General features: G+C 38.6%; 1 protein-coding gene and 1 pseudogene across 1 annotated transcript in view; both read left to right on the forward strand.

Annotated features, from left to right (window-relative positions):
- LOC145486629 (uncharacterized) overlaps positions 1–2,953 on the forward strand; it is a 7,708-nt gene extending 4,755 nt beyond the window's left edge. The window contains exons 3-4 of the mRNA XM_081465326.1: positions 2,202–2,317; positions 2,729–2,953. Coding sequence (XP_081321452.1) covers positions 2,202–2,317; positions 2,729–2,953 — 341 coding nt within the window. The remainder of the gene's footprint in view (positions 1–2,201; positions 2,318–2,728) is intronic.
- An 11,872-nt stretch (positions 2,954–14,825) lies between these two features.
- On the forward strand, positions 14,826–48,180 carry LOC145486883 (uncharacterized; annotated as a pseudogene).
- Positions 48,181–72,089: the final 23,909 nt, after the last annotated feature.

Raw genomic sequence — 72,089 nt, forward strand, 5'->3', positions numbered from 1 at the left:
TGGCAAAGAAATGTACCCAGAGTTATAACGCACGTGTACAGCCATTGTATTGCTCATTAAACCTTTTGTACGTTTTGCGACGTTCCCCAGCCGTTGCCGTTGTGGTTTTCTTAAATCCCCTAATAAGTGGCCAAATTTTGCTTCGCGAACTTTAGAAACAAAACTGCCGGCAAGTATTCCCAAAGCATTGTCTAGTTGTGAGAATTTCTTGGAGTTATTTTGATAACTCTAGGGATAAATGTAAAGAATGTCAGTTGTCATTTTCTTGTTTAAATTCAGGCATGGTTAGTATAATTTTCATTACTAATTGGTTTTAGACCAATAATTGAATTATCAAATCATGTATGTTCTTCTTGTGGGAGTGGCGAATGGTCCCTCTTAAACCATGGGTCTCGCAAAATTTTCGCCCAATTTCATGAATCGCGCAATCTCGGTTATGAGCGTCTCGAAGTCTCGATTTTTTCACAAAGCTGTCACAAAGTTTCGACTTTTTTCCAGGGCCAAGTCGCGAAGTACCGATTTGTTCATCTTGGAACCTGCACGTCTCGAGCACTTGGAAGTCTCGTTCTTTAAAGTCTCGGTCTTGCAAAGAAAAATGCTAGTCTCTCATTTACCATCTACCGCTACTTCTTGCCTATAGTCTATACGCATTAATTTCCGTGTTAAAAAGTTGTCTAGGCATAGTAAAGCGTGCATTTAGCCTAGTAGATTAAGCCCTGGTCCAACGACACATAACAATCAATAATAGTTGATGATAGTCAGTGATAGTTAAAACTCCAGCTCACGTTTGACCATTAAATACCGTAAAATCCCACGTTAAAGCTCCCCGGTTGTAAGCCCCACCGGATATAAGCCTTTCTATCTGCTAACAAAGATATTATTCCGGATATAAGGCCCCTCCCCGGATATAAGCCCGTCTAATGTGTAAGTGAGTACCTTTTACGTTTCTTTAAAAACATCAAAATTTTTAACCAAAAGTTATAGGCTAATAGGGTAATAGCTCTAAATGAAATAGTATGTTAGCTTTAATTCGTTTCTTAGATACCTTTTATCTCGTCGTTCGGAAACATTTTTTATTCCCCTTATATGCCCCCCGGATATAACCCCCCAATTAATAACCCCACCCAGAACCTCTTATGAAGTTATGTAAGGCCAGGGCTTTGAGGTGGGATTTTACGGTACCATGCTCTATCACTGACCAGTGGCGGATTTAGGGGAGGGGCCCGGGGTGCCCGGGCCCCCCTTATTTTGGGTAAAAAAAGAAGAAATGACTGAAGGAAGAAAAGCCGGTAGGGCAAGTAAAACAAAACCGCCCCCCTACCCCCCTTAGCTCAAAGTCTGGATCCGTCACTGCTGACTATCTCAGTATCATACAGGTCGATCTTGTCCAATTTCTTCATGATATTCGTTGATAGTCTTTCCGTTTGGCCTCTTGCATGGGCATGAGTTCAAACTAAGCGCAACAAAACAAAACTGCCGTCTTCCAATAAAAAGAAATATTAACACTTGTTAACGCAACGTAATTTTGCTGTTTATAATTTACGCCGAGGGAGCATGGTAGGTAGCGTTCGCTTGTTACAAACTATCGTCGACAAAGGCCAATTACTTCTGAGACAACCCTGCACGGAATCACGGTAGTTGCATTCATCACAACAAATAATATTATTATCTAGTCCAAGATGACTAACAAAACTTCCATGATTTCCTGCAAGTGCATCTCATAGAGGGAATAGACCGTTTTCGATATATCAAAATTCAGCTTGGCAGCGAGGGTTGAAGGACACAAACAAAGGAAATTGAATGAACATGTTTATTCATTTCTTTTGTCTGTGTCCTTTAGGCCTCACTATCAAGCTGAATTTTATTATATCGAAAGTGGCCTATTGGCGATTGCAAACGACTTCGCGCCGTTTGATCAAGTGTATAATCATGTGTATGATAGTTAAACTACAATTGTCTATCATGCTACGTTAGAATATCTGAATATTTCTGGCCCTGAAATAATACACGCCCCAGAATCTTATTTATTGGCTTAGAGGTATGCATTATATGACGAACATAGGGTAGTCAGGATCAGAAGTGTTTAATCGGACAATCCTCCATTTTTTAACAGATAAGTAAAATAGAATTATTTATGTGATTTTTAACTTACAAAACGGAACTTCCAATGGTTGCTTATAAGAGTATTTTATATATTGAAGGTTTTACGGTTGTGGACGCCGCTATCACAAACAAGAAGTGCATTCAATTCATCGATAAACGCGGTACTACGTATGCATTGAAGGTCATCAACGGTACGAATCTTATGCGATTCGAGGTGGGTAAAAGCAACTTAAATTTAAACGTATTCGGGGCTTGTCATAGTTATCTACACTCGACAATAAAAGACTTGATAGAAACGGGAAGCCGTGCATGAAAACTCTTGCATCAGTAGGAAAAATAGGTTTCTGAATGTTCGACGAAAGTTCTTCGAAGTTTCGTTCGAAACGAAATTTCGTCAATTTGCGTCTAAAATCCCCGAAATTCCCGAATTTTGTCGAATTTGGTTTGCATTACTTTTGCACAATACTGTACTGGTCGTGAGATATGGCCGAAGTTCTGGTATGGAAGTCCATACTTCAATAAAACTGCACTGTTGAACGAGGATAAATTGTATTCAGTAATCCTTGAGGTAAATTTTAAGGGATGCTGTAAATTAACTTTTACTGTATTTTAATTATGTTCACAGCAATACGATGGATGTAAAAATTCAAATGGTAATGATTTCCTGTTTGAAGAAACCTATATCGGCTATGTCGACCGAAAGAGAGCATTCAAATATGTACATAAACGCAGTGGTGTCAGTGGCAAGATGTGTCTTGGTGTTATTGGAGGCTGCGATAAAATATTGTATCTGTTAAGTCCAGATAGTACTAATGACAGGCGTTGTTTCTTTTGGAAAAGAAACGTATAGAAATAACGTCAAAATAAGATATGGATATTTCGTGTTTTGAATAAAATGGACGAAAAGAAATCAGCATTGGTGGCTGTTGAGGGGGGGCGGGGGGGAGGGGGGAAGGGCTTTAGTCCCCTACGCCCAATTTGAAGCAAAAAATACTTAAAATAATAATTTTACAAATATCTCCAGACCCCCTACAAGTTAGAGCCTCTGGCGCTCGGTTGTAAGCACCCCCTCCCCTCCCAATTCATAATAAGCTCTGCCATGTTCGGCAGAAGGTGCCGAGTGTTACTATCTTATTAGCGTGCATTTCAGCCATTTTGTTATAAATGAGAGCGAAAAGGAAATCTCAGGGTAGAAAACGGACAGTATCTCAATTAAGTTTGGATGTGATATCCTTGAATTTACAGCGGCTTTCCTGTATTCTGACTGGTCGTATTCTCTGTGGCATGCTATAAATGGTGATATCATGGAGGTCTGTTCCATCGAGAATTTGTATGAACGTAACAATTCGAAAATCAGAAATGCGCAGTGATCAGATTTTTATGTTAATTGTGCAAAGTAAAACTTGTTGCGTAATTTGTACGATGCCCAAGTCTTTTTAACAGAAACGTTTTATGAGTATGTTGAGGCCAAACGTTTTTGACAGATTCAGAACAGGCATATCCAAGCCTAAAATATTGGTAACAAACTTTCCTTTTCTCGATAGTGGCAACAATAAGAATACCTGCGTGTACAGAATAAAACAAACTTGATTGTTTCTACACCATTAGCCAAGTGTGCTTAAACTTCTGCTTTTGAGCGTACTTCCCGATCGGTTAACGTTTAAAGAAAAAGGGAAACATTAGTCAAATAAGTGCATTGGTTTGTCAGTAGAGTGACAAACCAATGCTGGGGGGTTTGTTACACCCACGCTCACCCGCAAGAACATTTCTTTTTCTTTACTCGATTATCTGTCAGTTTGGGCTTCATAGGAAGCAGATCGACTTCATTTTCCCATACGGTTGAGTTAACTGTTCCACACATAATAACCAATATGAAGACTGACTATAATAGTATGGCGCATGTGACTCTATTATTTGAGTAGATGCTCATAGAAGCCTTAATGTCGGGTGACATTAAGGCTTTCGTTGACAAGCGCAGTAATGGCACAGGGTTCAAGCTGATTATCTAAAGTTCTCCTTCCTAATTTCCATATGGAATACCAAATGCCACCAAGAAACAAGCAGGTTGAATGAAAAATGTCTCAGTACAAAATTAAAATAGACAAAGTATTTTGGGGAAGAAGTACAGGATTACAAGGAGGGAACCCCCGGGGAAGTCACTCCCAGAGAAATTGATTGGGAGAGGTGTGCGGCCCGCTACCCAAAACCCTTACCCTATTTAAGACCAAAATCTGCAACCCAATACCCAATTAAAGAATAGATGACAAAGGCGTTACCCTATTTGAGAGTAAAACTGCCAAAATCCGAAACACTATTTCTGACCAAACGGCTACAAAACATACCCTTTTGGGCGGCATATACCTTTATAGTCGATATAAGGGAGTATCCCTCTCCGCCGAGGGGATGGAAGTGGAAAGTTTCCGTGGTGATGTACACACTGAATTCTTGCTTATATTGTAACTTGCCACGCAATGAACACGATAGTTTCCCACAGAGGTATTTATTTAAACAAAAGGAGCTGTTTCCCATTTTACCTTCCAAAGGGCTCCCCAGGTTAAAACAAAATCACTTTCAAATTACCAGAAACAAGAAGAACCTTGGAAGTACAACTCAAGTTTATTTCAATGGTGAAACATTCAGGGACTGACTGTACAGACTGCACAAGAAAATGGAAAAGTTTATTATTTTAATGAACATTTAACCTCTATGACTGCACATTGCATTTAAAAATTGCATGTAAGAAACCATTTTTTTTAAAGAGCCTGTCAGGCCAAGATTTTCATTAAAAACCCTTTTGAAACCTCTATGGTCCTGTATGTACCTTTGGGACCAAGTAATTTAGACTTTAGGAATTATAACTGATGTGTTCTCAGAGATTTTAGCTTTGTTTTATTTATGTGTCTTCTGCATTGAGAGAAATATAAGAACTAAGATAGGGTTTGTACTCGTTCAGATTGCAACTCATGTAGGCATTATATGCACATATGATTTTATATCAACAGCAAGACAATTTCCATCCAGCAACAAACAAAATATATTTTTTTTAAGAAAATAGGAACCTGGTCAAAGAACCTAAATAACTTTATTTGCCAGTAAACAACAATTATATAAGAACCTTTTGCTAAGTTGGTTTTCACTGCACTTTCTACATGACCATGGTGTAATATTTATATGAGAGGATACCACATTCTGTGAAAATTACAAAGATTCAACGCAACTTGACCACGATGGAGAGCCTGTTTTATCTCTGGAATCTTTTTCTTTCCGTCGATAACTATTGAAGAACGACTGACTATCGCCGGAAAATATCTCAAATTTAAAGTGGTTCTATGACGAAAATCGCATCTCTCCTATCTAGGCCATTTTAAAACATAAACAAGTAGTCTTTATGAGAAGAAAAATGCCGTTAACTATTTTCAAATGTCTCTTAATCGTTCCTGAGATATTCAAGTTTTTAAATTATGCAAATTAGCTAAATGATGACGTCATACACTCAACCGAATTTTGATCAAATATAATGAAGAAAGATATCTCAGCCAATTTGTATCAGATGTGTTTGATTCTTTGCGGTAAGACTCTACTAAATGTGCTCCACAATACGAACCTAATAGTTTTGTTACCATGGCAACATACTGGGTTCCAGACCTCCCCAATATCAAAAGCTTTTCTGGTCACCTTTGGCGGTCCATTTTGATATTTGCTAATGATGTCTCATATGCACGATCCAGCAGGCATATAAATATGTTAGCTCGAACTCCTGGCCTCGTTTAATGGTTTTCAAGCTGAAAATCACTAACATATTGAAATCAAGTGGGTGGGGACTGGAGAAGAGTGAGTTGCCATGGGAACAGAATTTTTTATAGCCGTAGGTGTGTTTCCTGTAGAACTATTAGCCTACCAAGTTTCAATGGATTCTGCTGTAAATTGACCGAGATAGCTCTATTTATATACTTAATATAATATTGGGTTGAGTGTATGACGTCATCAGTCATCTCACTTGCATATTTTACGCATTTTTCAAACTTAAATATCTCCGGAACTAATGCAGATATTTGGAAATGGTAAACTGCGTTTTTATTCTTTCATGGAACTCTATGTGATACACCTAAAAAATTAGGGGGTAAAAATTTGATCATAGAACCACTTTAAACGCGTTGCAATGCGTTACAATCGGAAATGTTGTCTGGTTCGTGTCCAGCTCGCAATAATAAGTCCTTTTTACCTTTGGGTCGCAACTCGTGAGTAAAGAAATAAAACCGGACTACTTACGATGCCACACAACTTCTACGTACGTGTACGCCGACACGAGGAACCAGCAAAACCCTTCCTACAGCTATTTTGTCCAGCAAACTTACATGCTCTTGGTGACAAACGAAGTCGATAATCCTAAAGCAAGAGGACGAAAACTATAAAAGTGTTCTAACGAAACGCATGGTCGTATAATCAAGGCAAATTACTCAACCGGCATTTGTATATTGACCTTTCACTGACGCACATGCCGCCAAATACAGAAATTGCGTCCTATAAAAGAGCTAACCATTCCCAGACACGAAGAAGACGCCATGATGCTGATTTCACGAGAGTCTCGTCGCCGAATGATGACGTCACGGAACATTTTGATATATTAGGTTCAGTTGTGATCAGCATTATGGGAAGACATTCATGAATTTTGGGGGTATTTCTGTCAGGCGTTACTTTTTAATTCGACCGATGAGGCCGATGATCCGGATTCAAAATGTTTTCCAGTATTCATCGGTTGTTGATGCTCTTTTTGTGGGGGCTTTACTGTGGGGGCTTTAGCCTCCACCTTGCTACCGTCCACGCAATTTATTTGGCTACGTGCCGCGTATCGCGAGGTCTTCTGGGAGGAATTGAGTAAGCTTATATGAAGTAAGCGTTCGATACAGCGGCCATTGCTGTTTTGAGTACAAGTAATATTTTTGCACAGCTTACCGTCGCGAGTTGGTTGTAGTTTTCAAGGTACAGTGTAATTTATTTTACATCTTTAAAATAATTGCTTTGCCATATTTTTTGTTATATATTATCTTTCTTCCCGCACTGCCCTCGAGAACTGTATACTCTTTGTTATTTCACTTAGATCTTCGATTCGTGAGCAAATTTCTTCGGCGATGCAAGATTTGTTTTGCTCACGTAAGTCATTGACTTATCCAGGCTCGGTTCGTGTTCAGTGTGGATTGCACGGGAGAAGTATTCGCTTTCGCAAGCACTCACCTTCTTTACCCAAACGTGTCAGTAATTGGACTCTACTGTTATAACATCAATCGTATACATGTACTTGTGCTGTTCAGTCATATTAAGCAGCTGTGAATGCAGTCAAACTGAGAAACTTTCGTGTACTGGAGATGTTTGTTAACTACATGACAATATTAACTGCGAGTATGGGGACATCAATTGAACAATACCGGTCAAGGAAGCGAAGGATGCCTTATCACATGTTCAACGGGGATGGATTCTCACCATGTCTTAGCTAAATGTGTTTTACTTAACAACATTAACACAAATTCTGGACATGTACAGAAATGATGGGCTACAATTTGTCTACATCCCATTGCCTGTAAGGGGACATGAATGATGTGGAGAACACTCCAGACCCTGCAGTATCTGACAACACTGATCCAACAACCACTTTGTCTGCTGGCCACAAGTCGAAGAACTGACAGAAGCACTCTTTGGTGAAAACGTTGTTAAGCAGTGTGTTGCAAATTATGTTCACTTGATTATTGTTAAAATTTACAATCATATAGAGGACAATGTACTCAGAATATGCTTATTGGATCTAGCCTATACAGTTCTACAAGATATTAATTCTGTACAGAAAAAAAAATGTGTATTTACTTGGTTACATGTGGTTAACTAATATTCCAGGAATAGTTTTGGTTTTTGCCAGAATGTACATTCAATGTAACGTAATGCAATACAATACATTGTTCATTATTTTACTCTTGACAACAAACAATGCCCAATATACGTCTCTTAAAAATTCACTTGCAGAAGCATTTTCAAATAATTTTCTCAAGCTCGTCAATAATTCAGCAAGTTTAAACGATGTAAATCATAGCTGTGATGTTGTTTGGATATCTGATCTTAATTGGCATAGATGTTGTAATTTTAATTTGCCTTTTTTCTCTTTAGTTTTAGTTTTAATTGAGAACATAGGTGTACTTGTGTATATAGAGTATCAAACACAGAAGACCACATTCCATCACATTTCCAACACTTTAAATTTTGTCAAAAATTCTCTGCTTTGTGTGATTTTTTTAACACTCTTCTCCATATTTAGAAATGTGGTTAAACACGGACTTTCATGCTTGATATGTTACATCATTGATGCTATAATTGTTGTTTGTTACAGTTTTAAAGACGTCAGAGCAAAGCTTTGACATATTTTTAATTTAACTTCGAGGATTTGCATGGGATACCCTTTTCATTTTAGAGATATACTTTGGTCAGCATTGAAGAGCTTGAAAACCTATTATATTTGTAATTGTCTTGCTCACAAACATGGACTGGTCCTTCAAAATGAAAGGTGTACTGCACATGTCTTGATTTGTGGTTGTCATGCTGATATGCAACAAGTTCAACGCGACCAGGAATGTGATTACAGTGAATGAATGTGTGTACAAGAAATTATCCTAAAAAGCTGACAACAGTTGGATAATTGTGTTCTTCAAATAACATTTATGTAATTAACTTCACACTGTGAATAGCACGATAAAAGATATATTATCATCTTTCTGTATTTTAAAACAGATCAAACTGATCAAAGTAGTATTGGGTTTGACCAAAAAAAATTATAGCACCTACAATGAGAGACATTTGTACCAAGTCATGTGAGCATAAGAACCTAGTAAACCAGAGTGAAGCACACTGGGCAATGTGGAACACTCCTTTAGACATAATGTTGATGTTTGTCATGTAACATTTGACTTTTTCTCAAGTTTCAGCTGATAAACCTGGACTGTATACTTTTCATGTGGGTCGTTGGAAGCTCCATCACACAACTCCTGGCTAACAGCCACTTGAAGATTAATATTGAATCCAGAAACAACCAGGATGCACTCTTCTATCCTGAAACTATTATGCAAACTACTAGTCAATCATCAACATATACTTTTAACGTCACAAGAATCTGCACATATCATAAGAAGTACAATGTATGCAAACTATGTGAACAATATGTTTATATATATATATATATTATTCTTACTGCCTTTACAGTAACATTTTACCACATTTTGCATCATCTTAATGCTGGCAATCAACAAAAGAACCTACATCCTGAATGCAAATTGAATATTCTTATACCACATGACAACATTTCTTTACAGTCACGAAAAAACGTATTCAGAACTTCAGTGTAACTGGCTTAGATATTCCATCAAACCCTCTTGACAGTACATGTGCAAGTTAATTTGATATCTGTAAACTGTCTTCAATAAAATTAGTAACAACTCACCTATGTTGATACCTAATAATCTATATTACCTTATTTGTTTAAAGTTATACCTTTATCTTTCTAGTGATGGCCTATTCAGTTGTGGTACTTTAACCCCCGAATACTGACATTTAAAACTAGCACTCCAACTGTATGGAATAAAAGTAAATCTAAGCCCACACAAGTACGCTTTGCGGACCCATTTCTACCGTATTCTCCCACTTGTTCAAAGTGGAGACAAAGAAAAGAAGAAGCGAGATATGTTTATTTACACAGTCCACGACGATAAGTATGAGACTTTGTTACTTCTTGTCAAGGGAAAATTCCACGTGCCAGTAGCTGAGCGGAGGGGATCACAGTAAAGTGCCGTGGTCCAGCTTTGGAGAAGGAAGGAACTGATTACTCTAGGAAACGAGGAAAGTCGCGTGCTAAGGAAGGAAGGAAGTCAAAAAGTCGGAGGCTTCACGAGTTGTTGCAAAAACATTTAAAGAAACCAAATCAGCCGGTTACAAAAAGCTAAATTACGAAGTGCTTACTGAGCGAAAGATACGACAAGTCACCTCAAGAAGCATTAGATACCGTGTTCGCAATGCAGCATTTACAAACAAAGCTGTACCAAAGCCTTTCAGAGCGCACCAGGTACAGTCGCAGCACCAGATCGATTTGGTTGACGTGAACCAGGAGCCAGTTGAGCTTGGAAGGAAGAGTTACAGGTACATTCTCTCTGTCATGGATGTATTCAGTCGTTATCTCTGGCTCGTTCCACTGCCCACAAAGTCAAGTCGAGATATAGCAAGGGAACTCAAAAATATACACTGATGTATATGAACGAGATGGGCCACCGGATCGTCTTCAGAGTAACCAAGGCCTGGAATTTCATGGGCTTGTAGAAAATATTTGCAAGTAGTATAAAATTTGAAGAGTTTAAAGTAGGCCTTACCACCGTCAATCGCAAGGCAAGGTTGAACATTCGCACTGATGATTGCGTGACAAAATGATATATGACTTGATGGCTATGAAGGGGAAAGGAATCACAACTGGACCAAAAACCTGCCAAGGTACTGCAGAATCCTAAACGAAGAAAAGAAAGAAGAACTTGGCTGGTCAAGCCCTTTTTTTGAAGTTTACTATGGGCGAAAATCGAATGTAGTGACAAAAGATACTGACAGTTGTTCTTCAGAATCATGTCGCTTGTGAACTTAAGGACGGTGCCTTCTTTTGTTAGTGCGCACACGTTCTGCGCATCACGCAAGGCGTGGTTTAAGTGCCACGCGCGCGCTGGGTTGACATTGACGCAATCAACTACGCTTATTAAAATGATTAAAATGAATTTTCCTACTGTGACCAAACTCAAGTTTAGTGTACCTGTACTTAAACCAGGAACACCAGAATAGTGGCATATCGCTAACCACTAACTGTTAACGTCTTCAAGCTGAAAAACTAGCTGTTATCTGCCGAAAATTATACTGAAATCCAACAGTAAACATGTACCTGCAGATGGCATAGTGCGCGCGCAAAACAAGTGCGAGATACGCAAATGTTTTACTTACTGGGGAGGTGACAGGAAAAAATGTAACTGGCACCGTAAATGTTTACAAAAAAGATCAATAACTTTAAAAAGGGTGGTTACCCCTACATTTTATTTTATGAAATGAAAATAGCAAGCCTATTCAACACGTGATTAGTTTCTGGTTGTGAAAAAAAGGTATTTAGACTGTATTTCAGCTTAACCAGATGAAGGTTATCAGAGAAGGTAAAAGCGTAAGAATTTAAGTTTCTTTTTATTTTACCTTAATTAAAGATGCGTTCAGTGAATAAGGGTCAAACGCGTTGAAAGTGTAGTTTAAATTTTAATTTTCAAGTTTGTCGTTTGTAATCCGTGTTCATGCATGTTATCCATCCTTGTCCTTTTAAGGTTAATTACTATCTCTTTGCTCTTTTTCTATTTTAGTAGACTTTATCTTCGGGTTGCCTTCAATTTAAAGGTAGCTTTGTACCAGGCCAAAATAACTCAAAATAACAAGATAACATGCCACTTGATAATCTTATCAGTCTACATGAATAGGACTTGTGAGTGTTATAAATTGGGTTTTGACGCCGTTTTTAATGGCATTATTCAACAGTTTTGTTAACTTTCAATTCGTTTCTAAGTATGGTTTGTACGTGATGATAGATTGTCCTAAATTAAAGAGGCATGACCTCGCGCCTTTTGTCAGAGTTAAACATAGACAGAAACGTTACTACATGCTAAACTCCTCAATACTGACCGCGAGACGTGTGTTGTCAGGAGGCACAATCAATACATGCTGCAGAGGAATATAACCGATCTTATAATGATATTTTACCTATGAAACACTATTTGTTTAGTACTCTCCCTCATAAGAACACTTCGTGGAGGCGACAAACTTCAATCGCATCCATCAGATCTATCATCAGGACGTCAGACCTTCGGTTCTGCGATTAAAACTCAGTTCTTATGAAATACAAGCGATTTTGGCGATTTGCCAACAAAAATAGCGGAACACGAACTGGTGGCTCAACAACCGGGAGATTTCGGTTTCCTTGAACATTCCACAGCAATAAAACATTGATCGACCTCTTTTATCGAACACGGGGGAGTTATACTTCAACCAGAATTAATAAGTATATAGCGTTTTAATCCATTTTAAAACATAAAAAAAGAAAAGAGACCGGCAATTTGAAAATTGAAATAAATAAACTGTAAACTGCTATAAAATGTTTACTGTCGGGTTTGTACCAGTTACGTCTACATTTTTCTTAATTAGCATACGGCTTTCGTTAGAGAAGGTAGAATGCTCCAGATGGTTAGCTCGAGCAGAAATGGAATCACTCATGATGCTAATGAGGCAAATATAATTGGATTCGATGAGGCTCCACAAGTATGTGCAAAATATCAGGCCTGACTAACGCATTCTTCAATGGTTCAACGAAATGTTCGCAATTTACATTTCTTACATATCAGTCTTATCAGTCATCCAATATCAATTTAATTTTATGAGTTTAACAGTTTTATTTTCACATCATCGCGTAAAAACTTCCTGCACCCTAAAATCATTCGGAAATGCGACTGCAATTCCTTAAGCTTGACATCATGTGCCTTCGACACCAAGGGCAATGTTCAGATTTCCGCCGTTTGGAGTTGAAAACTAGACCCAACAGTTAGCTTCAATTTTTTGTTTTGATATTTGCCTTGAAAAGTTGATCAGAACCCAGTTTAGTTCAGCGAGACAGTCTTGCTAATTTTCGAGCCAACGAGCCATATGAGCCACGCAAACCAGGGCCGCTAACTGCAGTTTAAAAACTAGTAATAAATAAAAAATAAATTACATAACCACAAGCTAACCTGGTAAATCATGCTAACCAGAGTGCTGTTAAGACTAAAAGAGTGCTAGAATGTACATGTAGTCTAACGGGTATGTCATTTAGGCTAACAAGAAAGCGAGCCATGATTTAGATGGGGGGCTGTAAAATCCGTACTGCTGTTTGGCAATAACACAAAAAGATTATCGATATCAGATGCAGAACAAAATTAATTAGTCGCATTCCAGTGTATGAGTGTATTATATGAAGTCCTCTTTGTAAAATCAGCCTGCCTAGCCGGGAGCACTAAATTCATTAGCAACATGATCTATTTTTGATGTGAAGTTTATATGAAATAATCATTTTTCACTTTCATGATCTATTTTTATTCCTACAGTAAACGGTCGTCGCTAAACAATTTCGGTATCAGTTGAACTATCGTAGTTCATATCCATGTCTTTAGTCGGAACCGCCAACCGGAAACACCTCATAGCTAGAATTGATTATCTTATGATTTCTCTACACGGGAAGTCTGTTTGCTTTGAGTAGAGTTCTTAGTATTTCCTGCCTGCGTTTTAACTTCTCATTTACGTTTTCTCACGTATGAAGACCGCAGTTATACAAAAAGGATCCTTTTAAACTATTATCTCATGTCAATTAAACGCAAAACATAGTCCTCTCTATCCGTGGTGGCAAACAAAGGTAAAGTCTGCATACGAGCCAAGTGGCCCATCAGGCGGGAGCTTATCCCGGTTTCTGTAGCATGAAGCGACTAGGAGTATTTCTACTCCCCCCTGGATAGGATGCTAGTCCATCGCAGGGTTACCCCCAGCATTAAGTTCACCGGTACCCATTTATACACCTGGGTGGAGAGAGGCACTGTGAGAGTAAAGTGTCTTGCCCAAGAACACAACACAATGTCCCCGGCCAGGGCTCGAATCCGGACCGCTCGATCCGGAGACGAGCGCACTAACCATGAGGTCCACCGCGCCTCCCGTTTGCAAACAAACAAGCACAAAAATACAACATCAGGCCAACTTCATTTTGAATGTTGATCTGATACTGACTGTAATTTCTCAGAGTTTGCTTGTTTGCTTGTTTTGTCATAATCATATCTAGCCTAGATGAAGACGTCCGATTTCATTAACGAGCGATTAAGGAATCGGGAAATTGACATAACAACGCAAAATATTAAATTGTTTGTGGTCAAAACAAGGCCATTTACTCAATATAGGAGGTAAATATTGATGAATAATGAAAGATGGTAAATTTGCAGCTCGATAATAAAATGGTAAAGATGGAATGTTCATTTGTCACGAGGGTAGGTCAAATAAGATCTGAGCCTCCGACAGGATTCGAACACAAACAGTGACGTTTTCCTAGCAGTATGCAGGACGCGTGTCGCTTGTGAACCTAGTAAATGGAATAGCTTTTTACTCTTTTTCTGGCTGACGGCTAACCCCATTGACCTTCATCGAGAGCAAGTAAAATCCTTTGCTTTTTGAATCAGCCATATTTTCACATAATGTAAGATCTATATAAAGACCAAATATCACATACAAATTCAAAGGAACGAGGAAAATAGACAATTAAATGAATAATCCAATGAATGAATGTTCCAAATATCGATTTTAAGTTCTAAGGTAAGAGGTTGATGGATGTCTTATTGTTGTGGAATGTTCAAGGAAACCGAAACTCCCCGGTTGTTGATCCACCAAAGATACTGAATAAATCGGAAACGTTACGTTGACTGTAAAGCTTGCATGACATTTTTTCAGTCCCTTGGCTTTAAGGCGCTCATTTTGGAAACAAATTATTGCCATTTTTGATCGGTTACATAGTGCAACTTCTCAAAAACACATTGGTATAAATAACGGTACTAGGAATCATGCATTTCGACATAACCATTAACCTGATTAAAACAGTCTTTAAGAAAGTGGACTAAATGGAGAAAGCACCATGCATTTTTCTCGTAAGTATATATTATGCTTACATTGGAAAAGGAAATAATTTAAAGGCATTTGTGTTATAGTTTTCATTACTAGTTTCTTCTACCTTTTTTACCCTCGGTACAAATTTGATATTTTCCTTAGTTCTGCTGAAAGGAAAATACGAAATTGTACCAAGGGTTATATTGACCCACAACATCAACATTTATAGCCCGTTCGCCGGTTATTTCACTTGAGCAGTCCTTGATGAATGGTTTGTAACTTAAGATGGGTAAGTGAGAAGGATTTCGGTCCTTGGCATTGTCTCCAAACAAGTTTTCTCTTATCTATACCATGTTCTGAAAACACCCCTTCAGTAGCGCGTGCTTGACTGAAACATGTGTATCCGTTTATTTGTAGATTGTAACCGCGTATACTTTGTTACACAGTGGAGACCAAGTCACGAAGTGCCTGCTTCAGCTCAGTTTTCATATATAAAGAAGACTGTCGTGAAGGCAATCTTTTGAAAATTCACACAGGCAGACGTAGAATTTCTTCAGGTGTGAAGTGCCAATTTTTCAGTTGACGTATCAGTAACTGGAACAACCACCACAGACAAAAGGACTAGTAGGTTAATAAGACGTATTAGTAAAATAGTGTGGAATTCCTTTTGGAGGAGTATACTACTAAAAGAATTCTTAGGAATAACTATCGCCCCTTTGACACAGCTGCAGGGGACTGTAACGACGACGCCAACGCCAAGGACAACGTTGATTAAAAAAATGAATTTATATTTTACACGATACTCTTAATTCATTTCATTTGTTTCTCTTGTCTCGAAACTGAACTTGGAATACACCGTAAGATTTGACATATGAATTTTAAAAATTATCCGTCGTAGTTCACTTTCTCCACACAACGCAGAATTTGATCATTTCACGTTGTCCTCTTGCAGTATGGCAAAGAAATGTAACATACGTGCACAGCCATTGTATTGCTCATTAACCCCGGCTTTTGTACGTTTAGCGACGTTCCCAAGCCGCTACCGTTGTGGTTTTCTTAAAGTGGCCAAATTTTGCTTCGCGAACTTTAAAAGCAAAACTGCCGGCAAGTGTTCCAAAAGCATTGCCTAGTTGTGAGAATTTCTTGGAGTCATTCTGATGACTCTAAGGATAAATGGAAAGAATGTCAGTTGTTGGAGAAAGGAGAAAGTGCTGCCTTTGTAATGACATCTGCAAATGGTTAGACTTTCTAGTCTTCTCGGATAAGGACGATAAACCTTAGGCCCCGTCTCACAACTCTTCAAAAATTAATTCTGTGGGACGTAAAAGAACCCACACACTAATCGAAAAGAGCAGGGGACGTAGTTCCCGGTGTGGTGGTCTATCTCTCATCTGATGGTTAAATGCCCGGAGATATTAGCTGCATAAGCTACTCTGAAATCCGAGGGCAAATAAAGTGATGTATGTATGTATGTATGTATGTATGTATGTATGTATGTATGTATGTATGTATGTATGTATGTATGTATGTATGTATGTATGTGTGTGTGTGTGTGTGTGTATGTATGTATGTATTGTGTTTCTTGTTTAAATTCAGACATGTTTAGTATAATCTTTCATTGCTAATCGGTTTTAGACCAATAATTGACTGATCAAAGCATGTATGTTCTTCTTGTGGGGGTGGTGAATGGTCCTTTCGCCGAATTTCATGGGTGTCGCAATCTCGGTTATGTGCGTTTTGCAGTCTCGATTTTTTCACAAAGCTGTCACACAGTTTCGATTTTTTTTTTCAAGGCTAAGAAAGTTGCGAAGTACCGATTTGTTCATTTTTTTTTTTTTTATGTAAGCTTAAATGACATCTTGGAACCTGCACTTCTCGAGCTCGCATTTAAAACACTTGGAAGTCTCGCTCTTTGAAGTCTTGGTCTTGCAAAGAAAAAAGGTAGTCTCGCATTTACCATTCACCACTACTTCTTGTTGAACACGCCTATAGTCTACACGTGTTAAAAAGTTTTCTACGCATAGTAAAGCGTGCATTTGGCCTAGCAGGTTAAGCCCTGGTCCAACGACACCTAACAATCAATAATACTTAATGATGGTCAGTGATAGTTAAAAGTCGAGCTCACGTTTGACCACCAAATACCGTAAAATCCCACGTTAAAGCTCCCCGGTTATAAGCCCCACCGGATATAAGCCCTTCTATTTGCTAACAAAGATATTATTCCGGATATAAGCCCCCGCCCCGATATAAGCCCTTCTAATGTGTAAGTGCGTTCCTTTTGCGTTTCTTTAAAAACATCAAAATTTTTAATCGAAAGTTCTAGCGTAATAAGGTGATAGCTCTAAATGTAATAATATGTTATCCTTAATTCGTTTCTCAGATATGTTTTATCTCGTCGTTCCGAAACGTTTTTTTTTGTTACGCTTACATATGCACCCCGGTTATAAGTCCCCCCGTTTATAAGTTATATGAGCCCAGGATTTTAATGTGGGATTTTACGGTTCCATGCTCTATCACTGACTATCTCAGTGCCATACAGGTTGATCTTGTCCAATTTCTTCATGATATTCGGTGATAGTCTTTCCGTTTGGCCACTCTCATGGGCTTGAGTTCAAACTAAGCGGAGCAAAACAAAACTGCCGTTTCGCTATAAGAAGATTAATTAACACTTGTTAACGCAACGTTATTTTACTGTTTATAATTTACGCCGAGGGAGCATCGTAGGCAGCGTTCGCTTGTTGCAAACTATCGTCGACAATGGTCAATTCGTTTTATGAGACGACTCTGCACGGAATCACGGTAGTTGTATTCATCACAACAGATAATATTATTATCTAGTCCAAGATGATTAACAAAACTACCATGATTTCCTGCAGGTGCATCTCATAGAGGGAATATAAATACGTTTTCGATATATTAAAATTCAGCTTGGCAGCGAGGGCTAGAGGACACAAACAAAGGAAATTGAATGACCATGTTTATTCATTTCTTTTGTCTGCGTCCTCTAGGCCTCACTATCAAACGTGAATTTCAGTATATCGAAAGTAGTCTATCGGCGAATGCAAACGACTTCGCGCCGATTAATCAGATGTATAATCATGTGTGTGATAGTTCAACTATAATTGTCTATGATGCTACGTTAGAATATCTGAATATTTATAGCCCTGAAATATACCCGATTCCCAGAATCTTATTTATCGGCTTAGAGGTTTGCATCATATGATGAATATAGGGTAGTCAGGATCAGAACAATCCTCCATTTTTTTAAAAGATAAGTAAAAAAGAATTACTTATGTGATTTTCAACTTACAAAAGTGAACTTCCAACGGTTGCTTATAAGAGTATTGAAGATTCCAAAGGAAATGGTGAAACTGTTTTGTGTCTGTCATCAATACCATTTCCTTCCGGGTTGTAAATATCCAAGATTATTCACCTCCACTTAGGTGAATAAATGTTGAGTACAAAGATACAGCGATTTAACGAAAAAGTGATCCATCGCGGCCCATTATCCATCACCTAAAGGTTATACCTGTTTCCTTTATTTTTTTCCAGAAAGGTCGTTACAAGGAAATGAGAGGTTTGCTTTTAAGTACATGTAGGTTTCCAAGCAAGTTACTAAGTTACTAATTCTACTGTTCATCGTAATGGTCCACTAGTGTTGTTTTGTAAGCTTCCAGAACGTTGTTCGATACCTAATAACTGTATATAAGGACTCAGCTAGCTAGTAGAGGGGATTGTTGTTATATATCTACAGAGACCGACTGTTTGGAAAAGCTATAATTAAGAGACCTATAGAGCGATTTTGTGGCATATTCCACTGGAGACATCGATGTTTACTGTGAGTTTTGTCAGTAGTGACTAAAGCCAGTTTAGTAGTGGGCTAAAAATAGTGTAATGTGAATTGATATTCAGAAATCACTCTTTTGTAATTGTAACTTTCCCGCGTATCGTACTGATAAATCCATTGGGTTCTAATTACTTTATCAGGTCTCTTTTTAATGTATCAGTGTGGAGTGTTTTGTAGCGAATCCTTTCGATCGGTTAAATTATACCGTAACCACGGCCATGCAATTATCGCACAAGTATATTGCACGACTGCTAAAATCACTGAGCTGTGGTGACGGAAACCGTAGATAAATGTTTGTAGAATTACAATAATTTCCTCACATCTCAGACCCATTTACAGACCATCTACCTGTCTCCGTTAACAAAAAACAAAAAAAAAACATTTTCACAGAACACTTTATAACTTCAAATGGACTTGTGATTGTACAATGCAAGTAGAACTCTGTATGCATGATAGCACGCGAAACAATATAATTTATATTACACTGAAATATGTCTTAAACTACATTTCATCCGAAGAGTTATGAGCGTCCTTTAATGGGCCTCACCTTTTTTTAATACGCTCAGAGAAGTTATAGGAGACTTATTTGATCGTATTTCCAGCGACATTCCGCGTAAAGTTACAGCGCAAATCGATCTTAGCTTGTTTAAAATCACTATACTGTACGTGAAGAAACTTAGCCACATGGATTGTATTATGCATTTGTTGAGATGAAATCCGTAAGACAAAAGTTGGTTACGGTAATGGTTGTGGACTTATCTCGCTCTTTTCTCTCCTTGCCACTTCATGCCTCGTCCGGAACGCTTCCCTTTCCAGCGGGTCACCCTTCGGGCGAAGATAATCGTCGGCTCGTGTTAGTGATCCAAAATTCAGAAATAACTTGGCACCCATGATATTGCAAACTAAATTCACCGGCAAATCGATCTTTGTAATTCAAATAATCATACGCGATCACACTTTGATCAAGATTTAAGTCAAGCGATCGAGAATCTTACACGCGTCGATCTGCTGAAATCCAACAAAGAATTACAGATCAGAATTGCTATGGTAACGTCGTCTCCATACAATAAACCAGTCGCAGAGATTGTGGGCGCAATTTGTTTCCCATTATAGTAATACTGGTCGTAATTTGTTATTCATTATATTGAACGTAAAGGCTCGGAGATTATTAGAATTTGAACAAAACGCGCGGGAAATGATCTCTTAATTTACGAGTATCCTATACCATGGCCATTTAATTATCCACTTAAGGTTACAGTATACCTTCAGGGGTGTCTCTCGCGCAAGCGATGTAGCGCGTGCAGTTTAAGCTATAGATACCTAAACCCCTATATCAAATTAAAGCTTATGGAGCTGGCTATCAAACTATACCAAGAATTTTGAAAGAAAATGAATTGTCGAATTTTTCACGACCACTAAATGCGAGCGCCCGAATCACCTTTCGAAAGCTACAAGTCAAAGCGAATTTCGTTTTTCGCCAATTTAATTTTCTCCTCGGTTTCAGGGCCCAAAGCGCTTAAAAAACGTGTCTGCGTTTTGGCATATTCAATTGCAGTAAAAAGTTACAGAACATTTTCGAAATAGGATTAAAAAAATGTGGAGTGATCGTACAAAAATCGCTCTCGAAGGAAAAGTATTTCGAAATTAACAATTCCCAGATACGCTTTTGTAGTTTATATGTTAAACTAGCCACTGTCCAAATTTAAGAGCAATTGAACAAATTCCCTTTGAGTTATAACTCTTTAAAGTGTCTGCTTCAAGTGAAAAAATTTATTCGAGAAAACAGCGCTAAGAAAAATTTTCTGCTTCGCAAACAAACCCCGCCCACAAACGCCTTCAACTGGGTTCTCAGATAACTAAGCCAATCAATGCAGGGAAAGTTTACTACCGTTAACCTCCTATTGAAATTTACGCGCAAATTTCTCAAAACTCTTGTGTTTCGCAATGCGCTCAAGGAACCGAAGGCAGAGAGATAATTTTTCTGTAGCTCGGTTTTTCTTGAAGCTGGTCTGGCAAAATGGGGAAGACTACAAAGGATACGAACGCTAGAGTGGCTGAGCGAAGGAAACAAACAAAAGACAGAGCGGAGAGCAACTGTGTGTGGGCAACTGTGCATGGATAATATTTCAAATGGTCTCAATGAGTCCGACGATTCGTCGATATCGGACTCATCAGAAGAGTCTCTGTCAGCATCCCTGTTATTGCTGTCAAGTTCCGAACTTTTTACAGAACCTTTCTTTTCTCTTACCACGAATATTTGCCCACCTTATACGATAACTATAGCTTCATCCGCGTGGCGAACTTTCGCTTCTTCACTCATTGATGTATTTTCATTCGTTCTTCGCTGTTTTCGCTTTTTCGAACCGGTCCATGGTTTAAACGTGGTCTATGTTTACTTATAACTTAATAGAGACACGCCTAATAAAAAAAATGCTGGGTAGTCAGAACAACAATGCTGATCAACTGAGTAGTCAATTCGTGACATCCATGTAGGTAATTCCCGCGAAAATCGTCTCGGTTGATTACATACGCGCCATAGGGCTGTCAATCAAGAGGTAAACTTTTACTTCCGGTGAAAACGTAAAACCGCCATTTCTCCGCCAATATTTAGCCTTCTTCAAAATTTTTTTTCAGAAATTAGAGATTATTCTTCGACCACTATTTTGACCCAAAAATCCAAATTTGAAGAAAATTGCCGACCCGAAGGTATACTGTAACCTTAAATACCGTCAAAAAACAAGGGGTCACAGTTTCTACTAGCAACTTGTTTCGTATCATTCAGAACATAGTCAAACGCCTTTTCTATATGTACAGATCTTATACGCCCCTACAAACATGTATTTCCGCCTATAATGGGAATCAAAATATCGTTTTGCCTAAGTTTTACTGTTTTACATTGACATTTTTAAACTTAAGAATTTTTCTCACACATTCGAAGTTGCTACTCGCTCTATAAATCAGCTAATCGTCATTGGCTGGTCACCAATCGTGGGATCGAGACATTCTCGTGTAATTCTGATTGTCGGGACGAGTGCAACCCAGGTGCAGACAATGTTGCGAGATCACGGTTTTTCAAAACCTTAATTTTTGGAATCGCCAGATTATTCGAAGTAACGGTTTGTTCTTTTGGTTACAAGTAGTGAGAACGCACCCTCGATTTCTCAAACCTCCCGTTGTTTCAAACTAATTTCCGTTTCTGACTGCCCCGTGGCGGTTCGAAAACTCCTTCCTTTTACTGTAATTAAACTGCTGTTTACCTGAATAAATCTCGGCTATTGTTGCATAGACCGTTTCCAGTCATATATCTCTGAATATTCTCGTTTTAGTCCCAAATGACGTTTTGAACGAGAAGAATTGGAGTTTCCACACCGTAATTCGAGACAAAGCGGGTAATTTTCAAATTTTCGAAACCCGTTGATGTTCACATCGGTGGTGTGAAGATGTGCTCAATAAATTGAAATACGGACCGAACATTCACCAGTTGCCGTAAGAATACTTACAACTCCTATAACGTTAATGACATATGTTTCAGCTGCTGGACTAACACCGTTTTTAGTTGCAATTGGCGTTAAGTATGCATAAGACATTCCTGTGTTTCGACGCGATGTAAAATTTCTCCTACTAGGATATTTTCCTGGCCGACGGGAGCAATAAATCAAGCAATAGCTTGAGAGCAGCCGACAAGACGAGCCGCCTTAAGAGGAGCCGAGAATTATCGTGGCCCGAAGCTAAGGGTGAATTCGCTGGAAAGGGAAGCGTTTAATTGACTTTTAAAGACTCTTCGAATATATTACACCTTGAGATCGCGTCGTGAACTTTCTCAGGTAGCCCACACAAGCGTTGGCTCCTTTATTTTCCCTAATTTGTTGGGGGTACTTAAGACTCCTACTAAATTTACATTCCCAAATAGTTATTCAAAACAATTTACCCAGATCAGAGGAAGGCTTAGGTGAATCTTGAGCAAACAGGGTCACAGGAAAAAAAAAGAGTTCTTAGAATTCCTTTGCCCCGTTGGTTTTTCGGAAAGGGTTGCAATAGAACCGAATACAGCGGACCGTGTGGGTACGGTTCACATATACTACTTTGAGTCTCTGTCGGTAACTAAAGATGCTTCTATATGGAAAATAAAATCTAGCCTAACGTGGAACTACCTTTAGCAAATTATGAATACTCTAATGGTGAGATTGAGTAAAGTAAAAAAACACGCATTGAACCTATAACAGTGCAGCGGCCGGCCGGATGCTGAATGCAAATGAATATAGTTTAGTCTCTGTCTTGGCTAGTGTTGGACATTTTTTAACCAAAACTTTCCAAGAAATTACACATAACAGTGGTAGTTTGTTTGCTTGTTTGTTCAGTATTTTCCTTTAACCGGTGTTTTCTTATCTTGCCTACTATTTACTATTATTTCGCGGCGAGATCATCATGTATGAAATCTCGGACCGGATGCTTAAGTTTAAACGGAACACTTAAACATGGGTGTAAAATATGCTAATTACGTATACATGGAACACGGTGCATGTCGCAATAGTTGAGTTATCTCGCCCAACATTGAGTCTTTTGAAGGGTAGCGTGGGTGGGTGTATATCAAAAGAAAAACCTTTTGACTTATGACAAAACGTGCGAAAAATTCAATGTGCAGTATTTGTTAGGCCAGTCGAGCATGATAATTAATGATCACGTTCTCAGGACAAAGTTCTGAGAAGGGAGGAGTAACCATACACCATTCAAATGATCAGAATTACACGGCCCTTAAACATGTTTTACGTGACCGTAAACGGTGTTTACCTTGTTAAGACTGTAGACTGATGCAACACATCCGTCAGTCTTTCTAGACCCAACTAAGTGGCAATCGGTAAATGTTTACGTATTTCAAATATTTGAAAATAGGCGTAGCTTTATAGATGCATACCTTTGATGTCCGTTAATGATGTCCAATAAGATTTGGCTCCAGTTACTCCAGTTTTAAGCTGAAAGTAAAGAAACTCTTTTGTACGCAACATTTACACGAAAATTTAGTGAACTGTAACCGAGAAATACTTATATCAGTTTATCGCAAATAATGTAAAGTCTACAGGACCAAAGAATTTTGGCCCAAGGCAGACAAATGGATTGTTATGTCAGACAATGATGAATTCTAATTTTTTGAACTGGATTAAAACAGAACAATATTTCGATCGAAGACAACTTACATGATGAACGCAGAAAACGCGGTGACATATCGTTAAAAGACTACTATGCTGTCAATGTATTAAAGTTAATATCAAGTGGTCAATAAACTACTATTGTGCTATCGTTACACTTCTGTCCACTTGACCTCAGAATGAAGGTATACTTTCTCATCCACGCGGGTTAGCGACACGCACGCGAGAACGGAAGTTTGCGCAAATAGAAGACTTGAATATAATCTTTGATCCTTATGGCAGATTCACTTCACGCGCACGAACTGAATATCGGTAGAAAAAGATTAAAATGAACAGATAAAGAAACTGTATTTTTTAAGCTGTCATATTGGCTTTGAAAAACGCCATAACAAGAAGCCAAACAATGAACGCGGCAGTGCCGGCTTTTTCGTCATTGAAACATGTACCACCATATGCGTACAGGCAAACGGTGATCTATTTTCGCTCTGAATTAGAAACCTAACGACCTAACCAATCCACTGCTGGTAATTTCTGTCCACTAAAGGCCGTTAGTAAACATACCGCCAGCAAAAGGAAACAAACAAACAAACGATATAATAACAAGTTCAGTTTGATCCATGCGCGTTATTTGAGGTGCCTCGCACTGAGTTCTTATAATCGTTTCGAAATCCTTCGTTCCAGTTCAAATTTATGTCGTTGGCGCATGGGTGGGCACTTTATATGTAGACCGTGATGTAAGTAGTCTGAATTTAAGCCGTCTCTTCCCTTGAGCAGTTAAATGTTTATAAGGCAGACTAACGTAGCAGTGCATCGTGAACGGCAAAAATAGTTCAAGGTATCTTACATCATAGTCTGAATTCCAGCCGTCTCTTCCCTTCACCCCGCGCCCCCCTCGGGGTAAAGGGAAGAGGCGTTAATCATTCAGGACTAATATTTGTTCATCTGCTTGTCACAATCTCAGTGGAACCCATTCAATTCACCCCATCCACTATCAAACTCGATGTGTACGCTTATCTGACAACTTCATAAACCTTTACCAAGTAACGTCTAAACCACTTTACATTAATAAAGGTAAATATAAATCACTAAACAGCAGGGAAAGAGTCCGTATTTTAAAAGGCTAAGTGAGAAATGAATTCCGGGCACATTCATTGTACATTTTTTCACGGTCTACTAAGGCCAGTTAAATAATAAACACTATGCTGTCAAATGTATAATTTTTCACTCATTTTCGTTTTCTATACTAAGTTTAATTTGGCTCGACGGTTAAAATTAGACAGCGACACAACATTGTGCTTCACCAGGTGGTCCGTCGTATGAACGGTTTCCTTCGAATTGAATGATTGGGTTTAATTATTGTTGACATCGTGATGGTTTAACAAACGACGCTAAATTAGCTTAAATTAACATAGACATGCAACTGGGGGCTCCACGTTCTGAAATCACGCAAAGGTCACGGAGATAAAACATGCATTATGCTACGATCTGCTACAATAAAGACAAAGTGGGTCTTGAAATCTCTTTGTCTTCTGTCTTGTCTCAGTAACGACTGCGGATTTTGATTTAATACCCCATTACTTTTTGTAGAATTAGAACGATTATATTATTTAGATAACATTACGTCAGTGTGAGGTTTGTTAAATCTTAAATTGGTAATTACCTTAATTTTCCAGCACGTTGGACGCCATGTTCACGCCGCCTCACATGCAACATTCAATTTCTAATAAAACTGGGTCGTGCAGTCCCACGAGCGCTAGTTTCTTAACGACAAAACTGTTGTCGAGTTCAGCTTTGAACGTAAAATTGAGTGCATTTTATTGAAGCAACAAAGTTACAATGTTTCTGTGCTTCTATTTTAGTCTGTAATGGAGTTTATACGCAGTTATAACGCGTTCAGTTTAAAAGTAAAGCCTCTTCTGTCTTTGCTTATCAAGCAGATCTTTATTTTCTTTTCATTTTTCTTACAGCAACTGATGATTTGTCGGCAAATCGATTTCTAGCCAGGACTGATAATTATTGTGTATTTTGGCATCAATCAAATGCAACAGAACGTGACATCAGAGTTTTTAGGAGTTTGAAATGAAAATATGTAAGGCATTTGTAAGAAAACTTTTTTTCATAACACGAGCAGTACCGGGGGACAAATCAGTTGCGAGCCGGCAAACTGCATTGATAACAATTATTAAATTATCGTGTAACTGCTGTGTACATAAGAGTTTCTTTACTTTCAGCTTAAAACTGGAGTAATTGAGGCCAAAATCTTATTGGACATCATTAACAGACATCACTGAAAGTGTGCCTCTAAGCTTCGCCTATTTTCAATATTTGAAATGCGTAAACACAAGTTTACCGATTGCCAATAGGTGGGGTCCAGAAAGACTGACGGATGTGTTACATTTCTGAAATCTTAACAAGGTAAACACTATTTACGGTCACTTAAAGGATGTTTAAGGGCTGCGTGATTCCAATCATTTGAACGGTGTGTGGTCACTCCTCCCTTCCCAGAACGTTGTCCTGATAACGTGATCATCCAGCTGACTGATGCTCGACTGGCCTAGCAAATACTGCACGTTGAAATTTTTGCACGTTTTGTCATAAGTCAAAAGGTTGATCTTTTCATATCCGCCCACCTACTGTAACCTTCTAGAGACTTCATGTCGGGCGAGATGCACAGGATTCCATGAAATTAGTATATTATCCACCATCCGGTCCGAGATTACATACATGCATAGGCGTGCGGATACCTTTGGGAGCTGTGACCTACTTGCCCGAAAAATTTACGCAATGACCGAATGCAAAAGTGTTGAAATCGGGATCCAAACGAACCCAAATAACATAAAAAACAAAAAATGTTCACAATTTCCACATCAAATGAAACTACTAAAAATAGTTATATTTAAAGCTTACATAATCAATCAATCATACTCTGTCAACAGTCTCAATCCGAGTAAAATCTACAACTTGTTAATAGAAAAATTCTAAAAAGGTAACTAACTAGAAACTTTATTAGCGAGTTTTGGAAATCACGCAAACAGCATTATTTTTTAATGTTTTCTCTCAATTGTCGTTGCCCGAATCATTAGCGTTTTGCCCGCAGTCCCCCTTGCCCCCCCCCCCCCCCCCCGCTCGTGCACCTAATCATATATGATCTCGCCTTAAAATAACAGCAAATAGTAGGCAATGTAAGAAAAGACCGGGAAAAAGAAAATACTGAACAAACAAGCAAACAAACTAACTCTGTTATGTGTAATTTCTTGGAAACTTTTGGTTAAAAAAATGTCCAACACCAGCCAAGAAAGGGACAAAACTATATTCATTTGCATTCAGCATCCGGCCGCCCACTCCACTCTTAGGTTCAGCATGTTTGTTTTACTTTATTAAATCCTCATTCTTGAGATTCACAGTAGTTCCCTATAAGTTACATTTTTATTTCCATAGGTATCTTCAGTTACCGACAGAAACTGAAACTAGAATATATGCCGACCGTACACACAGGCTCCGCCGTATTCGGCTCAACCCTTTCCAAAAAACCAAAAGGGCAAAGAAACTCCATTTTTTCCAGTAAACCTGTTTGCTCAAGATTCACCTGGGCCTTCCACTGATCTGGGTGAATTGCTGTGAGGAACTGTTTCAAAGCTAAATTTGAGCAGCAGTTTTAAGTACGCCTAGCAAATAAGGGAAAATACAGGAGCCAACGTTTCGTGGACTACGTACCTGATCGCCTGAGAACGTTCACGACAATCTCAGGGTTTAAAATATTCGTATTGTCTTTGAAAGTCAATTAAACCATTAGAGGAAAATCAATGAAATGTCTGAAACGTGGAGATGATACGATATTTCCTCTACGTAACCACGGTCCTGCCGCCGACGCAATACAAAAGATAAGCGGTAGAGTTGGTTACGTTGAAATCCACGTAAATGCAGCTTAAAGTAAAAGAGAACAACGGCCTCGGGATATAGAAGCTTTACGAGAGATAATAAACAGAGAAAGTAATCAGTTCAATTCCAGTGTACTGAGCAAAGAAATTGTTTCGTGCCCTGTTTGAATATTTACAATTAGATGTTGCCAAGCGTGCAAAGAAAAGAAAGAAGCCTTCTCAGAGCCGGAGGGTTTCAGCATTCTTCTAAAATAGTAACACCTCTCTAAACAGAAAGCTACTTTGCGGCGTTTCTCAGTACACTCAGACACACAGTACACACAGTACACTCAGCGTGTTATATAGATTTTCCCCGAGACCTGACTGGCTCTCACGCTTAGTGCTTAAATGACAATATGATATAGTGCCCGTGCTGCTCTTAAAAGAAAGAAATATTCTTCAATTTTGTCTTTAAAATACTGAAAATTGTATGGTTTGGAAACAAGAGTGTGGCAAATATGGACAACCCGTAGCGCATAAACAATGCGCGTGCCCTATTCTATGGTTCACAAATATTATCACTCACTCGTCTCCCCGCCCGAGACAACAGTGTTGTTATTTGGCAAACCAAGGACTCCTTTATTTAACACCGCTTGCATAGAAAACTGATTATACAATCTTACTTATCCGTGACTAATCGACAGACAAACATCCCTCGGAAGAAAATAGTCTGTGCCTGAGTCACTTCGCTGGTTCGCGTGAGTTATGTAAAGTTTCATGACTTTCGATTCACGGCCTTGGAAGAAGTGGGTTAGTGGGCTGGAAAAACTAATTTCAACGTTATCCAATACACAAACTAAGTAAGAAACGAGATTGACTTAAAGAAACTCAAAACAATTTATTCTGTATTGATTGATTCTGTAGGAAACTTTGCATGGCTATTCAATCATTCAGTCAATGTTCTCGGCAAGAATGTTCACGCCATGTCTAAGGTGTGGTTTTACGGGGGTGTAGCAATGAAAAAGGAACAAATTGATATACCATCCTACGTGATTTGTTGTCTACGGCGTTTGAAATTTGATATCAACAGAGAAATCCGTAAAATTATTGTGACCCAAATGGACCAGATATGTTTGTTTTGCCACTTTGTTTACATTATGACCACGATCGAGTCCCAGTATTGGATGTTTAGCTAGCTTTATGCGCAACCTCTCTATTGACCTTCATTTTAAAAATACACCCTCTTCGTCGAACGATCTGCGAGATAAAAAGTACTTAAGACCCTTAATTATTTTCGCCCACGTACCTATGTATGTGGGGGCTGGTGGGTCAGTTCTTCGTCGCGTCGCTTTGGTTTTAACATAGACTGATACTTTTTTCATTAGTAATCTATTTTATTTTAGCTACATGCAGGATGAAATTCTTTTCATTTTTAATCAATTACATGTGCAAGAGCGGTTAAAATAAATCGTTCATACATTAAAACCTAACCGTATAAATAGACGCTCTAAGCGTTAAGACCATCGTAACTTCGATCTAAAAGAACAAGCTTATTACAAAGAGGGCAACATGGATTTAACACATATCTTTCTAGTAAGTAAAATAAGCGTCAGTGACTAAGTCATTAGTTGCAACTTTTGATACTTTGATTAGGGATTCTTTTTATGTATGAAGTCGACGAAACTATCGTCTGATTTTGCCAGCATTGTTTTTCATCCCTGTCTGCAATAGCTGTTTCGTTTTAAAAAAAGGATGTGCTTTAGCCTTCCTAATTTTATGACAGTATTTTCCCTGCACTACAAATGTCCTTGTCAAGCACATAAAAGCTAAATATATATAGCAATGCTTTCTGAGGCTCTTCCAGTAGATATTAAAGTTTTGTTTCTTAATTTACTAGATTGTGAAAAAATTAACTTTGATGCTAATTAATTTTATTTGCAACCTCTTACTTGAAGAAAAGTAATCAATTTTATCCAGACATTGTTTCCACTGTACGTGTACTGTATGCAAAATCAACTAGCAAAACTGGCATCAGTTGATTGGTTACCTTGGTTACTGTACATGTTAATATATGGGGTGTATTTTTATATCCGTAGACCGTGGTAGTATTCTTGTTGGCCCATGTAGAAGTCGGATCAACGTGGAAACGAAGCAGAACAGGCCCACTCTCTATGCAATCATTTTACAGACGAATGAATTGCAGCGGAGGAAATCTCCTTAAGATTCACACTAATAAATGTACCAACGGACAGTGTGAGGCAAAGTTAGATGGGGCGTCGACACGAGAAAAAAAAGCACGTAAGTGTTGCTATAATGCTACCGTCCGCGTTAACACAGCCTACGAAATTGTCGAACGCTGATTGGTCAGATTGTAACATAGCTCAGGAAAATTACAGCAAGTTGAATTAAGTTCAGACTGAACGAATTGGGACAGATGCAAGGACCATTAGATTTAGTTTTCGCTGATTTGAGATTGCTTTGAGTCATACACTACTGAGCTCATATGAATTTGACAGCAAGATTCATTAAAATTTATCTGCTTTAAAAAAAGTAACCACCCGATCTCTGCTTTTGGAGAAGGAAGGAAGAGGGAGGGACTGAGAGAGGGACTGAGGGGGGCGGCGGTAAAATATTCTATTAAAATCACCAGACAGGGACCTTGGGCAGATAGGTTCACAGCAGAAATATTGAACAGGGAATTCAGAACCATTTCCGTTTATTGTATTTGCCTACTACAGAAATTTTGTCAGCTTTCAAGATTAAATTTGTTTCAGGTTTTCGCTAATAATGTATTTTTTATCTCAAAGAATTTTGGATCATAAATATCGCTGCTACAAGAAAGAAGTGCATTGAGGTTAGTCATCATGGATCCACTTACGCACTAAAGACGGTCGTCAACAGCAACAGTGTTACTTTCATAGAGGTGAGGGTGACAAAAACTATTTTCAACTAATCATTTTTAAAGTGGTTTTCAAATGAGTGTCACAAAACTAGAGAAATCACTACGCTGAGCGATTGCCTTCAAATACTCGCGCTACTTTGTCATGCAATCAGTAGTAAAATCAAAAGGAATTGTGATTCACTCGATTACGTTTCCCGGGATTTATGATTGGTTCTCTGGATTGTCGGAGTCCTATGTGATTGGCCAGAATGGTATATGATGATTATTAAAACTCAAAATAGAAGGCCAAACAATATACAGAAAACCTCACCGCGAAGTTACAAAACTCAAATCAAAATTCTACCTTTTCCTGGGTTAGCTTAACCGGGCTCACAACAACCCGGCCCAGGAGCTACGCTTTTAGGCTGGCCTAAATCTTTATATCATACGGGATGGTTTGTCCAAAATGGTTCCCCGCGAGGCTGAACTGACGAGAATTTGGGTTCCTATAGGACTGAGTTGGCACTTTGTGACTGCATAAGATTTATCGGGTTGTATGTTCATGTCAGTAAAGACGTGACAAACTGAAACAAAAAGAACACTAATAATACTAGACGCTCTGAGAGCGTTTGCTCAGGCTTCGTACCGCAAGTAAGCATATTGAACACAACAAAAACTTTACATTGTGTCTAGACACCCGGCAGCCGGGAGGGGTTTTCAGAAAACTAGTACTAGATACCCAGCAGTCTGAAATTATTATAGAATTTTCAAGAAATAACTTATTACTTAGAATAGCAGAGCTTTGTTTAGAAATGCCAAGCGATTTCAGGTATTATTTTTGTAGTTGAGGAAATTTTCCAGCTTGGACATACTATGAAATCTCGATTTTTGACATTTTGTCCACAATTCAATGAAAAAAATATTTGGTCAGAAATGCCAAGCAACTCTAAATAACGTTTTGTCTTAGTAGTGGACGAATTCTCCCGGCCATACTACAAAAATCTTCACTCACGGGCAAGGTTGTTCAAAATACTAGTTACCCGGCGGTCAAAAATTCATAGATAATCAATTTCCACGAAGATCATCGTTATTATTTGAAACCTCGCGGGAGTATATGAATATTTTGATCTTTGGTCATAAAAACCACGCGATCATGTTATTCAATGATTTGAGTTTGCAAGTTGTCTGATGAACTTTGCGTGACTTACAGGCACGGATTTTCAAGAAAATAAATAAGCTATATATACCCGGCAGTCAGAAATTCTTTCCGCAAGTTCGAAATGTCCATTCGAACCTGCTGAGAATGCTCGATCTCTGTTTGGAAATGTCAAGCAATATAATTCGTGGGCCAATCCGTTCCGAAAACGATCGACATCTTCTTCGAGTCTTCCCCAACCTTTTTTCACAAATCACAGCATTCTCACGAAGAGCAAGAGCTGTCACATTCTCATCTCCAGTTTCCTCGCACTACGCTAGGAACGCCTGGGACTATGTCCCCCCATTGGGCGACCAAGTACGACGACGACGACGACGAACGGTTTGCATTTTTAGACTCAGGCTTTCCTACGGAACCCTGGGTTAAAAGCGCTACTTACTGTAAGGTTTGGCCTGATTTAGAAGGTTAGATTTGTTAGATTTGTGTCTTTTTTGTTCTCTTTTGTATTTTCAGAAGCAAAGATGTAACGATACCATTAGCAATGAGTTCCAGTTTGAGGAGGAAGAAATTGGAAAATACCGTGTATACAAATACAGCATTGATAATAGTATTATGTGTCTAGGAGTAAAGAAAGGCTGTGATGATGCGACCTTATATTTAATCAGTTTAACTAAAGAGAACGGTCGCGATAGGCGTTGTTACTTTGAAAAACCATGAACACCAACACGGTAGTTCTTTTTCTTGTATTTGCAATCATTTAAACAAAATAAAAACCAGCAGTTATGATTAAGATTTGTATTTTTTGTGGAGTTCTCCGTACGTAATAAAATGTTTTTGATTCATACGTAAAGTTAGGTGATACTGTCTTACTGACTTTCCATTTGCATTTTTAAACCTTTTTAAACCACTCCTTCTGATTAACACACCATTTGACGCCGACCAGTTTTAGAGACTTTATTCTACATTATAAATGTGGTTGTACAAAACAGCGTCCCGGAACATTTTTGCGTATATTTTCTTGCGTTTGACCGGTATTCTAGTCATGTAATTAATTGAATTATTGTCTTATCTGGAGACTTGAAAGAAAATCATTAGTAGAAGAACCGAACCAAGTCGATGAGGTACAGCCGAGTTGAAAGTCAGGGCAATTAGGCAAAAGGTTTAGCACGCACTGCAAATGACTGCAGTTCAAAACCTACAATTTTCAATATTTTATTAACGGCAGAATTGAAGAACGATTTTGCATTTCATAAGCAGCACGTGCACCATTGACGGTAAGACAACGTGTCCGACTTTTCTATGAACAGGAGAGCCAACCAGATTCGCCTTTCTAAAGAAATGAGATAAAAACTGAGAAAATTGTTTGTATAATCTTATTAAACAGCATTTTCCTAAGTGAGGCAAGAGTAACCAATCTAGGAGACATAAATCCGGTTACTTTCAACTATGGGATGTTGGGCATTCTGTCACGTAAGTCCAAATGGGGATCGATATTTTCCATTTACTTACATCTTCATGGTTATCCTTTATCACCCATGGGGGAGCATACAGTGCTTTGCCAATGCTTTGGCTCTCTCCTAGGAGTAGCTTACTCTTTCCAGCGGCTGCAGCATGGACAACTTACGACGGTGTCAAATTCTCAAGCACATGCCAAATTGACGCTTGACAACAGCTTCGTTCCTCAGTTCTGATTTTTAATCAAATAAGTGAACTAATTTTGACAATTCTTCAACCCACGCAATAAAGAAGGTCACGGTCCGGCACGTGTTCTATCGCAGTTACTTGTGGGTAGTTTAGCCACAAGTTGACAACGCGATATGGATTTTCGGCGAAGCTGATTAGGATAAGTGAACAAGTTAATCCGGTAGTTTTTTAAGAACAGGCCAGAGCCTCCGGTTGACGGAAAAGTAAATACGGTAACTAGCGATCCCTAGTATCCACCCTAAAATCGCTTTGTTTCAGTGACCCAAAACGCCGGAAGTTGCGTTTTGACGCAAATATAAACAATTAATATAGAGTGGATATATATTGACACATTATTGAGCTGTTACAATTGGCAATCAAAGAACGCAGTTTCGACAGCACGATTTAACGTAACCATGTCTCAGTCTTGTTTCACGAGAAAAGGAGAAAAAAAGGACTGCACATGGCCCACGTTTAGAAACTGCTTTGTAATCACGACTGAAACAAATACAACCCTTAATTGACACAGATTACGGATCGTTGCTTGCGGTTGCGCCCGATTACCCACGATATTGTTTGATTTTCAAAATTACTGAACTAGAAAGACCGTGGTTGAAATCTCATGTAATCGCTTGCCACTGATTCATTTCAGGGTTGGAAGGGGCATTAAGACCTAATCCCACCCCCGTAACAACAGAACTTTTAATTATTATTATTATTATTATTATTATTATTATTATTTTATTTTTATTTTTTTTGTTATTATACAAATTTCAGAAAGATCAATTCCTGTCTAAGGCTATTTAACAATTATGAGCACGGGATTTCTATCGCGTTCACACATAGAAATCGAGAGCGAAAAATCTAATTGTTTTAGTATAACTGTAGCAGTCGTTCAAAACTTTATCCAAAAACTCTTCACAGACACTTCGAAAACGCAAAGAAGCGGTCGCCAGTTTGTTAACAATCCTCCGTAGGAAAAAAGATGGCGACTACTACATTTACCCATAGTTCTTAGAGCACGAAAACCTTAACAACGTTTTAAAAAACGTACAGAAACGTTATAAAACCTTCAAACCTGGGCTTCTCACTGTTCTTAGTACAAGAACAAATATTGTAAAAATTTGGCTTTCTTTGTGCCTTATAGGCTGTGTTAGGTTCGCAAGGCATCGTGATAAAATGTACCGCCGCCATCTTTTTTCCTATGGTGGATTAAGCGCTCATTGCTTCGTTGCTCAACAGAACAGAAATAGGCTGTGAATAACGTATTCAATAAGAGAACGCCATTCGTATTAAAACGCCAGTAGAATTCTACTAATCTATATTAGAAAGAGTGAAACCTTTTCCGAAGTAATTAAAGTGATCTATCGCTGAGATTGAGATACGCATGTATATTAATTTTTCGCGGGTTAGCCGAGATCGTAACTCAGTCTTGATCTTTGAATTCTTTGTTACATGTTTCACTTCAGTTGTCACAATATATGGATAGATTTGAATCAGAAGATAAATTTGTTTGTTGTAATATTTCTCTTCAGTTGTTAATTCCCTTTAGTCCTCATACAATATACTGACTCGAACAATATCTCGATTCTCAGATATAATAATTATAACTTATTAACGTTTATTTAAATAGCGCCATTCATACGCTCATGGCTTGGCGCTCCCCAAGGAAATGTGAAAAACTATGAAAGCTCTACTAGATTGAATCCACTGGAATACCGAACACGAATCGCTATGATAGAAAAAGTGAAAAGAAAAGGAACTGTTACGTTTCAAAGAAAACGCAAACGTTAAAGAACGTTGACGCTATAACAGGAATATATTGAGTTGCTTCGAGAACAATCAGCATATAGTAAGTGCTCGTGTAGGCGGCGGGGACTTCTGGTTAAAGTACTGGAATTGTAATCCGGAGCGGCCCGGTGATTGGTGCTCCCAAATTCAACTGCTCCACGCTTGGTAAATAGTCAACTGTAACTAGCTGGTATTTTTAACAAGTTTCGGTTCAATTTAGAATCTTTGTTTGCTTGGTCACCAATTAGTGAAGCAGTGCTAAGCGTTCCGACACTAAAATAAAGTGAATATTATTCATTTACATGTACTTCGACATGGATGGTGGGTGTTCTTTTGGCGGTCAAAGCATTTTGTTGCATGATTTGAAAACTACAACTAACACACAACGCAGCTGATTTCATTTTTTATACATTTCTATCATTACTCGTATTGAGATACGCATTCGTGACTGTAGAAGTAAAGGTCTATTCAGGTTGAAAAAATCGCGTTTCGTGTACTAAGAGCAGTTTCCGCCTCAGTTTCCGCTTATTTTCAAAACGCCTGAAATCTGGGTTTCCGCTGCAATGCAGCAACATTAGAACGTTATGCTAAAAGAGTGATTTTAAACCAAACAAGGTGCTTTACTTAATCAATTAATCTGAGATCTCTTTTCTGTGATACTCCCGATAAAGGGTATTTTGACTGCCAAGTTATCCTAAACTACGGCATGCGTTTTAACCAAATAAGGCGACGTTGTTTTCCAAGAAGCGCCTTCATCTCTGATAGCATCTTTATTATAACCTTCGGGGAGTTGTTGGAGAGCAAAAGTTGAAATCAAACGGCTTGAGGATGTGTTCTTCGCAAACTCAACTTCATTACAGTGTTGTATTTATTTATTCATTAAAAAACAATAGCATTTGTTTTGATGTGAAGTTTATATGAAATAATTCATATATGAACTGCGGTTGTAGATGAAAGTGAAGAATGATCATCGCAGTTAATTTTCCAATTTAAGCAATTGGAAAGAAGAAGCCTGAAAAAATCAGGGCTTCAACGGGATTCGAACCCGTGACCTCCGCGATACCGGTGCGATGCTCTACCACATGAGCTATGAAGCCACACATTGGGAGCGAGGTCAATTAGTTGAGTTCATATCTTCCCGTGAGGAGTGAAATGATGTGAAGTTTATATGAAATAATTCATATATGAACTGCGGTTGTAGATGAAAGTGAAGAATGATCATCGCAGTTAATTTTCCAATTTAAGCAATTGGAAAGAAGAAGCCTGAAAAAATCAGGGCTTCAACGGGATTCGAACCCGTGACCTCCGCGATACCGGTGCGATGCTCTACCAACTGAGCTATGAATTATTTCATATAAACTTCACATCATTTCACTCACAGGAAGATATGAACTCAACTAATTGACCTCGCTCCCAATGTGTGGCTTCATGTGTGGCGGAGGTCACGGGTTCGAATCCCGTTGAAGCCCTGATTTTTTCAGGCTTCTTCTTTCCAATTGCTTAAATTGGAAAATTAACTGCGATGATCATTCTTCACTTTCAGCATTTGTTTTGTTGATTATTGATCGATCACAATCAAATTTATACATTTTTGTTTGTTTCTAAACGATTATCCAACGTAACCGCAATTTTTTTTCTTATTCTTCTTCTTTCTTCCTGATAATATTCATTATTTCAACATCTGTAATGATTTAGACCTTAAGAAATCCGGCGCTCTTCACTTAACCTGCGATCAGCCGTTCCTTTTTTGGCGCCAAAAAAAGAGAAAGGAAAAGAACGCCTGATCTTAGGTTACCCCTCACTTGTTTGTGTAGACTGTGGTTTAATTTGCAGTCAGTTAGTAATCACGATTGCACTGCGTAACATGAAAAGTCTAGACGACAAAGCTGCTCAACTGAACTCTCAAATTGAAACGGAAGCTTTCAAGGGTGAAGGAGTTTCCGCCAGCAGGCAACTCCTGCCTCGTTTACTTTACGTGTTCACGGGGGTTTAAACGTACCGCTGTCACGTAACCTTTAGTACAGGCGTCACATTCTACTCTTGCCATGTCAACTTAAACTCCTCACTCGTATGCGCCCTCGCAAACCGAACAAGCATCATGACACCCTAACCCTAAGGTACAACAATTTGTTAAAATCAGATTGGCATAAGTGGTAAAATGAGGAAGCGAGCTGATTTCCAGAACTCTTCTCTTCCATTGATTCGCGAGCTCGTTTTCCTTCAACACTTCCTTTAACCCATTTCTGGACGTCAGACTTTAGAAAGGTTCGTGAGCACAGTGAGAACTGATACCTACGGAAATCCACTACGGTATTTATTGTTAAATGGCAGTCTTACTGATATAGTTAGTGTCAGCTTTTCTTTACTTATCTCATTTAGATTTCCTTTCTTTTCTCTCCTTTAGTTTAGATTAGTGTTTCCAATTAACTTGTCTCATTCTGTACAAATAAATACATATAGCACTGAAGTAAAGTTGTTTTCTTTATTAATTTACTTATTATTTTTTCTGAGTGGGAGCTTGTTCCGCTTAAGTTTCCGTAATTGGATAGAGTCTTCTGAAGTTGACCTGATGAATCAAAGCCGGTACATTAAGGTTACTTCCCACCTTCGCGGGTGCCCTTCGGGAAAAAAATCGCACGCGCGCCAGTTTCAATAAAACTTCAACAAACTATATATCATAAGAAAGCTTAATAAATGTACTTTACGAAAAAAATACAATTTCAGCAATGTTTTCTTTTAAGAAGTGTCAGGAGGCGGTAAGGCGTGAAACGACCCAGGCTTCTTCTATTGAATTTATCGGTTATCGGATTCCTCAGTACGAGCAAAATGGCTGCAGAGTCTTATTCACAAGGCATCAATCAAGAAACGTGTGTCGGGCTTTTTCGATATTCTGATTGGTTGTCTAGATATCCACTTCTAAAGCTGGAGTAGCTAAAAATATGCGAGACGTGTTGCGTAAATGGACGCCACGGGAAAAATGTGTTAAATATCAAAATTTCCTGACACACTTTGGTTTGTCATTATCTCTGGAATGTTCTGGCGAAATTTCAGGAAAATCCGTCAAATCTGCATACCCTGTAAATTCGCTCAAAGTGGATGTATTCCTCCAAAACTCAAATGCGAGATTTTAGCTTGTTAAGGTTCGTAAACAACTCGCGCCACGCCCGGAGATTATCACGCCTCATAAAACCGCAAACCAATGGGACAACAGGACCTCCTAGTGTCTATGACAATAGCTCAAGATTTCCCGGGAAAAGCATCGCATTGCAACAGTGGAGTTCAATTCAGGATGGCAACGTAATATGGGCAAAGACGCCAAAGGCAAAGGCAAAGGCAAAACCCGCGCCAAAAAGGTTAAAGGCGAAAAATGTACCGCTGAAAAACAAGACGTTAAGGAATCGACGGACAGCTTGAGAAATACTCTTAGTGCTAAAATGAGTTCCCTTGGGTACGTTTCATTTTCTTCATCACTTCCGCCAGATTCCGACGAAGAATCTTGTTCGCAGCCTGCACTGACGTTAACTTTGATTTTTAAGCTACTTGATCCAAGGATATTCGAACGCTCCGGATCTTCAGCAGATGCCGAGATTGTCGAAGGTGTTTGGCCAAACCAAGAGCCTTTGTCGCTTTTGGCAAGGTTTTTTTCCTTCCTTGACAATATGGAGCTTTTTCTGTCTTCTTTACGCCGGTTTGTTTCGTTTTCTTTACCCAAGGACTTTTTTCTGCTTTTGATTTTTCCATTTTTCCACGGGGGAATTTCTGTCAAGTGCGTGATGTAAATAAAAATATGCAAATGTCGTGAAATACGAGCGATGAGCGTTTGCCGCGAAAATTTCCCCAGGGTTCTCGCCCGTTGACAAGATTGTGACACCTTCCTAGTTTATTAACTTTATTTGAAAATACGCTTTTTCTAAATAACTCGGCCGCTTTTTGAGAATTTAAATGTTTTTGTTTTGGAAACACTAAATAAAATGACGAACTTAAATTTTGTCAAATAAAAGAAAAAACGATTTTTTTGGCCTCTGAAGGTGCGAAGTAACCTTACGCCCAAGAGACACTCGTTCACTGTTCATAACTTAAAGTACTGATCTAGTGCTATTACTAAAATCGATAAATAACAGCGACTCTGGAATATCTGTTATAACGGGTTACGCATTCACGAGGTGGTCATGTCAGATCGAAAATAGTTCACAAAGACAGACTTTTTCGCATTTTTTACCCCGAAAAAACCGCTAGATATACTTCTTCTTCATTGAACAATTGACGTAATATCTTAATTTATCATGGTCGGTATCCTAGAGTTGTAAAGCAAAGGAACTTAGTCATAATTCTTATCTCATAATTTTAATACTGTTTTGGCCAAAACTGTGCTAGTGCATTTGGAACGCTCGTGGATTGAAAGAATCAAAGTCGTAATAGCTACAACAAACCTGTGATTTACCTTAACTGCTTTTTTTAAGAGATTGTTTTACTTTTGTCATGACTTGTTGATTCAAACTACTGAATTCTTTAGATGAATTTTGGCGATCGCTTTCTAAAAGCTTCGAGGAAACGCATCGTGGAGCAAATTCAGTATTGTAATTTATGTCTACGTAGAAAACACACTATCTTATTCCAAAAAGCGCAATCTATTTATTTTTGCTCAAAAGGGATCCAAATATTGGAAGACCACAAAGCATGCCTTAAAGTAGCTGCCTTTCATCCTTAAAAAAAATACTGGCCCTCGCTTATCAAACGATGTCATATGGTATTTAACGGATAAATAACTAACCACTGAGCGATAGAGTGGTATGTTTTGTAGGAGGATATCGTTGTCCAAACCAAAACAAAGACATAAAAGGATTATGTTCAAAACATCCGTTATCAGGCTTCACCCAATCGTAAAACCAATAGACCCTGCAAAAAAATAACGATACTACCTACTTTATGTAATTTTCAGAATATGCTAAAATTTATGACGGAATGCGACATGTGAAAGACGAATTGGCCAACATCGCATGCGTTTTGGAGCAGGGATGCCACAGTGGCGAGAGCACTTGCTCCCACCAATGCGTCTAGGGATCGATTCCTGCCCGGGGCCATATGTGGGTTGAGTTTGTTGTTGGTTCTCGCCCTGCTCCGAGGGTTTTTCTGCGGGTCTCCGGTTTTCCTCCCGCCACAAAACCAACACCTAGCTCCAAATTCCAATTCCACCAAGAGAGAGGACCTGAACGAAAACCAGCTAAGCCTGATGTAGCTTTCTCTCCGAAATATTGTAAATTCTAATTACGTTAAGGAGCCCTTGCCATCGTTATTCTATGTGATTGGAAGATTTGAAGTTCCAAAAATTATCTTTCTCTTTCATAGGTAGAGCTACTGCGTTTTTATCTTTACGATAAGTCAAAAATGTGATAGAGATCTTTTTCGAGAGCTCTTTTCCACGCGAAACACGTATCCGGAAGGTGATAGATCTTCCATATTAGGCGAAAATAAACGAAATACGAAGAAAGTGGATCACCAACGCAAGCCGGAATGAAATTTAAGGATTCAGACATTTGCGGGCTGCTAAGGAACACCTACAAGTATGGACAAAAGTCTTGGGACAAATTTGCACTTTTGGCGCTTTTGCGTACACGCCAGGCGCGAATACAACTTCGAGCTTAAATTAAGTTTTTCTATGTATGTGTATGTATGTACCTGCCTAACCTCGCCCCCCCACCTCCCATACAATGTTGAAAACTAGTACGTGCAATTTCAACTGATTGTCAACATTGTGTTGGGTAGGGAGGGGGGACAGCAACCCGTATATAAAGGATATAGCAGAGTTTTCTTCATACTTTAGTTCTAAAACACAGATAATCCGTTACATTACATAAGTGTCCCAAGGACTTTTGTCCACGATTGTAGCTATGAAACTGAACGTTCGCGGTTATTTACGAGGAAGACATAACTGGAGTGAGAAGGTGACTGGAGTAAATGAATTCGGCACGCAGTTTTCTAGTAAGTGAAAATAGTAATAGCATTCCCTATCCACGCCAAGTCATTTATGAAGACCTTCCTCAAATGACACGTTCTCTGATGTTCCGCGATGTTTTAAGAACTGGCGTCAAGGGAGTTAATTTCTTGAGCTTTGCCCCACGCACAGGTTTTCCCGCGCTTCGCGTCAGCTACGTGTATTTGCTTCAAGGATTTGTTCATCAGATTTTCTGTGTCCTTTCTGGTTGGCTAAAGTGATCACTTTGGTTCTGGCTTAACGACGCTCTATTGCAAATTGCTATATCACCTTCTTCTTAAATGTATGCCATTTAAGCAACGAGCATGGCGTACAGGGAGCTGAATAGCCTTTAAGTTTTTCAGTGAAGTCTTAGAAAAATTTGAAAGTCTAACAAAGTTAAAAAATCCAAATATGTTACCATAGACCGGATAGGAAGAACGAGGTCTACGAAAAAGAAAATAGATTCAGTCATCTTCGAACATACAAGTAAGATGCTCGAATCATGACGTGGCCCCTTAACTGTGATTCCCTACTATTACACTGCGCACTATCAGTAACTATAAATTAAAAACATGCTAATTATTCTTCGAGTCACTTTATAAATCCATGCGAAAAATTGAAAAAGAAAAAAACTTTAAAACCAGCAGCAATTTCAAAATAGTCTCTTTTACCAACAATCTCCCTTGCATGTCACCGTCTATTAAAAAAAATAAACTATTAATGACAGTCTACCCCAAAATACTGAATAATTCTTACTGGATTCAGAAACTTCCATAAACACAAATAACGTGTCACAAACGATGAACATAAAATAAAAGAACAAAATTTAATTTGTCAATGTTCCGTACATGGCATAGAAAGAATTAGCGTTTCATCGCTTTAACGTGCAGTTTTCTGACCTCTCCTCTCTCAGGCATAACCCGAGTTTAACACCAGAAGGTTAACAACCAATATCTTTGCATATCCCACTAATCCGAGAGGTGTCTTAGATAACAGTAAAAGATAACGTGCAATATAGACGGTTGTGATATCAACATCACGGTATTTTTTAGTTATTTTGGCTGTTTATAAAATTACCTTAAAAATTGAAGAGAACTTGAAAAAGGAACTAGCATGGTTGATGATGTAGAAGATTAATACAGATTACAAACGACGAACTTGAAAAATTTAGGCTTAACTTTTTAAGAAGTGCAAACTGAGTGGGAGGGAGTCTATTTAAAAAGACCTGAGTTTAACTCTGGGCTAATGAAGTTTAAACAAACAACTTTTTAGCTTCCTGTCAATTCTTAACGATCATAATTATATCTGCATTTTTTAAAACATTTGTTTCACGTCAGAGTTCATATACGTATGCCCGCGATCATGCAAACTGCAAGATTTTGGAGTCAATGGTGTATAACAACGGTGGTTTAATTACCTTCCCGGTCATAACCTAGGATGATCACTGAATTAGCTTTCACTGAAATCAAACCGATCGACAAGTTCTTTCTGAACCTTTCTGCGAGAGTCGATACTTTTTTTGAACACATTGTGTTGCGCTTTGGAAATATGTAACAACTTTGCAGATGATTTTTGTTCAATTTCCCTTTCCCATAGTTTGCTTTGCTACGGCTGTCGATTACAAATTAGCAACTTTAGGAACTTTCAGAAATAGAAAGGTCATAGAGCACTATGGCAATGCTAAATATCTTTCAACACGTCGGAAACAGTTACGATTATACCGACAGCTATTCTATAGTGATACTACAGCAATTACCATTAGATTTGTCGAAGAGGCTTTCAGGTCTGTTTCACGTTCTTATGACATAAGTGCATTCATTTGAAATTCCGAGAACAAATCTCCCAGACTACTGCATCGCTATAGCTAATTACGTGACACGTGCTCGCCCACGCGACAACATGAAATATGGACACACTCGTCAAGGTTCGTTTCTGGCTCAAACGAAAACAGTCTGGCATAAAAATAGGCGGTTATTGTAGTATCATTATATCCTAAACAAAGGTGACAACAATAAAGGAAAATGATTAAATAACAAAGTGTAAACAAGGCATAAATGTAAGTTGCCAACTACCCGATGGGAACTTCTCTTTAACTTCCCCCTTTTTGCACACACCCTCGTCAATTGGCTGGGGTCCATATCCTGGACGTTATACGGTACGTGGGTTGAGTCTGTTATTGGTTCTCTTCCTTTCCAGGAGTTTTCCTCTCTCTCCTCAAAATTCAATCAATCTCAAGAATGTTGTGTGTTACCCTTGAAAAACAAAATTAAAAATCAGTAAAAAGCAAACAGGAACTTCAAGCTAACCGCATGCAATGAACTGGAAATATACAATAAGTAAAGATTAATCACCGACTGAACGTTTTTGCCTTTTCTTCGCATGCAGTGAACTGGAGTTCTTCAATAAGTAAAGAATAGTCACCGACTGAAAGTTATTGCCACTTTTTCGTTGTCTTTTTTTGTGTTTCGGGATGGTCCAAAATGGTTCGTGTTCGCGGTTTTTTTAACACTACCAAATGAACCTCTCCCAAAACTTCACGTACATGTGATAACCGGATGGAAGTCTAACTGAGCTGTGTAGGTGTACGTGCGTAGCGAATGACTAAGTTAATGGTTCTTTAAAAGAAATACAAATCAACACTCACTGTCCAGCAATTTCTAACACGACGTCACTATCATTGCGGGGTTGATTTTGCTACAAATGGTTACATGGTTTTGATTCAGGATTCCGTAGATTTTTAATAGGTGACATAGTGGAAATTCTCAAGCAAATTCTCAAGCACATGCCAAATTGACGCTTGACAACAGCTTCGTTCCTCAGTTCTGATTTTTAATCAAATAAGTGAACTAATTTTGACAATTCTTCAACCCACGCAATAAAGAAGGCCACAGTCCGGCACGTGTTCTATCGCAGTTACTTGTGGGAAGTTTAGCCACAAGTTGACAACGCGATATGGATTCTTGGCGAAGCTGATTAGGATAATTGAACAAGTTAAACCGGTAGTTTTTTAAGAACAGGCCAGAGCCTTCGTTGACGGAAAAGTAAATACGGTAACTAGCGATCCCTAGTATCCACCCTAAAATCGCTTTGTTTCAGTGACGGAAAACGCCGGAAGTTGCGTTCTGACACAAATACAAACAAACAATATAGAGTGGATATATATTGACACATTATTGAGCTGTTACAATTGGCAATCAAAGAACGCGGTTTCGACAGCACGATTTAACGTAACCATGTCTCAGTCTTGTTTCACGAGAAAAGGAGAAAAACAAAGGCCTGCACATGGCCCACGTTTAGAAAGTGCTTTGTAATCACGACTGAAACAAATACAACCCTTAATTGACACAGATTACGGATCGTTGCTTGCGGTTGCGCCCGATTACCCACGATATTGTTTGATTTTCAAAGTTACTGAACTAGAAAGACCGTGGTTGAAATCTTATGTACTCACTTGCCACTGATTCATTTCAAGGTTGGAAGGGGCATTAAGACCTAATCCCACCCCCGTAACAACGGAACTTTTAATTATTATTATTATTATTATTATTATTATTATTATTATTATTGTAATTATATAAATTTCAGAAAGATCAATTCCTGTCCAAGGCTATTTAACAATTATGAGCACGGGATTTCCATCGCGTTCACGCATAGAAATCAAGAGCGAAAAATCTAATTGTTTTAGTTTAACTGTAGCAGTCCTTCAAAACTTTATCCAAAAACTCTTCACAGACACTTCGAAAACGCAAAGAAGCGGTCACCAGTTTGTTAACAATCCTCCGTAGGAAAAAAGATGGCGACTACTACATTTACCCACGGTTCTTAGAGCACGAAAACCTTAACAACGTTTTAAAAAACGTACAGAAACGTTATAAAACCTTCAAACCTGGCCTTCTCACTGTTCTTAGTACAGGAACAAATATTGTAAAAATTTGGCTTTCTTTGTGCCTTATAGGCTGTGTTAGGTTCGCAAGGCATCGTGATAAAATGTACCGCCGCCATCTTTTTTCCTATGGTGGATTAAGCGCTCATTGCCACGTTACTCAACAGAACAGAAATAGACTGTGAATAACGTCTTCAATAAGAGAACGCCATTCGCATTAAAACGCCAGTAGAATTCTACTAATCTATATTAGAAAGAGTGAAACCTTTTCCATCGCTGAGATTGAGATACGCATGTATATTAATTTTTCGCGGGTTAGCCGAGATCGTAACTCAGTCTTGATCTTTGAATTCTTTGTTACATGTTTCACTTCGGTTGTCACAATATATAGATAGATTTGAATCAGAAGATAAATTTGTTTGTTGTAATATTTCTCTTCAGTTGTCAATTCTCTTTAGTCCTCATACAATATACTGAATCAAACAATATCTCGATTCTCAGATATAATAATTATAACTAATTAACGTTTATTTAAATAGCGCCGTTCATACGCTCATGGCTTGGCGCTCCACAAGGAAATATGAAAAACTATGAAAGCTCTACTAGATTGAATCCACTGGAATACCGAACACGAATCGCTATGATAGAAAAAGTGAAAAGAAAAGGAACTGTTACGTTTCAAAGAAAACGCAAACGTTAAAGAACGTTAACGCTATAACAGGAATATGTTGAGTTGCTTCGGGAACAATGAGTATATAGTATGTGCTCGTGTAGGCGGCGTGGACTTCTGGTTAGGGTACTGGAATTGTAATCCGGAGCGGCCCGGTGATTGGTGCTCCCAAATTCAACTGCTCCACGCTTGGTAAATAGTCAGCCGTAACTAACTGGTATTTTTAACAAGTTTCGGTTCAATTTAGAATGTTTCTTTGCTCGGTCACCAATTAGTGAACCAGTGCTAAGCACTCCGACACTAAAATAAAGTGAATATTATTCATTTACATGTACTTCGACATGGATGGTGGGTGTTCTTTTGGCGGTCAAAGCATTTTGTTGCATGATTTGAAAACTACAACTAACACACAACGCAGCTGATTTCATTTTTGATACATTTCTATCATTACTCGTATTGAGATACGCATTCGTGACTGTAGAAGTAAAGGTCTATTCACGTTGAAAAAATCTCGTTTCGTGTACTAAGAGCAGTTTCCGCTTCAGTTTCCGCTTCAGTTTCCGCTTATTTTCAAAACGCCTGAAATCTGGATTTCCGCTGCAATGCAGCAACAATAGAACGTTATGCTAAAAGAGTGATTTTAAACCAAACAAGGTGCTTTACTTAATCAATTAATCTGCGATCTCTTTTCTCTGATACTTCCGATAAAGGGTATTTTGGCTGCCAAGTTATCCTAAACTACGGCATGCGTTTTAACCAAATAAGGCGACGTTGTTTTCCAAGAAGCGCCTTCATCTCTGATAGCATCTTTATTATAACCGTCGGAGAATTGTTCGAGCAAAAGTTGAAATCAAACGGCTTGAGGATGTGTTCTTCGCAAACTCAACTTCATTACAGTGTTGTATTTATTTATTCATTAAAAAACAGTAGCATTTATTTTGTTAATTATTGATCGATCACAATCAAATTTATACATTTTTGTTTGTTTCTAAACGATTATCCAACGTAACCGCAATTTTTTTTCTTCTTCTTCTTCTTTCTTCCTGATAGTATTCATTATTTCAACATCTGTAACGATTTAGACCTTAACAAATCCGGCGCTCTTCACTTAACCTGCGATCAGCCGTTCCTTTTTTGGCGCCAGAAAAAGAGAAAGGAAAAGAACGCCTGATCTTAGGTTACCCCTCACTTGTTTGTGTAGACTGTGGTTTAATTTGCAGTCAGTTAGTAAACACGATTGCACTGCGTAACATAAAAAGTCTAGACGACAAAGCTGCTTAACTGAACTCTCAAATTGATATAGTTAGTGTCAGCTTTTCTTTACTTATCTCATTTAGATTTCCTTTCTTTTCTCTCCTTTAGTTTAGATTAGTGTTTCCAATTAACTTGTCTCATTCTGTACAAAGAAATACATATAGCACTGAAGTAAAGTTGTTTTCTTTATTAATTTACTTATTATTTTTCCTGAGTGGGAGCTTGTTCCGCTTAAGTTTCCGTAATTGGATAGAGCCTTCTGAAGTTGACCTGATGAATCAAAGCCGGTACATTAAGGTTACTTATCTGTTATAACGGGTTGCGCATTCACGAGGTGGTCATGTCAGATCGAAAATAGTTCACAAAGACAGACTTTTTCGCATTTTTTACCCCGAAAAAACCGCTAGATATACTTCTTCTTCATTGAACAATTGACGTAATATCTTAATTTATCATGGTCGGTATACTAGAGTTGTAAAGCAAAGGAACTTAGTCATAATTCTTATCTCATAATTTTAATACTGTTTTGGCCAAAACTGTGCTAGTGCATTTGGAACGCTCGTGGATTGAAAGAATCAAAGTCGTAATAGCTACAACAAACCTGTGATTTACCTTAACTGCTTTTTTTAAGAGATTGTTTTACTTTTGTCATGACTTGTTGATTCAAACTACTGAATTCTTTAGATGAATTTTGGCGATCGCTTTCTAAAAGCTTCGAGGAAACGCATCGTGGAGCAAATTCAGTATTGTAATTTATGTCTACGTAGAAAACACACTATCTTATTCCAAAAAGCGCAATCTATTTATTTTTGCTCAAAAGGGATCCAAATATTGGAAGACCACAAAGCATGCCTTAAAGTAGCTGCCTTTCATCCTTAAAAAAAAATACTGGCCCTCGCTTATCAAACGATGCCATATGGTATTTAACGGATAAATAAATCCCACTGAGGGATAGAGTGGTATGTTTTGTAGGAGCATATCGTTGTCCAAACCAAAACAAAGACATAAAAGGATTATGTGCAAAACATCGTTATCAGGCTTCACCCAATCGCAAAACCAATAGACCCTGCAAAAAAAATAACGATACTACCTACTTTATGTAATTTTCAGAATATGCTAAAATTTATGACGGAATGCGACATGTGAAAGACGAATTGGCCAACATCGCATGCGTTTTGGAGCAGGGATGCCACAGTGGCGAGAGCACTTGCTCCCACCAATGCGTCTAGGGATCGATTCCTGCCCGGGGCCATATGTGGGTTGAGTTTGTTGTTGGTTCTCGCCCTGCTCCGAGGGTTTTTCTGCGGGTCTCCGGTTTTCCTCCCGCCACAAAACCAACACCTAGCTCCAAATTCCAATTCCACCAAGAGAGAGGACCTGAACGAAAACCAGCTAAGCCTGATGTAGCTTTCTCTCCGAAATATTGTAAATTCTAATTACGTTAAGGAGCCCTTGCCATCGTTATTCTATGTGATTGGAAGATTTGAAGTTCCAAAAATTATCTTTCTCTTTCATAGGTAGAGCTACTGCGTTTTTATCTTTACGATAAGTCAAAAATGTTATAGAGATCTTTTTCGAGAGCTCTTTTCCACGCGAAACACGTATCCGGAAGATGATAGATCTAAACGCGTCAAGAAACCGAACCAGCCTGCTTGGATGACTAAAGAGATCTTGTCGTCTATGAAAACAAGAGACAAACTGTTGAAAACGGCGCGAATTTCAAATCTGCCTGCAGACTGGGAACGCTATACGCATGCAAAGGGTAAAACTACAAGTCTCATCAAAAAAACAAAGAGAAGTTTTTTCCGCAAGAAAATCGACGAAAACAAAGGAAATCCAAAAGGAGTTTGGCAAGCACTCAAAACATTAAGTGGGACTAGTAAACCTCGAGTTCGCATCGATGAATTAAACACAGGAAACAACATCATTAGTGACGAAGCTTCCATTGCAAATGAGCTTAATCAGTACTTCGTGAACATCCTAGATCAAATTGGCAAGGAAAACGACGCTGGCGTAGAGTTTGATGACACCAAGCTGAAAAATTTTGTCTCTTCGCGATTGAATGATAATGTGGCTTTCAACATCCCTCCAATAACGCCTAAGCAGATCATTGACACCATAGGGAAAATCGCTTGTAACAAGGCCTCTGGGCACGATGGCATAAGTATTCGTGTACTCAAAATTATTGCACCAGCGTTTGCAAGTCCATTATGCAAATTGCTGAACCTTTCAATATCGACAAACAGTTTTCCAGACCGTTGGAAAGTAGCAAAAGTTACACCATTGCACAAGGGTGGCGCACGAAACGATATCAACAATTACCGCCCGATATCAGTTTTACCTGTCTTTTCGAAGATTATCGAAAAACACGTAGCCAGCTGTCTTCTTAAGTTTTTACATGACAACAACATGTTATATGAGTATCAATGAGCCTTCAGGTCAGGTCACTCTACAGAAACAGCTCTAATCAGACTTACGGATCACATCCTGAAAAACATGGACAATGACGAAGTGACCGGTCTTGTATTTATAGATTTTCGTAAAGCTTTTGATGTTATAAATCACGAACTTCTTCTAAAAAAGCTGTCTATTTACGGTGCAAGCCCTCCGTCTGTTGCCTGGTTTCAATCGTACCTGTCTCAGAGAAAGCAATTTATTACATTAGGGAAAACCACATCTGAACAGCTGACTATCAGACAGGGCGTTCTCCAAGGATCAATATTGGGACCGGTGCTCTTCCTCCTGTTTGTCAATGACATGCCTCTAAACGTTCACAAGTCAAATATGGATATCTATGCAGACGATACCACCTTGTCTTTAAGCTCAGACTGGAAAGCTATTCCTGCACTAAACAAATCATTAACAAAGGACTTGACAGAAGTTGAGAAATGGGCTAGTGAAAACAAAATGTTTATAAATACCAAGAAAACCAAAGCGTTGTTGGCTACGGGAAAGCGTCTGCGCAGACGTATAACCCATGACGCAGGAAAATTTGAAGCTAGGATGCAAAATGCAGAAATTGAACAAGTTGGTAGCCATAAACTTCTTGGAGTGATAATCGACGAGAACCTAACTTACGAAGCACATGTTGACGAACTATGTAACAAACTTTCAAAACGAATTGGTCTTCTACGCCATATAAGCTGCTACTTGAAAAAGAATCAAAAATTGATCTACTATAACGCAGTAATCAAACCACTCCTCATGTATGCAAGCACAGTATGGACATCGTGTAACAAAGAGGCACTCGAGAGAGTTCTCCGTATGCAAAAACGGGCTGCGCGTATTATTCTTGCTGCACAACGTACTAGTCGAACTGTCACTTTATTTAATAAGTTAAACTGGATCCCCTTTTACAAAGAAGCTTATATAAATCGATGTGCACTGGCCTACAAAAGGATAAACAGAACTTTACCTGAATACATGAACACATCTTTAAGGAAAAACTCTGACGTCCATTCGAGAAGTACTAGAAATTGTAATTTAAATTTATTATGCCCCTCTCACAGAAACGCCTCTGAGGGAGGACGCACTTTCGCCGTCAGAACTATTACAGATTGGAACAGTTTACCCCGGTCTTTAAAAACAGAGAAGTCCGTTAAATCGTTTAAGGCTAAATTATGTAATACTATTCTTAACTCTCAGAAAACTAATGGAATTTTTTAACTCTTATTATTCGTAGTATGTTTGAAATTGTAAGTCCAGTTTATTATTTGTAACCATTTTAAATAGTAACTTAATTAAGTATTTTATTGTAAATAATATCGTATTTTAGCATTTTATTGTAAATAATATATTTTTAGCATTTTAATTATTTTAAGCTGAGGGCCCCAAGTTTATCAGTAACTTAAGTTACTGTCACGGGTCACCCTCATTAAATAAAGTCTTTCACTTCACTTCACTTCACTCCATATTAGGCGAAAATAAACGAAATGCGAAGAAAGTGGATCACCAACGCAAGCCGGAATGAAATTTAAGGATTCAGACATTTGCGGGCTGCTAAGGAACACCTACAAGTATGGACAAAAGTCTTGGGACAAATTTGCACTTTTGGCGCTTTTGCGTACACGCCAGGCGCGAATACAACTTCGAGCTTAAATTAAGTTTTTCTATGTATGTGTATGTATGTACCTGCCTAACCTCGCCCCCCACCTCCCATACAATGTTGAAAACTAGTACGTGCAATTTCAACTGATTGTCAACATTGTGTTGGGTAGGGAGGGGGGACAGCAACCCGTATATAAAGGATATAGCAGCGTTTTCTTCATACTTCAGTTCTAAAACACAGATAATCCGTTACATTACATAAGTGTCCCAAGGACTCTTGTCCACGATTGTAGCTATGAAACTGAACGTTCGCGGTTATTTACGAGGAAGACATAACTGGAGTGAGAAGGTGACTGGAGTAAATGAATTCGGCACGCAGTTTTCTAGTAAGTGAAAATAGTAATAGCATTCCCTATCCACGCCAAGTCATTTATGAAGACCTTCCTCAAATGACACGTTCTCTGATGTTCCGCGATGTTTTAAGAACTGGCGTCAAGGGAGTTAATTTCTTGAGCTTTGCCCCACGCACAGGTTTTCCCGCGCTTCGCGTCAGCTACGTGTATTTGCTTCAAGGATTTGTTCATCAGATTTTCTGTGTCCTTTCTGGTTGGCTAAAGTGATCACTTTGGTTCTGGCTTAACGACGCTCTATTGCAAATTGCTATATCACCTTCTTCTTAAATGTATGCCATTTAAGCAACGAGCATGGCGTACAGGGAGCTGAATAGCCTTTAAGTTTTTCAGTGAAGTCTTAGAAAAATTTGAAAGTCTAACAAAGTTAAAAAATCCAAATATGTTACCATAGACCGGATAGGAAGAACGAGGTCTACGAAAAAGAAAATAGATTCAGTCATCTTCGAACATACAAGTAAGATGCTCGAATCATGACGTGGCCCCTTAACTGTGATTCCCTACTATTACACTGCGCACTATCAGTAACTATAAATTAAAAACATGCTAATTATTCTTCGAGTCACTTTATAAATCCATGCGAAAAATTGAAAAAGAAAAAAACTTTAAAACCAGCAGCAATTTCAAAATAGTCTCTTTTACCAACAATCTCCCTTGCATGTCACCGTCTATTAAAAAAAATAAACTATTAATGACAGTCTACCCCAAAATACTGAATAATTCTTACTGGATTCAGAAACTTCCATAAACACAAATAACGTGTCACAAACGATGAACATAAAATAAAAGAACAAAATTTAATTTGTCAATGTTCCGTACATGGCATAGAAAGAATTAGCGTTTCATCGCTTTAACGTGCAGTTTTCTGACCTCTCCTCTCTCAGGCATAACCCGAGTTTAACACCAGAAGGTTAACAACCAATATCTTTGCATATCCCACTAATCCGAGAGGTGTCTTAGATAACAGTAAAAGATAACGTGCAATATAGACGGTTGTGATATCAACATCACGGTATTTTTTAGTTATTTTGGCTGTTTATAAAATTACCTTAAAAATTGAAGAGAACTTGAAAAAGGAACTAGCATGGTTGATGATGTAGAAGATTAATACAGATTACAAACGACGAACTTGAAAAATTTAGGCTTAACTTTTTAAGAAGTGCAAACTGAGTGGGAGGGAGTCTATTTAAAATGACCTGAGTTTAACTCTGGGCTAATGAAGTTTAAACAAACAACTTTTTAGCTTCCTGTCAATTCTTAACGATCATAATTATATCTGCATTTTTTAAAACATTTGTTTCACGTCAGAGTTCATATACGTATGCCCGCGATCATGCAAACTGCAAGATTTTGGAGTCAATGGTGTATAACAACGGTGGTTTAATTACCTTCCCGGTCATAACCTAGGATGATCACTGAATTAGCTTTCACTGAAATCAAACCGATCGACAAGTTCTTTCTGAACCTTTCTGCGAGAGTCGATACTTTTTTTGAACACATTGTGTTGCGCTTTGGAAATATGTAACAACTTTGCAGATGATTTTTGTTCAATTTCCCTTTCCCATAGTTTGCTTTGCTACGGCTGTCGATTACAAATTAGCAACTTTAGGAACTTTCAGAAATAGAAAGGTCATAGAGCACTATGGCAATGCTAAATATCTTTCAACACGTCGGAAACAGTTACGATTATACCGACAGCTATTCTATAGTGATACTACAGCAATTACCATTAGATTTGTCGAAGAGGCTTTCAGGTCTGTTTCACGTTCTTATGACATAAGTGCATTCATTTGAAATTCCGAGAACAAATCTCCCAGACTACTGCATCGCTATAGCTAATTACGTGACACGTGCTCGCCCACGCGACAACATGAAATATGGACACACTCGTCAAGGTTCGTTTCTGGCTCAAACGAAAACAGTCTGGCATAAAAATAGGCGGTTATTGTAGTATCATTATATCCTAAACAAAGGTGACAACAATAAAGGAAAATGATTAAATAACAAAGTGTAAACAAGGCATAAATGTAAGTTGCCAACTACCCGATGGGAACTTCTCTTTAACTTCCCCCTTTTTGCACACACCCTCGTCAATTGGCTGGGGTCCATATCCTGGACGTTATACGGTACGTGGGTTGAGTCTGTTATTGGTTCTCTTCCTTTCCAGGAGTTTTCCTCTCTCTCCTCAAAATTCAATCAATCTCAAGAATGTTGTGTGTTACCCTTGAAAAACAAAATTAAAAATCAGTAAAAAGCAAACAGGAACTTCAAGCTAACCGCATGCAATGAACTGGAAATATACAATAAGTAAAGATTAATCACCGACTGAACGTTTTTGCCTTTTCTTCGCATGCAGTGAACTGGAGTTCTTCAATAAGTAAAGAATAGTCACCGACTGAAAGTTATTGCCACTTTTTCGTTGTCTTTTTTTGTGTTTCGGGATGGTCCAAAATGGTTCGTGTTCGCGGTTTTTTTAACACTACCAAATGAACCTCTCCCAAAACTTCACGTACATGTGATAACCGGATGGAAGTCTAACTGAGCTGTGTAGGTGTACGTGCGTAGCGAATGACTAAGTTAATGGTTCTTTAAAAGAAATACAAATCAACACTCACTGTCCAGCAATTTCTAACACGACGTCACTATCATTGCGGGGTTGATTTTGCTACAAATGGTTACATGGTTTTGATTCAGGATTCCGTAGATTTTTAATAGGTGACATAGTGGAAATTCTCAAGCAAATTCTCAAGCACATGCCAAATTGACGCTTGACAACAGCTTCGTTCCTCAGTTCTGATTTTTAATCAAATAAGTGAACTAATTTTGACAATTCTTCAACCCACGCAATAAAGAAGGCCACAGTCCGGCACGTGTTCTATCGCAGTTACTTGTGGGAAGTTTAGCCACAAGTTGACAACGCGATATGGATTCTTGGCGAAGCTGATTAGGATAATTGAACAAGTTAAACCGGTAGTTTTTTAAGAACAGGCCAGAGCCTTCGTTGACGGAAAAGTAAATACGGTAACTAGCGATCCCTAGTATCCACCCTAAAATCGCTTTGTTTCAGTGACGGAAAACGCCGGAAGTTGCGTTCTGACACAAATACAAACAAACAATATAGAGTGGATATATATTGACACATTATTGAGCTGTTACAATTGGCAATCAAAGAACGCGGTTTCGACAGCACGATTTAACGTAACCATGTCTCAGTCTTGTTTCACGAGAAAAGGAGAAAAACAAAGGCCTGCACATGGCCCACGTTTAGAAAGTGCTTTGTAATCACGACTGAAACAAATACAACCCTTAATTGACACAGATTACGGATCGTTGCTTGCGGTTGCGCCCGATTACCCACGATATTGTTTGATTTTCAAAGTTACTGAACTAGAAAGACCGTGGTTGAAATCTTATGTACTCACTTGCCACTGATTCATTTCAAGGTTGGAAGGGGCATTAAGACCTAATCCCACCCCCGTAACAACGGAACTTTTAATTATTATTATTATTATTATTATTATTATTATTATTATTGTAATTATATAAATTTCAGAAAGATCAATTCCTGTCCAAGGCTATTTAACAATTATGAGCACGGGATTTCCATCGCGTTCACGCATAGAAATCAAGAGCGAAAAATCTAATTGTTTTAGTTTAACTGTAGCAGTCCTTCAAAACTTTATCCAAAAACTCTTCACAGACACTTCGAAAACGCAAAGAAGCGGTCACCAGTTTGTTAACAATCCTCCGTAGGAAAAAAGATGGCGACTACTACATTTACCCACGGTTCTTAGAGCACGAAAACCTTAACAACGTTTTAAAAAACGTACAGAAACGTTATAAAACCTTCAAACCTGGCCTTCTCACTGTTCTTAGTACAGGAACAAATATTGTAAAAATTTGGCTTTCTTTGTGCCTTATAGGCTGTGTTAGGTTCGCAAGGCATCGTGATAAAATGTACCGCCGCCATCTTTTTTCCTATGGTGGATTAAGCGCTCATTGCCACGTTACTCAACAGAACAGAAATAGACTGTGAATAACGTCTTCAATAAGAGAACGCCATTCGCATTAAAACGCCAGTAGAATTCTACTAATCTATATTAGAAAGAGTGAAACCTTTTCCATCGCTGAGATTGAGATACGCATGTATATTAATTTTTCGCGGGTTAGCCGAGATCGTAACTCAGTCTTGATCTTTGAATTCTTTGTTACATGTTTCACTTCGGTTGTCACAATATATAGATAGATTTGAATCAGAAGATAAATTTGTTTGTTGTAATATTTCTCTTCAGTTGTCAATTCTCTTTAGTCCTCATACAATATACTGAATCAAACAATATCTCGATTCTCAGATATAATAATTATAACTAATTAACGTTTATTTAAATAGCGCCATTCATACGCTCATGGCTTGGCGCTCCACAAGGAAATATGAAAAACTATGAAAGCTCTACTAGATTGAATCCACTGGAATACCGAACACGAATCGCTATGATAGAAAAAGTGAAAAGAAAAGGAACTGTTACGTTTCAAAGAAAACGCAAACGTTAAAGAACGTTAACGCTATAACAGGAATATGTTGAGTTGCTTCGGGAACAATGAGTATATAGTATGTGCTCGTGTAGGCGGCGTGGACTTCTGGTTAGGGTACTGGAATTGTAATCCGGAGCGGCCCGGTGATTGGTGCTCCCAAATTCAACTGCTCCACGCTTGGTAAATAGTCAGCCGTAACTAACTGGTATTTTTAACAAGTTTCGGTTCAATTTAGAATGTTTCTTTGCTCGGTCACCAATTAGTGAACCAGTGCTAAGCACTCCGACACTAAAATAAAGTGAATATTATTCATTTACATGTACTTCGACATGGATGGTGGGTGTTCTTTTGGCGGTCAAAGCATTTTGTTGCATGATTTGAAAACTACAACTAACACACAACGCAGCTGATTTCATTTTTGATACATTTCTATCATTACTCGTATTGAGATACGCATTCGTGACTGTAGAAGTAAAGGTCTATTCACGTTGAAAAAATCTCGTTTCGTGTACTAAGAGCAGTTTCCGCTTCAGTTTCCGCTTCAGTTTCCGCTTATTTTCAAAACGCCTGAAATCTGGATTTCCGCTGCAATGCAGCAACAATAGAACGTTATGCTAAAAGAGTGATTTTAAACCAAACAAGGTGCTTTACTTAATCAATTAATCTGCGATCTCTTTTCTCTGATACTTCCGATAAAGGGTATTTTGGCTGCCAAGTTATCCTAAACTACGGCATGCGTTTTAACCAAATAAGGCGACGTTGTTTTCCAAGAAGCGCCTTCATCTCTGATAGCATCTTTATTATAACCGTCGGAGAATTGTTCGAGCAAAAGTTGAAATCAAACGGCTTGAGGATGTGTTCTTCGCAAACTCAACTTCATTACAGTGTTGTATTTATTTATTCATTAAAAAACAGTAGCATTTATTTTGTTAATTATTGATCGATCACAATCAAATTTATACATTTTTGTTTGTTTCTAAACGATTATCCAACGTAACCGCAATTTTTTTTCTTCTTCTTCTTCTTTCTTCCTGATAGTATTCATTATTTCAACATCTGTAACGATTTAGACCTTAACAAATCCGGCGCTCTTCACTTAACCTGCGATCAGCCGTTCCTTTTTTGGCGCCAGAAAAAGAGAAAGGAAAAGAACGCCTGATCTTAGGTTACCCCTCACTTGTTTGTGTAGACTGTGGTTTAATTTGCAGTCAGTTAGTAAACACGATTGCACTGCGTAACATAAAAAGTCTAGACGACAAAGCTGCTTAACTGAACTCTCAAATTGATATAGTTAGTGTCAGCTTTTCTTTACTTATCTCATTTAGATTTCCTTTCTTTTCTCTCCTTTAGTTTAGATTAGTGTTTCCAATTAACTTGTCTCATTCTGTACAAAGAAATACATATAGCACTGAAGTAAAGTTGTTTTCTTTATTAATTTACTTATTATTTTTCCTGAGTGGGAGCTTGTTCCGCTTAAGTTTCCGTAATTGGATAGAGCCTTCTGAAGTTGACCTGATGAATCAAAGCCGGTACATTAAGGTTACTTATCTGTTATAACGGGTTGCGCATTCACGAGGTGGTCATGTCAGATCGAAAATAGTTCACAAAGACAGACTTTTTCGCATTTTTTACCTCGAAAAAACCGCTAGATATACTTCTTCTTCATTGAACAATTGACGTAATATCTTAATTTATCATGGTCGGTATACTAGAGTTGTAAAGCAAAGGAACTTAGTCATAATTCTTATCTCATAATTTTAATACTGTTTTGGCCAAAACTGTGCTAGTGCATTTGGAACGCTCGTGGATTGAAAGAATCAAAGTCGTAATAGCTACAACAAACCTGTGATTTACCTTAACTGCTTTTTTTAAGAGATTGTTTTACTTTTGTCATGACTTGTTGATTCAAACTACTGAATTCTTTAGATGAATTTTGGCGATCGCTTTCTAAAAGCTTCGAGGAAACGCATCGTGGAGCAAATTCAGTATTGTAATTTATGTCTACGTAGAAAACACACTATCTTATTCCAAAAAGCGCAATCTATTTATTTTTGCTCAAAAGGGATCCAAATATTGGAAGACCACAAAACATGCCTTAAAGTAGCTGCCTTTCATCCTTAAAAAAAAATACTGGCCCTCGCTTATCAAACGATGCCATATGGTATTTAACGGATAAATAAATCCCACTGAGGGATAGAGTGGTATGTTTTGTAGGAGCATATCGTTGTTCAAACCAAAACAAAGACATAAAAGGATTATGTTCAAAACATCGTTATCAGGCTTCACCCAATCGCAAAACCAATAGACCCTGCAAAAAAATAACGATACTACCTACTTTATGTAATTTTCAGAATATGCTAAAATTTATGACGGAATGCGACATGTGAAAGACGAATTGGCCAACATCGCATGCGTTTTGGAGCAGGGATGCCACAGTGGCGAGAGTGCTTGCTCCCACCAATGCGTCTAGGGATCGATTCCTGCCCGGGGCCATATGTGGGTTGAGTTTGTTGTTGGTTCTCGCCCTGCTCCGAGGGTTTTTCTGCGGGTCTCCGGTTTTCCTCCCGCCACAAAAACCAACACCTAGCTCCAAATTAAAATTCTACCAAGTTAGAGGACCTGAACGAAAACCAGCTAAGCCTGATGTAGCTTTCTCTCCGAAATATTGTAAATTCTAATTACGTTAAGGTGTCCTTGCCATCGTCATTCTATGTGATTGGAAGATTGGAAGTTCCAAAAATTATCTTTCTCTTTCATAGGTAGAGCTACTGCGTTTTTATCTTTACGATAAGTCAAAAATGTGATAGAGATCTTTTTCGAGAGCTCTCGTCCATGTGAAACACGTATCCGGAAGGTGATAGATCTTCCATATTAGGCGAAAATAAACGAAATACGAAGAAAGTGGATCACCAACGCAAGCCGGAATGAAATTTAAGGATTCAGACATTTGCGGGCTACTAAGGAACACCTAGCTATGAAACTGAACGTTCGCGGTTATTGGCGAGGAAGACATAACTGGAGTGAGAAGGTGACTGGAGTAAATGAATTCGGCACGCAGTTTTCTAGTAAGTGAAAATAGTAATAGCATTTCCTATGCACGCCAAGTCATTTATGTAGAGCTTCCTCAAATGACACGTTCTCTGGTGTTCCGCGATGTTTTAAGAATTGGCATCAAGGGAGTTAATTTCTTGAGCTTTGCGTTAGTTAAGGAAGTTTTAACTTGAACGTCGAAAGATATCAGTATTTGATATAGTTTTGCATTAGTACACTACACGATACTTTTTCATCCAATCAGAAGTAAAGCCACTCGTGAAACCCCACGCACAGGTTTTCCCGCGCTTCGCGTCAGCTACGTGTATTTGCTTCAAGGATTTGTTCATCAGATTTTCTGTGTCCTTTCTGGTTGGTTTTGGCTTAACGACACTATTGCAAACTGCTATATTACCTTCTTTTTAAATGTATGCCATTTAAGCAACGAGCATGGCGTAGAGGGAGCTGAATAGCCTTTAAGTTTTTCAGTGAAATCTTAGTAAAACTTGAAAGTCTAACAAAGTTAAAAAAGTCTAAATATGTTACTATAAACCAGATAGGAAGAACGATGTCAAAGATCGAGGTCTACGAAAAAGAAAATAAATTCAGTCATCTCGAACATACAAGTAAGATGCTCGGATCATGACGTGGCCCCTTAACTGTGAATCCTTACTATTACACGGCGCACTATCAGTAACGATAAATTAAAAACATGCTAATTATTCTTCGAGTCACTTGATATATCCATGCGAAAAATTGAAAAAGAAAAAAACTTTAAAACCAGCAGCAATTTCAAAATAGTCTCTTTTACCAACAATCTTCCTTGCATGTCATTGTCCATTAAAAAGAAATAAACTATTAATCACAGTCTACCCCAAAATACTGAATAACTCTTACTGGATTCAGAAACTTCCATAAACACAAATAACGTATCACAAACGATGAACATAAAATAAAAGAACAAAATTTAATTTTTCGATGATCCGTACATGGCATAGAAAAAATTAGCGTTTCATCGCTTAAACGTGCAGTTTTCTGACCTCTGCTCTCTAAGGCATAACCCGAGTTTAACACCAGAAGGTTAACAACCAATATCTTTGCATATCCCATTAATCCGAGAGGTGTCTGTGATAACAGTAAAAAAATAAGACGCAGAATAGACGGTTGATGATGTAAAGAAAGAAGCCTTCTTAGAGCCGGAGGGTTTCAGCATTCTTCTAAAATAGTGACACCTCTCTAAATAAAAAGCTACATTTGCCGCGTTTCTTAGTACACTCAGCGTGTTATATAGATTTTCCCCGAGACCTGACTGGCTCTCACGCTTAGTGCTTAAATGACAATATGATATAGTGCCCGTGCTGCTCTTCAAAGAGAGAAATATTCTTCAATTTTGTCTTTAATATACTGAAAATTGTATGGTTTGGAAACAAGAGTGTGGCAAATATGGACAACCCGTAGCGCATAAACAATGCGCGTGCCCTATTCTATGGTTCACAAATATTATCACTCACTCGTCTCCCCGCCCGAGACAACAGTGTTGTTATTTGGCAAGCCAAGAACTCCTTTATTTAACACCGCTTGCATAGAAAACTGATTATACAATCTTACTTATCCGTGACTAATCGACAGACAAACATCCCTCGGAAGAAAATGATCTGTGCCTGAGTCACTTCGCTGGTTCGCGTGAGTTATGTAAAGTTTCATGACTTTCGATTCACGGCCTTGGAAGAAGTGGGTTAGTGGGCTGGAAAAACTAATTTCAACGTTATCCAATACACAAACTAAGTAAGAAACGAGATTGACTTAAAGAAACTCAAAACAATTTATTCTGTATTGATTGATTCTGTAGGAAACTTTGCATGGCTATTCAATCATTCAGTCAATGTTCTCGGCAAGAATGTTCACGCCATGTCTAAGGTGTGGTTTTACGGGGGTGTAGCAATGAAAAAGGAACAAATTGATATACCATCCTACGTGATTTGTTGTCTACGGCGTTTGAAATTTGATATCAACAGAGAAATCCGTAAAATTATTGTGACCCAAATGGACCAGATATGTTTGTTTTGCCACTTTGTTTACATTATGACCACGATCGAGTCCCAGTATTGGATGTTTAGCTAGCTTTATGCGCAACCTCTCTATTGGCCTTCGTTTTAAAAATACACCCTCTTCGTCGAACGATCTGTGAGGTAAAAAGTACTTAAGACCCTTAATTATTTTCGCCCACGTACCTATGTATGTGGGGGCTGGTGGGTCAGTTCTTCGTCGCGTCGCTTTGGTTTTAACATAGACTGATACTTTTTTCATTAGTAATCTATTTTATTTCAGCTACATGCAGGATGAAATTCTTTTCATTTTTAATCAATTACATGTGCAAGAGCGGTTAAAATAAATCGTACATACATTAAAACCTAACCGTATAAATAGACACGCTCTAAGCGTTAAGACCATCGTAACTTCGATCTAAAAGAACAAGCTTATTACAAAGAGGGCAACATGGATTTAACACATATCTTTCTAGTAAGGAAAATAAGCATCAATGACTAAGTCATTAGTTGCAACTTTTGATACTTTGATTAGGGATTCTTGTTATGTCTGAAGTCGACGAAAGTATCGTCTGATTTTGCCAGCATTGTTTTTCATCCCTGTCTGCAATAGCTGTTTCGTTTTTAAAAAAAGGATGTGCTTTAGCCTTCCTAATTTTACGACAGTATTTTCCCTGCACTACAAATGTCCTTGTCAAGCACATAAAAACTAAATATATATAGCAATGCTTTCTGAGGCTCTTCCAGTAGATATTAAAGTTTTGTTTCTTAATTTACTAGACTGTGAAAAAATTAACTTTGATGGTAATTAATTTTATTTGCAACCTCTTACTTGAAGAAAAGTAATCAATTTTATCCAGACATCGTTACCACTGTACGTGTACTGTATGCAAAATCAACTAGCAAAACTGGCATCAGTTGATTGGTTACCTTGGTTACTGTACATGTTAATATATGGGGTGTATTTTTATATCCGTAGACCGTGGTAGTATTCTTGTTGGCCAATGTAGAAGTCGGATCAACGTATACAGTATACAAACCACGCGCACGCCCTATGCAATCATTTTTCAGACTAAATGAGAACTGCAGAGGAGGAAATCTCCTTAAGATTCACACTAATAAATGTACCAACGGACAGTGTGAGGCAAAGTTAGATGGGGCGTCGACAAAAGAAAGTACAGCAAGTAAGTGTTGCTATAATGCTACCGTCCGCGTTAACACAGGCTACGAAATTGCCGAACGCTGATTGATCAGATAGTCACATAGCAGAGGAAAATTACAGCAAGTTGAATTAAGTCCAGACTGAACGAATTGGGATGGGTGCAAGGATCATTAGATTTAGTTTTCGCTGATTTGAGATTGCTTTGAGTTATACGCTACTGAGCTCCTATGAATTTGACAGCAAGATTAATTAAAATTTATCTGCTTTAAAAAAAGTAACGACCCGATCTCTGCTTTTGGAGAAGGAAGGAAGAGGGAGGGACTGAGGGGGGCGTCGGTAAAATATTCTATTAAAATCACCAGACAAGGGCCTTGGGCAGATAAGTTCACGGCAGAAATATTTAACAGGGAATTCAGAACCATTTCCGTTTATTGTATTTGCATACAACAGAAATTTTGTCAGCTTTCAAGATTAAATTTGTGTCAGCTTTTCGCTAATAATGTATTTTTTATTATTTTTTATAAGAATTTAGGATCAAGACTATCAGTGCTACAATCAGTGCTACAGGAAAGAAGTGCATTGAGTTTCGTGGTCATAAATACACTTACGCACTAAAGGCGGCCGTCAACAGCAACAATGTTACTTTCATAGAGGTGAACGTGACAAAAACTAGTTTCAGCTAATCAGTTTAAAGTGGTTTTCAAATGAGTGTCACAAAACTAGGGAAATTACTACGCTGAGCGAGTGCCTTCAAATACTCGCGCTACTTTGTCATAGAATCAGTAGTAAAATCAAAAGGAATTGTGATTCACTCGATTACGTTTCCCGGGATTTATGATTGGTTCTCTGGATTGTCTGAGTCCTATGTGATTGGCCAGAATTGTATCTGATGATTATTAAAACTCAAAACAGAATGCCAAACAATATACAGAAAACCTCACCGCAAAGTTACAAAACTCAAATCAAAATTCTACCTTTTCCTGGGTTAGCTTAACCGGGCTCTGAACAACCCGGCCTAGGAGCTACGCTTTTAGGCTGGCCTAAATTTTTATATTATACGGGATGGTTTGTCCAAAATGGTTCCCCGCGAGGCTGAACTGACAAGAATTTGGGTACCTATAGGACTGAGTTGGCACTTTGTGACTGCATGAGATTTATCGAGTTGTATGTTCATGTCAGTAAAGACGTGACAAACTGAAACAAAAAGAATACTAATAATACTAGACGCTCTGAGAGCGTTTGCTCAAGCTTCGTACCGCAAGTAAGCATATTGAACACAACAAAAACTTTACATTGTGTCTAGACACCCGGCAGCCGGGAGGGGTTTTCAGAAAACTAGTACTAGATACCCGGCAGTCTGAAATTATTATAGAATTTTCAAGAAATAACTTATTACTTAGAATAGCAGAGCTTTGTTTAGAAATGCCAAGCGATTTCAGGTATTATTTTTGTAGTTGAGGAAATTTTCCAGCTTGGACATACTATAAAATCTCGATTTTTGACATTTTGTCCACAATTCAATGAAAAAAAAAAATTTTGTCAGAAATGCCAAGCAACTCTAAATAACGTTTTGTTTTAGTAGTGGACGAATTCTCCCGGCCATACTACAAAAATCTTCACTCACGGGCAAGGTTGTTCAAAATACTAGTTACCCGGCGGTCAAAAATTCATAGATAATCAATTTCCGCGAAGATCATCGTTATTATTTGAAACCTCGCGAGAGTATATGAATATTTTGATCTTTGGTCATAAACACCACGCGATCATGTTATTCAATGATTTGAGTTTGCAAGTTGTCTGATGAACTTTGCGTGACTTACAGGCACGGATTTTCAAGAAAATAAATAAGCTATATATACCCGGCAGTCAGAAATTCTTTCCGCAAGTTCGAAATGTCCATTCGAACCTGCTGAGAATGCTCGATCTCTGTTTGGAAATGTCAAGCAATATAATTCGTGGGCCAAACCGTTCCGAAAACGATCGACATCTTCTTCGAGTCTTTCCCAACCTTTTTTCAGAAATCACAGCATTCTCACGAAGGGCGAGAGCTATCACATTCTCATCCCCAGTTTCCTCGCACTACGCTAGGAACGCCTGGGACTATGTCCCCCCCATTGGGCGACCAAATACGACGACGACGACGACGAACGGCTTGCATTTTTAGACTCAGGCTTTCCTACGGAACTCTGAGTAAAAAGCGCTGCTTACTGTAAGGTTCGGCCTGATTTAGAAGGTTGAATTTGTTAAATTTGTCTTTTTTGTTCTCTTTTGCATTTTCAGAATCAAAGATGTGTCGACACTATTAGCAATGAGTTCCAGTTTGAGGAGGATATAATATCTGGAAACCACAGTGTATACCGTGTATACAAATACAATATTGATAATAACATTAAGTGTCTAGGAGTGAAGGATGGCTGTGATGATGCGACCTTATATTTAATCAGCACAACGTCGACTGGTCACGATAGGCGTTGTTTCTTTCAAAAACCATGAACACCAACACGGTAGTTCTTTTTCTTGTATTTGCAATCATTTAAACAAAATAAAAACCAGCAGTTACGATAAAGATTTGTATTTTTTGTGGAATTCTCCCTACGTAATAAAATGTTTTTGATTCATACGTAAGTTTGGTGATACTGTCTTACTGACTTTCCATTTGTATTATCAAACCTTTTTAAACCACTCCTTCTGATTAACACACCACTTGACGCCGACCAGTTTTGGAGATTTTATTCTACATTATAAATGTGGTTGTACAAAACAGCGTCCCGGAACATTTTTGCGTATATTTTCTTGCGTTTGACCGGTATTCTAGTCATGTTATTAATTGAATTATTGTCTTATCTGGAGACCTGAAAGAAGATCATTAGTAGAAGAATCGAACCAAGTCGATGAGGTACAGCCGAGTTGGAAGTCAGGGCAATTAGGCAAAAGGTTTAGTACGCACTGCAAATGACTGCAGTTCAAAACCTACAATTTTCGATATTTTATTAACGGCAGAATTGAAGAACAATTTTGCATTTCATAAGCAGCACGTGCACCATTGACGGTAAGACAACGTGTCCGACTTTTCTATGAGCAGGAGAGCCAACCAGATTCGCCTTTCTAAAGAAACGAGATAAAAACTAAGAAAATTGTTTGTATAATCTTATTAAACAGCATTTCGCTAAGTGAGGCAAGAGTAACCAATCTAGGAGACATAAATTCGGTTACTTTCAACTATGGGATGTTGGGCATTCTGTCACGTAAGTCCAAATGGGGATCGATATTTTACATTTACTTACATCTTCATGGTTATCCTTCATCACCCATGGGGGAGCATACAGTGCTTTGCCAATGCTTTGGCTCTCTCCTAGGAGTAGCTTACTCTTTCCAGCGGCTGCAGGATGGACAACTTACGACGGTGTCAAATTCTCAAGCACATGCCACATTTACGCTTGACGACAGCTTCGTTCCTCAGTTCTGATTTTTTATCAAATAAGTGAACTAATTTTGACAATTCTTCAACCCACGCAATAAAGAAGGCCACAGTCCGGCACGTGTTCTATCGCAGTTACTTGTGGGTAGTTTAGCCACAATTTGACAACGCGATATGGATTTTCGGCGAAGCTGATTAGGATAGTTGAACAAGTTAATCCGGTAGTTTTTTAAGAACAGGCCAGAGCCTTCGTTGACGGAAAAGTAAATACGGTAACTAGCGATCCCTAGTATCCACCCTAAAATCGCTTTGTTTCAGTGACGGAAAACGCCGGAAGTCGCGTTTTGACACAAATATAAACAAACAATATAGAGTGGATATATATTGACACATTATTGAGCTGTTACAATTGGAAATCAAAGAACGCAGTTTCGACAGCACGATTTAACGTAACCATGTTTCAGTCTTGTTTCACGAGAAAAGGAGAAAAACAAAGGACTGCACATGGCCCACGTTTAGAAAGTGCTTTGTAATCACGACTGAAACAAATACAACCCTTAATTGACACAGATTACGGATCGTTGCTTGCGGTTGCGCCCGATTACCCGCGATATTGTTTGATTTTCAAAATTACTGATCTATTTTTATTCCTACAGTAAACGGTCGTCGCTAAACAATTTCGGTATCAGTTGAACTGTCGTAGTTCATATCCATGTCTTTAGTCGGAACCGCCAACCGGAAACTCCTCATAGCCAGAATTGATTATCTTATGATTTCTCTACACGGGAAGTCTGTTTGCTTTGAGTAGAGTTCTTAGTATTTCCTGCCCGCGTTTTAACTTCTCATTTAAGTTTTCTCACGTATGAAGACCGCAGTTATACAAAAAGGATCCTTTTAAACTATTACCTCATGTCAATTAAACGCAAGACATAGTCCTCTCTATCCGTGTTTGCAAACAAAGGTAAAGTCTGCATACGAGCCAAGTGGCCCATCAGGCCGGAGCTTATCCCGGTTTCTGTAGCATGAAGCGACTAGGAGTATTTCTACTCCTCCGTGGATAGGATGCTAGTCCATCGCAGGGTTACCCCCAGCATTAAGTTCGCCGGTACCCATTTATATACCTGGGTGGAGAGAGGCACTGTCAGAGTAAAGTGTCTTGCCCAAGAACACAACACAATGTCCCGGCCAGGGCTCGAACCCGGACCGCTCCATCCGGAGACGAGCGCGCTAACTATGAGGCCACAGCGCCTCCCGTTTGCAAACAAACAAGCACAAAAATACAACATCAGGCTAACTTCATTTTGAATATTGGTCTGATACTGACTGTGATTTCTCAGTAGTACTGCACTTCGGGCACTCAAAATTGTCCCTGTACCCCAGCAGACATTGCAATACAAATGACTTGTAAAACAGTGTAATATTGCTGACAACATTCAGACAAAATTCAATGTCAAGTTCCACTCGTTCATAGAAAAGAGGGCCACCCTGTGTCCAAACAATGAAATAACCATGACTGGCACCAACAACCCACATCTGAGCCTGCATTTGGGTATAATATTTGTGGGTGCGTTTCAGGCGAGGTTTACCATTAAAATCTTCAAGGAAGTCAACACGGTCATATGTTTCCTTGACATGAAGGTTGTCATTTCTCACTGAGTAAGGGCACTTTGCTTCAATAATTGAAAGGCCATGGCATCTGCAGTAAAACAAGCCATCTGGTGAAGCAGCGAGGTAGGGGTAGTCAGGCTTTATAAACAATCCACACTGTTTAAAGCCCTGCAGTCCACCATCATGTTGTGAAGCAACATCAGACATAAAGGATTTGATTGCATCCTTCTCGTGGGAATTTCCCCAGTTGATCTGAGGCAGGTGAGAGACATCATCATTTTTGTTCAACAGGCTTGACACAAGTGAACTGTAAACCGGTTTCTTGTCACTGTGGCCTTTCCGGTTAAGAATGGTTTGTGTCTTTGTGTGGAATGTGTGGAAATTGGAAGCTGTTACTCTTCCAATCCTCTGCTGATACCACAGTTCATTTGTGCTCTGGCCACGGGTTTCAACTTCCACTCTTGCAACTTGGTCTTTTGTCATTTGGCAGTCTTTGAGAAATAGTGGAGCTGTCTGCTCTAGTGGCTTGCCTTTCATTTCCTCAGATGCCATAAAGGTTAGGGCTTTCTGAGGGAGAGGTTCGGGAAGACCATCATCTTTTGTGTGCTCTATGGAATAGAGGACGCATGCTGATGGAATATTTTCCATAACGCTAGTGACCAAGGCTGACACTCTTTCATTGGTCAACTGTCTGTCTTGAGGTTTCCTTGGGTCAAACTGGTTCTTTAACTTTAAACTCGCCTCTTGATCTCTCGCACTGTTCTCGTGAGTTTTCTGGTCTTTGCGAAAGAGAAGGTTCTTGATCTGGCTTGGCTGCACATCTCTCTTTGTTCCTCTGTGCCATCCCTGCGGAACACTTGTGCAAGCTGGGGAGATGTATGCTTTCTTATAAGCAAAGTTCACTTTGTACATCAAAGCAATAACATGATTGCAGACTTCTGCAGTACCAGCAGTGCATGTATACCATGAAGTGACAATTCTGCAGTCGCTTTTCGTGCCCTCCAAACAAATCCATACTTTGTGTGGGTCATCACGAAGCTTCTGGGAGGGAGAAACACACCCCGTAAGAAAGATTTGTTTGCTGTCTACAGGGCATGTTGTAAACAACACAGTGTCAACAAAACCACTCATCCAATATGAGTAGGCTTTCTGATCCTTGTACTTTCCGATGTATTACACATCAACAGCTTTTGTTCGCAAAATGTAGCTGAACAGTTTACCGTCATCCATTTCTGGCCACTGTTTTACGTCATCAATCCAGGCGTCATGCGGTATGTTATTGGGGTCGCTCTTTATTTCATTTGACTTCAACCTTCGTGTATATTCTTCTTTGATCTGACGGTAGATTTGTTCTTGAGTGAACTTTATGGGTGCATTAAGTTCATAAGCTCCAAATGCTCTAGCAACAAGCTCAGACTTACGGCCAGTTTGCTTCAGTCCTCTGAGGGAGAGAAAATCCTTGAGCGACGACACAGTCCAGCCGAGGAAGTCGTCATATTGCAGAACTTCTTCTGCTTGTCGAGGCATCTAAAAAGAATATTTCGCCAATTACACCAGAGCTGAAGTAGTGCAAATTAAAAATCAAAGTTTCGGCAAGATATTTCTCATATCAAGAGATACTGTAGTCTTTTTTTCCGCGGAAAGAATAGCGAAGCACTTCAGCTATTCTTCTACGTCATTTGCAATTTCAGGCTTGGCCGCGCGCTCGCCCCAGTAGTTTTGCACCCCCGGCAAAATGGCGTTGGTAACTTTGAAATGGTCTATTAGTCGCATTCCAGTGTATGAGTGTATTATCTGAAGTCCTCTTTGTAAAATCAGCCTGCCTAGCAGGGAGCACTAGATTCATTAGCAACATGATCTATTTTTATTCCTACAATAAACGGTGGTCGCTAAACAATTTCGGTATCAGTTGAACTGTCGTAATTCATATCCATGTCTTTAGTCGCAACCGCCAACCGCAAACTCCTCATAGCCAGAATTGATTATCTTACGTTTTGTCTGCACCGGAAGTCTGTTTGCTTTGAGTAGTGTTCCTTAGTATTTCCTGCCTGCTTTTTAACTTCTCATTGAAGTTTTCTCTCGTATGAAGACCGCAGTTATACAAAAAGGATCTTTTTAAACTATTACCTCATGTCAGTTAAACGGCAAAACATAGTCCTCTCTATCCGCGTTTGCAAACAAACAAGCACAAAAATACAACACCAGGCCAACTTCATTTTGAATATTGGTCTGATACTCACTGTAATTTCTCAGAGTTTGCTTGTTTGCTTGTTTTATCGTAATTATATGTAGCCTAGATGAAGACGTCCGATTTCGTTAACGAGCGATTAACGAATCGGGAAATTGACATAACAACGCAAAATATTAAACTGTTTGTGGTCACAACAAGGCCATTTACTCAATATAGGAGGTAAATATCGATGAATAATGAAAGATGGTAAATTTGTAGTTCGATAATAAAATGGTAAAGATGAAATGTTCATTTGTCACGAGGGTAGGTCAAAAAAAGTCTGAGCCTCCGACAGGATTTGAACACAAACAGCGACGTTTTCCTAGCAGTATACAGGACGCGTGTCGCTTGTGATCCCAGTAAATGGCATAGCTTTAAACTCTTTTTCTGGCTAACGGCTAACTCATTGAGTCCCTCACCGAGAGCAAGTAAAATTCTTTGCTATTTGAATCAGCCATATTTTCACATAATGTAGGATCTATATAAAGACCAAATATCACATAAAAATTTAAAGGAACGAGGAAAATAAACAATTAAATGAATAATCCAATGAATGAATGTTCCAAATAGCGATTTTAAGTTCTCAGGTAAGAGGTTGATCGATGTTTTATTGTTGTGGAATGTTCAAAGGAAACCGAAACCTCCCGGTTGTTGAGCCACCAAAGATAATAAATCGGAAACGTTACGTTGACTGTGAAGCTTGCATGACATTTTTTCAGTACCTTGGCTTTAAGGCGCTCGTTTTGAAAACAAATTATTGCCATTTTTGACCGGTTACATAGTGCAACTTCTCAAAAACACATTGGTATAAATAACGGTAACCTGATTAAAACAGTTTTTAAGAAAGTGGACTAAATGGATAAAGTACCGTACATTTTTCTCGTAAGTACATATTTTTCGTCTTGGAATAGGAAATAATTTAAAACCATGTGTGTTATAATTTTCATTTCTAGTTTTCTTCTACCTTTTTTACCTTCGGTACAAATTTGATATTTTCCTTAGTTCTGCTGAAAGGAAAATACCAAATTGTACCAAGGGTTATATTGACCCACGACATTAACATTTATAGCCTGTTAGCCAGTTATTTCACTTGAGCAGTCCTTGATTAATGGTTTGTAGCTTAAGATGGGTAAGTGAGAAGGATTTCGGTCCTTGGCAGTGTCTCGAAACAAGTTTTCTCTTATCTATACCATGTTCTGAAAACACCCCTTTAGTAGCGCGTGGTTGACTGAAACATGTACATCCGTTTATTTGTAGATTGTAACCGGGAATACTTTCTCACTGAGCCCAGTGGAGACCAAGTCACGAAGTGCCTGCTTCAGCTCAGTTTTCAGATATAAAGAAGACTGTCGTGAAGGCTATCTTTTGAAGATTCACACAGGCAGACGTAGAATTTCTTGAGGTGTGAAGCGCCAATTTTTCAGTTGACGTATCAGTAACTGAAACAACCACCTCGGACAAAAGGACTAGTAAGTTAATAAGAAGTATTAGTAAAATAGTGTGGAATTCCTTTTGGAGAAGTATTGTACGGGTCCGACAACAACGACTTACTACTAAGTATATCTGGTGACGAGGATGTCAATTACACAGTCCCAAGAACACCTTCTTACTGTCCTCCTACGGAACAACGAAGAAGACATGGCGGAGGACAAACAAAATGATGCTTACGAAGATTCACTATCGGAACCCAGACCACTTTTGTCTGGGTTGTAATACAAAACCAGCCGTTGCTGAAAAGCATCTATACTAAACCTCCGATTATATCATATAAGAGAGGCAAATCTCTAAAAGATACGCTCGTTAGAACGAAAATTTAATTGAAAGCTAAAATGCATCGCTATCGCAATTCACGAGGGGAGTCCGTGTAGGCCTGTCCGTATCTTTTGTTTTCAGCACTAAAATCGAACCATGAAGCAACTATTACCGAAGACGCTGTCACCTGAGTAGACCCACAACCCTACAACGCTTCATCACTCTGTAAAACACTTAGTGTGTAGCACTGGAAACTTGAACAAATTTATTTTGTAATTTTTCTTTGGTCGTATTTTGGCTTTAATTCCTCAGAAATGACTACTCGCTTATTCTAAGAAGCCAAAATTCCAAGCTATAGTTATGAAGTTCAGCTTCATGACCAAGCAAGGCCAAGGCTTGCTCTTCGTTTTGACAATTAGCTGTTTGATAGATGTTTGATACTATCGCAACCGGGATTTCGAGAATGTTTACAAGTATGTGTTTTTCTAAGGCTTCTAATTCAATAGATCGTCTTCACGTGACGTGTTTTTATCCTCATCAGGCATAAGAGGCGGTATATTTATATCTGTTTACAATTAGCTTGCTTCGTTCGGACTCCAGAGCATTTTGAATTTTAGGGTTATGGAGGTTGCGTGACACAAGGCTACGATCGAGTTTGTTGAAAAATATATATTTATCTCATGATTTTGAGCCTTTTTAGAAGTTAGAGAATTAGGAAAAGTGCTTATGTAAATGCTTTTTTGTTTAGTACTGATAATCAGTCGCCTAGAAAGCCAAAGTAAGTTCCAGAAGTTTACACTATATTCCGGCCGCATATTGGTGTTCCACGGATGTACACCAACATGGCGTTTTCTTACTGGGCTCTGTAAATTTCTGGGAAACATTTACGACGAATATCTGAAG

The sequence above is a fragment of the Orbicella franksi genome, chromosome 5 (genome assembly GCF_964199315.1).
Source record: "Orbicella franksi chromosome 5, jaOrbFran1.1, whole genome shotgun sequence".
In the NCBI taxonomy this organism is placed as follows: domain Eukaryota; kingdom Metazoa; phylum Cnidaria; class Anthozoa; order Scleractinia; family Merulinidae; genus Orbicella; species Orbicella franksi.